This window comes from Lepus europaeus, chromosome 4 (genome assembly GCF_033115175.1).
Source record: "Lepus europaeus isolate LE1 chromosome 4, mLepTim1.pri, whole genome shotgun sequence".
Lineage (NCBI taxonomy): Eukaryota > Metazoa > Chordata > Mammalia > Lagomorpha > Leporidae > Lepus > Lepus europaeus.
Window position 1 is genome coordinate 27,095,447 of NC_084830.1, and position 72,089 is coordinate 27,167,535.

Sequence of the window (72,089 nt, forward strand, 5' to 3'; positions counted from 1 at the left end):
TAAATTATATAAAGTAGGTCAGACCAGGGGCAGTAGATATGAAGGTTCATGCAATTAACCACCACACTTTGTCATGAGGAAACAGGACTAATTCTGCATGGGGAATCTGGGAAAGTCCTTCTCTAAATGGCTGCTTGATAAAAAGCTGTCACTTTCTTCCTCCAGCATAGAGTATTTTCTCCTCCCTCTCCTCTAGTTACTCACAGTCCGCAATACGAAGTAAGAGGAAATGTAATGAAAACAGCCAATCTGAAAAATGAAGGTCTTTGGAAAAAGCATGTTTAACCCTGTGTTTCCATCTTGGTTTGATCTTTATGTTGCAGACATTGGTGGGCAGCAGCCCTAACTCCATGGTCATTCTGGGCACACTGCGGTGCCTCTGTCTCCTGGAGTAGTGCCTTTTATTTTTAAATGATCACCTTTTGAAAGTCTATCTATGGCCAAGGTAGTCAGACATCATTTTTGTGTGAAATGATCTTCATTAATTCAAGAAAATATACTATTTGCTCCAAATCTTTCAGAGCCTCTGTGTGGCCTTAATTCTATCAGCATAGAATTGAAGAATTAAAAACTAAGGATGATCCAAATCAGGGAAGGTTTCCTGAGAGAGGTGATGGTTGAGTGACATTTGAAAGGATGAGTGAAGGTCAGTGATACAAGAGGTGACAAAAAGGAATTCTGAGAAGTAGGAAGAACAGGCAAAAGCTTAGAGGCATGAAAGAGCATAACGCATTTGATCAAGAATGACTAACTCCAGATGTCTAGAAGGAACAAGGAAAGGTCCATGTTGTTAAATGGCAGATTAGAAGAGAGCAATGAAACATCTGGTAGAAGCCGGCGCTGTAGTGCAGTGGGTTAAAGCCCTGGCCTAAAGTGCCAGCACCCCATATGGGCACCTGTTCTAGTCGTGGCTGCTCCACTTCCAATCCAGCTCTCTGCTATGGCCTGGGAAAGCAATAGAAGATAGCCCAAGTCCTTGGGCCCCTGCATCCACATGGGAGATCCGGAGGAAGCTCCTGACTCCTGGCTCCTGGCTCCGGATCAGCACTGCTTCGGACATTGCAGCCATCTGGGGAGTGAACCACCGGATGGAAGATATCTCTCTCTCTCTCTCTCTCTCTCTCTCTCTCTCTCTCTCCCTGTATTACTCTAACTTTCAAATGAATAAATAAAATAAATCTTTAAAAAAAAAAGAAACATCTGGTAGACGAGTATCTGCACTATGCTGCTACTGTCAAAAGCCTACATGGGAAATTCAAATGCACAAGAAAACAATCATGCTAATCTGTTTACATATATTTTCTTTGAATTCTACCTCCTGTAGCATGCTATATCTTTAGAAAGGATACACTTGACCAAGTGTATTAGTCCATTTTCCTTTATTATAAAAAAAAAATACCTGAAATTGGACACGTATGAATCAATGAGGTTTCCTTAGCTCTCAGTTTTAGAAGGCAGAAGTCCAAAATTGGGTACCTGCATTGGTTCTGCTTCTGGTGAGAGCCTAATAGCATATGGAATCATGATGGGACCACATGCAAGAGAGAGATCATGTGGCAAGACAGGAAGCCAAGGAGATAGGAATGGCCAGTCTTGCTCTCCGACAACTACCTGCAAGAACTAAGGGGCCCCAAGAGGACTATCTTCACTCCTGCAGAAGGCAGTGCCTGCAATGAACTAACCAACTCCTAATAGATCCTACAGTCTCTAGGCCTCACTATCTCTAAACAGTGCCCCACAGCGGGCCAAGTTTCCAACAGAGGAACCATTGCAGACACACTCAACCCATGTTGAAATCAGAGCACTAGTGCTCTCAAACTTTAATGTGTTTCAGAATTATCTGAGAAACTTTAAAAATGTGAATTTTCTGGTTTCTGTTCCTAGCATGTTTTGTTGTGGAGACGCATCTTAGATATTTGTTTAATTTTAATAAATGAATATATTCATGTATTGTGCTTTTCTTATACCTTTTTTATTGAAAATTCAGTGTCTGAATTCCCTTATAACACTCTTTCATACCTTCCAAAGTGACAATCTGATAAATGAATTTGTTCTAATGAACTACAGATAGAAGGCTGTATTGAATATGCATTCTATTTGTAGAGGCATTTTGAAAACAATGTCTCTAAATTTGTCACCTAGCTGAAAAAGTGACTAATGTAAACTGTGTGAAATACAAATGTTGATGCTATTGACATCTAGCAGAATAGATATCAATGAACAAATGTTGTCCCTGAGTAACCCCTCCAATCATTCCATGTAAGACTTCCCAGCTACATTTTCATGAGACACTCTCCTTCAAAATGTAGAGCTTGCCCTAAAGGCAATGCTGTCACTGAGTGGGGCAACAGTGGTAGAAAACAACATTATTAAGAGATGGGTGCACAGAATCTTTTCCTTGCCCCTTCTATATTGAATTACCCTGAATGCCTCTATGCATGGCTTGGGAATTTATCTCCCACCACTCACTCAGTGAATAATATCTCTAGAGGCTCTGTCTTAACAACAAAAATTAAAGCAATGCCTTAAACCAGAATTAATTGAGAATCACCTATGAGTACACTTAAGTTGTATCAATATTATATTCCATTTTGTTTCCATGAGGACAAAGATTATATCTTACTCAATTTTTTATCTTTAGGATCTAGAGGCCTAAGACAGCACCAAGTTCTTAATAAAACTTCAATAATTTTTCATAATTTTAGAAACCCAGAAAAATGTCACATAAATATCAAAAGCAGAGGCAAGAGTGTGGCATGGCAGTTAAAAATGCCTCTTTGGGGGCCAACACTGTAGCACAGTGGGTTAATGCCCTGGCCTGAAGCATCGGCATCCCATATGGGCACCAGTTCCAGACCCAACTGCTCCACTTCCTGTCCAGCTCTCTGCTATGCCCTGGGAAAGCAGTAGAAGATGGCCCAAGTCCTTGGGCCCCTGAATCAACATGGGAGACCGGGAAGAAACTCCTGGCTCCTGGCTTCAGATCGGCACTGCTTCAGGTCAGCACTGCTTCGGCCATTGCGGCCATCTGGGGAGTGAACCATCGGATGGAATCTCTCTCTCTCTCTCTCTCTCTCTCTCTCTCTCTCCCTCTCCTCTCTCTGTGTGTAATGCTGACTTTCAAATAAATAAATAAATCTTTTTTTAAAAAAATGCCTCTTTGGTTGTTGCATCCCATAAGGGAATGCTGGGTTTGAGTCCCAGAGGGCTTCACATTCCAGTGTCATGCTAATGTGTACCCTGGGAGTCAGCAGGTGATAAATCAAGGACCTGGGTCCCTGCCACCCATATGGGAAACTCTTATGGTGTCCTAGGCTTCTGGCTCAGCCGTGATTGTGGTGGACATTTAAGGAATAAACCAGTGACTGGTCCATTTCTTCATCTGTGTATCTTTGTCTCTTTACCTTTGAAAAAAAATTTTTGAAAAAAAATCAAAGTTTTTTCATAAATGCAAATTTCTGTTCAAACTGTTTTTCAAAGAAAAAGGGGTACTAAAAGTGTAAGAATTATTTACTTTTTTGCTTTTCCCATTACAATACGTAAGGTAGTTTCATAAATATTGCATCTTTACTTCTTCAACATAAACAGATGAGTAAAGTTGTATAGGACACAGAGGTAATTGGTAAGAAAATAAAAATTGAACCTAGGACTCAAAATCCCAAATGCAGTAAATTACTAAATGCAAATTTTGCTCTTTTTATTGAAAGACAGAGTCAATTTTCCCTAATTTGAATTAGACGTATGTCTCATTTTGGCCAGCATAATTCAGTGGAAATGACTCCCAAAGCTAGGACCAAAGAAGCATTTCAGTTTTTCATCTGGGTCTTTTAGAATGGGTGTAGCTGGATACTTCAGGTCTTTCAAACTATTTGTTTTATTAGAGTGTTAGTAGCATCTTCCTTTATCTCCAATATATTACAAATAAATGCTATATTACCAACTTGCCTATTTTTTTCCATACTGTACTTCTCATACCCATGAACATTATTATTTGCTTCTATATGTTTGTATCAATGAAAAAATACTTCGGGAGCCATGATCAAAGTAGCACTTCATTTTTCCATCTTGGTTTCTTAGAATAGTTGTTATTGGGACCCTTCTCCCTTGGACCCGGGTCTGATGCCATGAGAAACTTGAGACATTTTGCCATGCTCAGTTGAGCTGTCATGAATCACACCTTGCAGCCATGTGAATCAGCCACCGTGGACACCCAGCCTGGTGCAGCCTCCATACTACTGAAGCTCCAGCTAGTACCTAACTACAAATGCATAAGAAATCCCAGGAGAATCACTCGACTGAATCTGGTTGATCCATGGAATTGTGATAAGTAATATTAAATGATTGCTTTGTGCTAATATTGTATCAGTGGTATGTTATGCCAAATAGATTAATCAGAATGGAATTTGTTTCCAGAAGTGAGGAGTTATCTTAACAATAACATGACGCATGTGGGACTGGTCTTGGGATCAGGCAACATGGGAAACCAAATAATGCTGATCCAGTTGCTACTGTGTGATGGGATTAAAGGTTGCAAGAACACAAAAGAAATTATTACTGAGGTCTGTTGAAAATGTAAACTTCATTATATACTGTCATTAAGTCTAAAGAAAGCATGTTCATCAGCAAGGTGAAAAACAGAGAAAGAACCGAATGAACTAGGAGACTCCCTAAGTAGACTTCCAGGAAAATAGTAAATGTGTCAACTGATTTCTTTTAGCCACATATGTTAAAGGATAAATAGAAAAAGTTAAGATAAAAGAGATTTTTGGTTTTCAAGTAGAAATTAGAAGACCTGTAATGGATACATGAACTCTTGTATTTAAAAATAAAACCATTTCTAATTACCAGCCTCTCCAGATGGCAATGGCTGCAAAAGCATGAAAGAGTCAAGGTAAAACTCATCTCAGAAGAGTTAAAAATCCTTGGCTAAAACTTCATAAAAATTTAAGGTTGTGTTGATAAAACTTCTCAAGTAGACACTAAGTCAGATAATTTTACAGACACGTTTATATGATCTCTTCACTCTCAACATAAATGTTCAAAGGAGACTATCATGAATAAATTGTACATGAATGAAGTAAATTTTATAAGAAACCCAAAAATGTTTATAGAGAATTATATTGCCAAAAGCCAAGTAAACTTTGAATTTTTGAGGAGAAAGAGACAATTTGAAATGAAAAGAGCCTTGAGATTCTTAATTTCCTTTGGACAGAAAACAGACTGAAATGTATTCGACTGCATTTTTCCCTTTTCTATTAAAAAAAAAAAAAAGATGACTTAGTACAGAGCCATGTATCAAGAGGATAGAGCAAAAAGCCTAGTAGTGGAGCTTAAAGAAAACACCTCCCATGGGGCCGTGGGACAGGAAGGGGAAAGCCTGATCAATAATCAAAGATCTAGTGAGCTATACAAAACTAAATTTCATAATTATCTTAGACCAGTGACTGCTGCTGATCTAACACCTGTTCTTTACTTCCCAAATTAAATAGAAATATTAGTGGACTTTAATGAATTTTTGAGAGAAAATGATTTATCTGTTTTGACCACAGGTACTGAGATCACAAGAAACTGTATTGAATCATGATCACTACATACAAGAAGGCTTATGCGCAGTCAAATTTAATTTAAATGAAAAACTCTATCATTATTGTGAAAATTCAAAGGTTGGGTCATAAGAAGCCATAGAGTCTTCCATTTGGGTTTTGTAGAATGATGGCTCTTGTAATGCATGCCTTCAGAACACAGCTGCTATGTTTTGTGAGTAGATATCCTTATTAACATCTAGAGCTCAGCTCTGACAGTCATAATTGACTGGTCATGTGAATGAGTCATATTAGATATAGAGTCAAGTGCTATCATCACATATCTACAGGCTAGTCAATATCTGAGAAAACGAAAACAACAACTACCTGCTTGCATTCTTGTGTAATATAGCAACGATTTATTATTTTAGGTCACTGATGATATAAAAAATGGGCAGTTTTTCAAGTGGTAAATGACCACTTGAACAGTAACACTTTAATATTGTTTCATCACATTCAGAACTATTTCCTGCTATTTTAATTAAATGATTTTAAATTTTTCATTCTTACAAAAGATTCCCATTCAATAAGTCACCAATATTGGATAGATCTATGACTACAGGGATATGAGGCTCACAATAATAATTATTTCCCTAAATGTTTACTAGAATAAATGGACTTACCTCAAGGCAATGTATCCAAATTCAAAAGGTTTAGCAAATACTATTAATTTCATGATCATTTGGAAACTAATGATGTACAGCAACTTTCAGAAAAGTTCTGTACTTAGAATTCTCTCATTTTTTGTTACATGAGGGAGAATTTTAAGGGGTTCATGAAAAATAAATTTAAAAGATGTTTGTTCCTTGTAACATTTTTTTTTGAAGTCTATGCATTGTTTCTTCAAATACATATTTTCCATGAACTCTTTTGAAAGACTTTCACACACGCACAGAAATTTTTTAAAGTCATGATCTCTATAGACCCTCCACATAATATACTTTGAAAAAAGTGATCTACTGTACAGGGATACTTAATTCTTCACTCATTAATTTTTTTTAATTTATTACTTGAAAGTCAGAGTTACACAGAGAAGGAGAGACAGAGAGAGAGAGAGAGGTCTTCCATCTGCTGGTTCACTCCCCAGATAGCCATAACAGCCAGAGCTATGCCGATCTGAAGTTAGGAGCCAGGAGCTTCTTCCAGGTCTCCCATGTGGGTGCAGGGCCCCAATGACTTGGGCCATCTTTTAATGCTTTCCCAGGTCACAGAAAAGAGCTGGATCAGAATTGGAGCAGCCAGGACTTGAAAACCAGCACCCATTTGGGGTGCGGGCACTCTAGATGGTGGCTTTACCCAATATGCAGCAGTGATGGCCCCTCATTAATCTTTTTAAACAAAGTCTTACTGAGTTTGAAACTAATGTTAAGCCTGAGACTACAAAGATTAATTTAAAAATGCTTTCCTGTAAGTATATTAAGGAAAGTAATAGCAAAAACCTTAAACATGTAATTTCAAAAGTGTAAAAAAAGTGTTATGACAAAATATCCAGGCAAGAAGTACATTAGCAACAAGAAGGGGGAAAGTACACACTTTTCTTGTCAATAGAGTTAATCAGCAAAGACATTTTATCAGGATTTAGAATTTAACAGGAAAGAAGAGGAAATTTAAGGTAAGAAAATGTGTTTTCTTAAGGTCCCAGAGTGAAAAGTCACAGTGTGAAATAGTATAGCATAATTAATTTGCCCATTGGATAGCCCAGAAAGTGAAAAGACTTAGTATTGGAAATTCAGTGATTATAAGAGTCTTGGTAGAGTTGGAGGAAAGAAATGAGAGACTACCAGCTTTGAGCTCTAATATTGTAATAAAAAGTTGATGATGATTACTGAATTTTAGTTGATTCATAAAAAATTCAGAATTTACTGCAGAATATACATCTACCAAAGTCTATGCATGTGCCTTCATCACATGCTACATATTAAGCCAGAAACAAATAAACAAAAGAAGTGTTAAAGTAGACAAAAGAGAGGAAGAAAAAGTTAGGAATTACAGCAGACAAATTATCAGAAGCAATGTTAGCCAATAGGGAATGGAACATTAGAAAAAGGGCTCGGCCAACACCACGGCTCAAACGGCTCAATAGGCTAATCCTCCGCCTGCGGCACCAGCACACCAGGTTCTAGTCCTGGTCAGAGTTGCCAGATTCTGTCCCAGTTGCCCTTCTTCCAGCCCAGCTCTCTGCTGTGGCCCAGGAGTACAGTGGAGGATGGCCCAAATTCTTGGGCCCTGCACACGCATAGGAGACCAGGAGAAGCACCTGGCTCCTGGCTTCAGATCAGCGCAGTACACCAGCCGCAGTGGCCATTGGAGGGTGAACCAATGGCAAAAGGAAGACCTTTCTGACTCTCTCTATCTCACTGTCCACTCTGCCTGTAAAATAAAAAGAAAGAAAGAAAGAAAGAAAGAAAGAAAGAAAGAAAGAAAGAAAGAAAGAAAGGAAGGAAAAGAAAAAAGAAAAAGGGCTCAAGGGCCAGCCCAGTGGTACAGTAGGTTAATCTTCTGCCTGCAGCTCTGGCATCCCATATGGGTGCCAGTTCTAGTCCCAGGTGCCCCTCTTCCAATCCAGCTGTCTGCTATGGCCTGGCAAAGCAGTAGAAGATGGCCCAAGTACTTGGGCCCCTGCACCCATGTGGGAGACCACGAAGAAGCATCTGGCTCCTGGCTTTGGATTGGTGCAGCTCCAGCCATTGTGGCCATCTGGGGAGTGAACCAGCGGAAGGAAGACCTTTCTCTCTGTCTCTCCCTCTCACTGTCTATAACTCTACCTCTCAAACAAATAAATAAAATCTTTTAAAGTAAAAGGGGCTCAAAGAAAATTCAAGAAGTTTGAATGCAGAAGAAGTTATTTTTTTCTGGAAATAAAGAAATAAATATATGTACTTTTGGACATGGGAATTAAATTACATCAATTTGCAAAATGGCTAATATAGCATAACAAAGTTGGATATTTTCAAGAAGGTCAAGGACAGCTTAATATTAGGAAATTAATCAATGAAAGTCATGATAGAAATGAACAAAATATGTGTCATCATCTCAGTAGATAAAAAAAAGTTCTTAAAATTAAACTTAGATGCCAAGGACTCAGATTTCCCTAATTCAAAACTTAACACAAAGCTAAAGTAATAAAAATATGGTGCTAATATAAAAAGTGTATGCATATTTATCAATTATATAGAATGCAAGTTTTGATTTAAGCACATTTAAGTACTTTCAATTAATTTTTAACAACAGCGGCAAGACCATTCAATAGGAAAGAATATATTTTTCAACAAATGGTGCTAGGACAACTGGACAGCATCATTCAAAAGAATGCAGGTGGAGCCCTATTTAACAATACTTTAATTCAAAGTGGGTCTAATATCTAAAAGTAAGGACAAAAATTACTGAAGACTTAGAAGAAAGTATAGGGGTAAATAATCATGTTCCTGAATCAGAACTAACACTAAAAGCACAAGCAACAAAAGAATAAAAAGAGATGCTGGACTTCATAACAGTTATAAACTTTTACCATCAAGGAACACTGTCAAGAAAATGCAATGATAATCTAATATTAGGAGAAAACATCTTCAGTTTATAAATTGAATAAGAATCTATCCAAATATGTAAAGAAATTATAGCTCAACAAAAAAAAAAATTCAGACTGGTTAAAAATAGAAAACAGATTTACTTAGATAATTCTCCAAAGACCATATATAAATGGAAAAACAAAATACAGGAAAATATACTTATTATTGGTCACATGGAAATGCAAATCAAAACTACAATGGTATAATTCATATGCACAAAGAAGATTATAGTAAAAGCAAATAGAAAATCATTTTGACAAAATATGAAGAAATTGGAACCCAGGTACATTGCTGGTTAGATTGGAAGAAGATCCAGCTGTTGTGTAAAAAAACTTTAACATTTGCTCAAAAAATTATAGAAATTCCACATGTCTTCGTCAGTTTGACCTGCTACAACAAAAATGTCAGATACCATGTAGATTAAGCAATAGCCTTTCTCAGGAAGTCCTAGATCAGAGTGCCAGTGCTAGTATGAACAAATTCTTGGTGAGGTATCTCTTCCTACTTTATGAGTGTCCATCTTCTTGTTGTGCCTTCACGTGGTAGGAAGAGAGAGAAAGTATGACAGTTATTCATTTTTTTCTTATATTGGTACCAACCCCATCATTACCCAGTTATATATGGGTACTTACCACCTTCATTACTCAGTTACTTCCTGTATCCCTCATGCCATCATAATGGGGCTCATGGTTTCAACATGTAGGTTTGGGATGGGGTGGACACAAACATACAATCAATTACATCTTCTAACATACAACATCCAATTCAGACACATGTCCAAAATAATTGAAAATAGATAATCAAACAGATACTTGGGCACAAATGTTCATAGTAGAAAAAAATCACAATAACAAAAGATGAAGCAACACTACTCACATCAGTTAAAAATGGAAACAATCCAAATGTTCATTAAATGGTGAACAGGTGAACAAAATGTGGTAGGCACATACCTTGGAATATAATTTAGCCATAAAAAGAGATTAAGTTCTGATGCACACTACAACAGGTATCTAAAAAATGAGACTGAGTGAAAGTCTGCCTACCCATCAGTTGATATATTTAATGGTTCTATGGGTAAAGAATATCCAGAATCAACAAACTCATAGAAATAAAAAAGCAGATTTACATTGCCAGGCACTAGAAGTAGGGGTAGAGGAAGGGAGACTGCATGATGGATACAGGGCTCACTTTGGCTGTGATAAATGTGTTTTGAATCTAGAGATTAAGATTGCACAACAGTGTGAATGCACAAATTCCAATGAAGTGTATACTTTAAAAATGACTATTTCAAACTAAATTAATTTTGTCTCAGACAAAATAGTTATATTTATGTAAAAAAATTAACAAGTTACCAGACATTGAAATTTTAAAATATCATATTTATAATACTATCAAGAAACTCACAATATAAAATAAAAATTGTGTATATATATACAATGCAATTTTATATATATGCTATATATATACATATATATATATATATATATATATAGGATCTGTGAAAACTACAAAATAATGCTGAGAATAAAAATGCCTTTTAAATCCATAATAAATGGGAGAGTTGCCATATGTTCATATATCAGAAAACCCATATTAAGTGATACTTTTCTTAAATTTATTTATATATTAAATATGATCCCAATCAAATTCACAGTAGGAAGAATTCCATTTCATTAATGATGGTATTAGGGGCTCTGGTCCTCACTGAACAATCATCATTCATGAAAATTATGCAAAAGTAACCATTTGAAATCTCTGAAAATTGTTTTATGGGCAGACAACAAATGAAATTATTCATTCAAGGAAAATCTACTAAATTTCAGTTAGAAAAATAAAGAGTTTATGGCAATTGAACCACAATCTTTCTTTCTCCTTGCTCCCAGCTCAATGTGACAGAAACACCACACTAAACCAGTGCAACAAAGATAAAATTATTCTCTGCCCTCCATCAACCCATTGAAGGCTACAGTGTCTTCTTCCTAGTAGCAGCCCATCAGCGTTATAAAAGTCCTACATATTCTGGAACTCCAGCTACTGAGGTTAAGACACAGGTGGTATGTCCAAAAATTCAGAGGTCCTCATTTTCCACACAGTCTACATTTGTGTGGTGAAGGCTGTTCATCAAACACACCATGCTCAAGTTACTGGGGCCCAGACTGACCATCTACCAGCTAGCTAGTGAGGCAGAGGTTCCATGCCAGGTCAAGCAGGATGAAGCAATGAGAGGGAATGACCCTTATGCAGTTTCCTGTCCATAAAGCAGGGGTGTCGCTCTTGAGAGAAGGAAAAAATTGTCCCTGGTAACAGGATCTGCTTCTGAATCTCAGATATTTTGTCTGGGATTAAAGGTAGAGCATACTAACAGACGTCTTTGAAGCTCTCCACAAGAAAACTGCTTTGTTTGTACTCAAGTGTGGAGATATCCAATCCTAAAAGCACTTTTGAAAAAATTTGGATTATGATAGTAAACCATTCAAAGAAGGCTGGCAACTTTATGATAGCACAAATTACATCATAGACCAGCTATTTTATCAGAGAGAACCAGAGAAATGTTAGCTCATAAGAGACTTCATATCAGAACAAGCTTCAAAGGACTGGTCTGAAAAATTACCCATGTAAAGGGACTTGAATTTAATAGGATAAGACTATGGAACAATTTACACCCCAGGGCATGGTTGAATACAATATAGCAATTATCCAGCAATTAGTAGAAGCAAACAGCTGGTTATGATACTCAGGGAGCAATACAGCCTAACAGATCAGGGAGACCAGACAGTCAAAACAGCCCTGCTAGAATCACTGCTGATAGACGTGGCTGTGCTCATGACAAAGACTGTGTTCTGCAAGCAGAGACACTATAGGCTGCATATTCTGAGGGAAGCAGACTTCACTGAAACAGTCTGGATCAGCCATTTAAATAAACAAGCAAATGAATAACAAGCTCCAGAGAAGGGAAGATCAGTATTTGAGATTTCTACCAATATATTGTATCAAATATCAAGTTATCTACAGAAAAATTACCAGAGTACATTTGACAGTAGATTTGAATCATCAAGGAATGGTTAATATTTAGACCAAAAGAGATTATGTAATCCAAAGAACAGTGAGAAAACATAATGAAGAAAAAGAAACACAGAGTCTCAGAGAAGAAGCATCAACAGCATTGACACATGTGTAATGGGAGTACATGGAAGAAAGAGGAGAGATAAAAAAGAGAAATAGTTAAAAATCCAAATTTACTAAACAAAAACATTATGTATACATTCATGCTATTCTACAAACTCCAAGTATGGTAAATTTAAAGGAATCCTCACACAAATATGTCATGTCAAAGGTCCTGAAAAAAAAGAAAAAAATCTAGACGTAGCCAGAGAAAAAGTTCTGGTGATGTATTTGGAACTTCAGTGATATAACAGATGATGATTCATCAGAGACAATGGAAGCTGAAAGGCAGTGGGGTGTTGCATTCAAGGTCCTAGAAGGGGAAAAAAGATTAAAGAACTTTAAGAGTTGTAATTAAGAGTTGTGAAAAAATTTCTTTCAAAAACCAAAAGAGATGTAAGTAGACATTTCCAGATGAAAACACAGAGAATTTTGCACAAAGGAACAGTGTGGGTGAGGGAGAGGAATCCCCACAAGATAATCATGTAACTGCAAAAGTCAGAATGAACACATACCCCTTTTTTCCTTTTATTTAAAAGACAATTTTATAAAATACCACATTTACCAATTTGCCACTGAATTGTGGCCCTATTGCAGTTATAAATTTAACATATTTGGCAACTATAGTTCAAAGAAGATGTGGGGAGAGTCATTAATACTAGATGGTAACATAAATCCAGAGGAACAAAGGAAAAGAACCAGACAGACATTTGACCTCGAATTTGAGATGCTAATGAAGACATCTGTACCCCACATTGGAGTACCTGGCTTCAACTCTTGGCTCTAGCTCTTGAGTCAAGCTTCCTGCTAATGCAGACCCTGCTTGGGAGGCAGCAGGGGACAGCTTAAGTAACTGAGTTCCTTCGACTCACCTGGAAATCCTGTACTGAGTTCCTGGCCCTGGCTCCTGGCTTCAGTCCTGGCCCCAGCTCCAGCTCTTATGGGCATTGGTGGGCAGAGGGCGAAAAATGCTATCTCTATAGCTATCTATCATCTATCATCATTACCATCACTTGGGTCTGTCTCTCAAATAAATGTTTTAAAATTATAAACACTAATGAGTTTAAATACAATAAATATAAACAAACAGAATAAAAAGTAATATAGTTCTAACATCATAGTACTATAGTCTTACATCCCTCTTTCACCTGACAGAATACATAGATGAAATGTTCAGTAAAAACACAGGTGATGTGAAGAAAATCAGTCACCTCAATATGATTGATGGTTATACCCACTGTGCATAACAATTACAGAAAACAAATGATATCAAGAGAGCAGCATATGTTCATCAAGATAAATCATATGAAGGACACTAAACAATTCTCACTGAGGTGGAGGGGAATGAAATTACATAAAGAATGCTCTCTAACCACAAAAGAATTAAAATAATAATAGAAGCTAATAAAATTTCTAGCTAAATCCCTAACAAAAATTAATATACTGCAATCCTCAAAATACTAATTTCATTTAAAATAATTCTATTTAAGCAAACTTTGCAATTTTTATATTTACACAGGTATTTGCCACCACCAAAATTTTTAGTTTTCTATGAAGCTCATATTTTCCTTCTTGTTTTACTTTTCCTAATGCTGAAGATTTTTTTAAGATTTATTTAACTGTTTATTTGAAAAACAGAGAGACAAAGAATGGGAGAGACATATTTTCCATCTACTAGTAACTCCCCAAATGCCAACAAATGCCAGGGCAAGGCCAGGCAGAAGCTGGGAGCCTGTAACTCGGTCCGAGCCTGCTAACACTGGTGGCAAGGACCCAAGTACTTGAGCCTTCAACCACTGCCTTCCCAGGTCCATAAACAGGAATCTACATTGAAAAAAGAATAACTTGGTTTTGAACCAGCTAATAAGGGATGCAAGCATATCAAGCAGCAGCTTAACCTGCTGTGCCACCAGTGCCTGCCCCCAAGTGTGTTCTTTACCATGTCTTATGGGAGCTGTCAATCTGCTACTAACAACTCAATTTGTTTCTATTCCTGAAAATGTGCTTATGTTGCCTTAATTATTCATGGATATATTTGGAGGACATAGATTCCTGTGTCAATGGATTTTTTTTTAATTTTCTCTCAACACTTTAAAATCTTTGGACCACTGCCTTCCGGCCTAGATAGTGTCAAATGAGAAATCAACAGCCATTGTTCCCTGCTTATGGTTTCTCCCTGAGTGTTTTCAAGAACTTCCCCTTATCTTCAGTTTTTATCAGTTTGAGTAATCATAATTACTCAATACAGTAAGTAATGCCAACACCTGCTTCATCTCCATTTGACCTTGATGGATTGTCTTTTCTTTTCAGTACACTTCACATGTTCTTGGTTCCTTCTATGAATTTTGGGTTGTTTCTCAGACATTATGATGTTATGTTTTGGAGACACAGCATTTGTATTTTGTTACATGCATTTATTTCAAAAAGTTCGTGGAAAAAGGAATTTAAAAATAAGTTTATATTAGTGCCAAATAATTCTGAAATCCATGCAGAATTTTTTTATTATACACATTTTCTGTGAAATTTTTGAAGCCTATTCATTTGCATAGATTTTTTTAAAAAATCCATCAGAACAAAACTTTTTAATGTTTTATTAATTTTGGGAGAATGGAGTTCATGTGTTTCATAGATACTATCCTATGAAGATAACCATACTTTCCTCCCTGCCTCCTTCCCTCAATCTCCTTCCTTCCTGTATTTCTTTTTTTCTTTAATTTTTGCAATAACATTTTTAATTTACTTTATAAACTTAATGCACCATTAACCATAATGTTCAACAAGTAAAATGTAGAAAGACCACTGTCCCACCACTGTCTATAAACTGTCCTGTTTTTATAAGTGCTATAAACAATAATCAAACTATAAGATGGCAGTTTTATTCTTATATATTGGGCTAGATAAAGAAAATGTGGTCTATATACATGATGGAATACTACTCCACCATAAAAAAAAAAATGAATCCTGTCTTCTGCAACCAAATGGATGCAACTGGAGACCTTAATGCTTAGTAAAATAAGCCAGTTCCAAAAAGACAAATATACGTTTTCTCTGATGTGTGATAGTTAATATAGAATACAAAATAAACTTATTTTTAAATTCCATTTTCCACAAACTTTTTGAAGCACTCATGGATTACTGTGAAGAGCATTGAGATTTTTTCTTTTAGCAGACAATGTACTTGCTTAAATTGCAAATACCTCCTCTCACCTCCAGTGAGACAACTCAGTTGTTTCTTTTGTGCTAACTTGAAATGTATGAAGTCTGTCTTGCATTTGTGTGGTTCAGGGTATAGACAGAGATTTGATCAGAGTTAACAGACATTATCTGAGCTACCCTTCTAGGAATTTCTCCTTTCTAGAATTCCACTTTCACATTCTTGGTACTTTGACCAGATGGATTTCGGCTTGTTGGTTTCTCAGACCAGTATTTCAGAGGATTTTCTATCAAATCTTTAAGCACACCTCACACACTGAGATTGCACCACACCCTCAGGACAAATCTATAAATATGTTAGATTTTCCTTCTGCCAGTCTCTTCATCCAAATTTTTACTCCCCTCCTAATTATTGTGATTTTTTTTCCTTTTACTGCTTGTAAAATTTTCTATCATTGGTTTTCAGAAATTTGATCATGGTTTTATCAATGTGATTTTCTTTATGTTTATTATAATTGAGATTACTGAATTTGGGGGTTTGTGAGCTTACATTTTCATTATTCTACAAATATTCATTCATTAACTTTTTAAATGATTGTTCCTCCCCCTTTTATGGAATTTGAATTATGTAAATGTCAGCAGCTTTTTTGTCATCTCACAGCTAACTGATAGTTCTTTGATTTGATCTTTTTTTTGTTTGTTTCTGTGTACAGTTCATCTCAGAGAGTTTCTAGTCTCTGTTTTTAGATTCATAAATCACTTTTTCTGTAGTGTCTCATCTGCTATTAAACATACTTTTATAAATTTCTTATTTGAAACATTATAATTTTAATTCTTAGGAGTCCCAATTATTTCTTTTACTATCCTTTATCTTGCTAATCACTGCTTCCTCTTAAATACTGCAATATTAGTCAGCTTTCTAATGTTCTTGTCTATTAATTCTTTTTCCCTGTATTTTTTCCAAAATTTCTTCTTATCTTATACGTTTTCAGTTTGAGAAATAATAATTATTCAATAGAATAAGTAATTCCAACACCTGATTCATCTTCATTGGCCTTGGTTAATTGTCTTTTCCTTTCAGTATATTTCACATTTTATTGATTCTTTATATGAATTTTAGATTATTTTCTGGATTCTGTTCCTAATAATTGACTCTCCTTATATACTTTGTCCTTGCAAACAACTAAATTCCCACAGTTTGGTTGAATCTTTTGAGGCTTATTTTAAACGTCATTTGTGTAGGTCTAAAGCAGCCTTTGCTCTTGAGGTATTTTAGCATCACTATGAGACCCAGTCCTTCTGTAGTTTCTGTTAAGTAGTCCAGGTGATCATCAAGAACTCTCCATCCTGACTACTGGGAACTGGAATGGTTCTCAGTCCTGTGTGAGCTCTAAAAACAATTAAGTCAGGGCCGGCACCGCTGCTCAGCCCAAGTGCTTGGGCCCTGCACCCCATGGGAGACCAGGAGAAGCACCTGGCTCCGTGGCCATTGGAGGGTGAACCAAGAGCAAAAGGAAGACCTTTCTCTCTGTCTCTCTCTCACTGTCCACTCTGCCTGTCAAAAAAAAAAAAAAAAGAAGAAAGAAAGAAAGAAAGAAACAATTAAGTCAGAGAACACTCGTCATTGTGTTGCAGTCTTATGAGTTTCTACCCTACACATATACATCCTTGTAATCAGGAGCCCTTTCCGTGATTCACTCCCACACACAACTCTACTACATGACTTGCTGACTTCTCAAGGTCTGAGCTGCTTCCACTTTCTACTTAGGATTCCTGCTGCACGCTTCCCAGCCTAGAACATACCGCTAGGGAGATATTCAGAGTGAGCCCATGTTTTTCTCATGTTTCTTTCCTTTTGGGAACTAAAATTCTGCACTACCTGTATTTCAAAATCTGACAACAGTTGTTTCATGCATTTTGTCCAATTTTCCAGTTTTTAAGATTTATTTATTTATTTATTTGGAAGTCAGAGTTACACAGAGAGAGGAGAGGCAGAGAGAGAGAGAGAGGACTTCCATCTGATGGTTCACTCCTCAATTGGCTGCAATGGCCGGAGCTGTGCCAATCCGAAGCCAGGAGCCAGGAGCTTCCTCCAGGTCTCCAACATGGGTGCAGGGGCCCAAAGACTTGAGCCGTCTTCTGCTGCTTTCCGAGGCCATAGCAGAGAGCTTGATGGGAAGTGAAGCAAGCCGGGACTAGAACCAGTGCCCATATGGGATGCTGGCGCTTCAGGCCAGAGCGTTAACCCACTGCGCCACAGCGCTGGCCCCATGATTTTTAAAAATTTCTAAGCATGGTCTATATGCTGTCTTCTATCATGCCATTTATTTTTTGCCCTTTTAAAAAATAAAACCAGACACAAACCTGCGAAACACTGGAATTTTGCTTTTATACAGATTTTCTGATTTTCTGTTCATCACTTACACATGCAAAGCACTAGGTGTTTTGTTGTTCACTGTTGACTCTTTTTTACAGGTACTTGTCAATGAATGTCAGTAATAAGGATCTAAATGGTTTTGAGTGACCATCACACTTCCAAGTTTTAATCAGTATTAATAGCTGATTATCATTTACCAATAGAAAGACAGCTGAGCTGCTCCTAGAAACAAAAATGATTCAGATTTTATTAAGTTCAAGTGGAGAACACTGTGAGTTCTTCAGGTCTCATATAATCCACTTACCCACAAACTGTCGGTACATTCCTCTTTGTTACTTTTGCTGCTACAGCAAGTACAGTATTGAGCTGAACTGCTCCACTACTCCAAAAGAGATTTGTGACAAGTACAGGGGGCAATCTGGTTCTGAAATAACACCTTCATCTCATGCTGTTACCTCTCCAGGAGAAGAATTTAAGCTGTTTCCACCTGTAAGCCAATGGAGGCAGGCACCAGCATGCCTTTGGCATCAAGTACAAAGAGAACAAAACACATTAAAATGTTTAAAATGTTTTTGAACTTCCGTAAAGATTTTAAAGAGTTTGCTTGAGAGACATAATTTTTAAAGTCCTTTGCTCACTAATATTTTTCAGTAAGAAATTGAAGAAATTATTCAAAGGGAAAAAGTATCGTTCATTTGACTAATGTGTGTCTACAATTAGCCTCAGGCACTATAGATGTTGTATATTCGGAGGATACAATGACGAAAGCATCTGTTTTTACTGGGAGGAATATTTCAAATGTCATTGGTATAGGTGATAAAGGAATTATCTTGTACTTTAGTTGATCTTTTCTGTATGGTTCTAATGGTCAAAAATGTACTTGGAGTCACTTTTCATAGTTTAACAGAAAGTGTAGTTATACATGTCTTTTGTATGCTGAGAAAAGTCTTATTTAGACTTGATACTGACTTTTGGGTAATATCAACCTATGTTCACTTCAAGGAGAGTAAAGCAGAATTTAAACTTCTATTTTCAACGCATACATACATCTACCTCAAAGCACACAATATATTTCAACTAATATCTGCTATAACTTTGTGTAAATTTCAAGTCAATTTTACTATATTACCTATATAATACAGGATACATTTTTCTAATCTATTCATTCTGCAGTATCTAAGGAAGCAAAAGCACATAGAGGAAGACTCTCCCTTCAAACCTTCTAAAATTATGCAAGATAAATCAACAACAATGGCAACAAATTAAAATGTAGAAAAACATGAGGGTGTTTCCAGCCAAATGTCTAATTATTATTAGGTGTTGAATGGGAGGTTGAATAGGGTTGGGGAACTCGTTTTCAGTCCTAAACTGAGCAAGGGAGAGAAGGAACTGGAAGAGAAAGATCTATGAACTCCAGTGTGAATTATGTTGAAAGAAGAACTACAAGATTTTGTTCAATTCACATGTATACCACAAAATAATTAGTGGGATCCCTCTCAATCCATCAAAACTCTAACTCAATTTTTTGGGTCAGCTAGCATGCATGTAAAAACACATATTAGGATCCTAATAGTGGTTCACATGGGTTTTAAAAAAAGATTTTCACATACACTATTCATTTCATTTTGACCTTACATTATTTGGTTAAAATTATTACAACCCTATTTTACAATGAATAGAATTCAACAGAATTTTGGTTACTTACTTAAAATCTAAATGATTCTAGAATCTCTTTCAGATACTAAAACTTATCCTTAAGTATGTAATTTTAAGTGAGACCCAGGATAAAAAATATCATATGTACAGTACTGTGTGGGCATAGTTATGCTTTCCCCTATGTCTCTTTCAATGTGGACCAACAGGATAAGCGAGACTGCTCATTCTTCACCATTTCTTTCTCGTTCCCAGATCTCTTCCTTCTATCACTGCACACTAGCAGTCAGGGCTTGGCAATTCTTTTTTTTTTTTTTTTTTCTGTAAGGGATAGATAGTAAGTAGTTCAAGCTTTGGAAGTTGTAGTCTTGTCACAAACACTAAAACTCTATTCTTGAGGGATAAAAGCATAAACAAATATGAGTTACCATTTTTCTGTAAGATTTTGTTTACAATGACAGAGTGACCCACATTTACTTTATGATCCATAATTGTCAACCTTTGATTCAAATGGATCTTAACTTAAAAATTCTTTTCTAATAATTCCAAAGCTTATGTAAAATTAAAGAACAAAATATTTTAAGAACACTCTAAAGTCATGTATTTCAAATTCTATGTGGGCATATGGTTATCCAATAAAGGAATTACATGATCTTTTATAATAAATGAAAGTACCAGGGGCTGGCATTGTGGTGTGGCAGGTAAAGTTGCCACCTGAGATGCTGGCATCCCATATGGGCACCTATTCACGACCCAGCTGTTCCACTTCTGATCCAGTTCCATGATAAAGGCCTGGGGAAAGTGGCAGAAGGTGGTCCAAGGCCATCCACATGAGAGACCCTATTGAATCTCTTGGCTTCATCGTGGCCTAGTGCTGGCAGTCCAAGGCATCTGGGTAGTAAAATAGAGATGGAAGATCTCCATAACTCTGACTTTCAAATTAAAGAAATAAATCTTTGGGGCCATCACCATGGCGCAGTAGGTTAATCCTCCGTCTGCAGTGCCGGCATCCCATATGGGCGCTGGTTCTAGTCCTGGCTGCTCTTCTTCCAATCCAGCTCTCTGCTGTGGCCTGGGAAGGCAGTAGAAGATGGCCCAAGTGAGACTGGGCCCTTGCATCCGCATGGGAGACCTGGAAGAAGCACATTTGTTTTCCCTGATCGGTGACAACTGAGTGCCAAAGGGGAAACCTGTTAAGTGAAATGGACACTATAAGCAACAATGAACTGATCAGCTCCTGTCCTGACTTTAGATGTACAATGTAATACTTTATCCTTTTTAGTATTTGTTGTTGTTGTTGTTGTTCTAGTACTATTGGTTGAACTCAGTAATTAACACACAATTATTCTTAGGTGTTTAAATTTTAACTGAAAAGTGATCCCTGTTAAATCTAAGAGTGCAAAAAGAGAGGGAGGAGATGAACAATTTGGAACAGGCTCAATCGGACTGGCCGCAAATGGTGGAGTTAGAAATGTGCCAGGGGATTCCAACACAATCCCATCAAGATGGCATGTACCAATGCCATCGCACTAGTCCAAGTGATCAATTTCAGCTCACAATTGATAGCTCTGATAGCTCTAAGAGTCAAAGAGATCACACAAACAAGACAAGTATCTGCTAATACTAACTGATAGAATCAAAAAGGGAGAGAAAGATCCAACATGGGAAGTGGGATACACAGCAGACTCATAGGATGGCAGATGTCCTAAACAACACTCTGGCCTCAGAATCAGCCCTCAAGGCATTCAGATCTGGCTGAAGAGCCCATGAGAGTATAGCAGGCATGGAAAGCCAAGATATCATGGAAAAAAAAAAAAAAGACCTAAATGAATGATCTCTGTGAGTGAGATCCCAGTGGAAAGAACGGGGCCATCAAAGAAGGAGGTACCCTTCTCCGAAGGGAGGAGAGAACTTCCACTTTGACTATGACCCTATCGGAATAAGATCAAAGTCAGCGAACTCTAAAGGCTTCCATAGCCCTGGCAACTCATGACTAGAGCCTAGGGAGATTACTGACGCCATGAACAGGAGTGTCAAATTGTTAAATCAGCAACAGGAGTCACTGTGTACTTACACCCCATGTGGGATCTGTCCCTAATATGTCGTCTAAAGCGAAGTGATGCTATAACTAGTACTGAAACAGTATTTTTATACTTTGCGTTTCTGTGTGGGCACAAACTGATGAGGTCTTTACTAATTATATACTGAAGTGATCTTCTATATATAAAGAGAATTGGAAATGAAAAAAAAAAAAACAACCTGGTGTTAAAATGGAAATGGCATAGAAAATTAATTAATTTGAAAAAAAAATTATGTAGGATCTCTGTCTTTAATGTGCTGTACATTGCTATTTAATGCTATAATTAGTAATCCAATGGTAGTTTTTTCACTTGATGTTGCTATATGGGCAAAATGTTTAAATCTTTACCTAATATATACTAAACTGATCTTCTGTATACAAAGAGAATTGAAAATGAATCTTTACATGAATGGAAGGGGAAAGGGAGCGGGAAAGGGGAGGGTTGCGGGCGGGAGGGAAGTTATGGGAGGGGGGAAGCCATTGTAACCCATAAGCTATACTTTGGAAATTTATATTCATTAAATAAAAGTTTAATAAAAAAAAAAAAAAGAAGAAGAAGAAGCACCTGGCTCCTGGCTTCAGATCAGTGCATCGTGGGCCACAGTGGCCATTTGGGGAAAGAACCAACGGAAGGAAGACCTTTCTCTCTGTCTCTGCCTCTCACTGTCTATAACTCTACCTCTCAAATAAATAAAAATAAAATCTTTAAAAAGAAATAAATCTTCAATTAAAAAATAAATTAGCTCATGTTACCTTCCTATTTGTACACATTATTGAAGTTGTTCACATTTGCTGGCATTTATTTTATGAAACTTGTTAGAGCTCTTATAAAAGGCCTAAGGGAAATTTGTGTGTATATGTGTGTTTGATAGAGCTGGGGTTTTCCATCTAGATGTGAGATAGAAATTTTCTCATTTTCATGACTAAATTAAGTCTAGTACCTTTAGCTACACTAAGCTACAAAGGCATAAGGTAAATTTAATTATTTGACTCAGTCACTATCAGTCAATCAAGGATATTTATTAAGTGTCATCTATATTATTTATTAGTTATTGTGAATGATAGCTTTATTTTTTAAAAGATTTTATTTGAGAGTTAATGATAGCTTTATTTTTTCTCCCAGTATCATATGATTATAAAATCGACATTGTCGGGGCCAGAACTGTGGCTCACTTAGTTAATCCTCTGCCTGCTGCGCCGGCATCCCATATGGGCGCCGGGTTCTAGTCCTGGTTGCTCCTATTCCGGTGCGGCTCTCTGCTGTGGCCTGGGATGGCAGTGGAGGATGGTCCAAGTGCTTGGACCCCCAACACCTGCATGGGAGACCAGAAGGAAGCACCTGGCTCCTGGCTTTGGATCAGCACAGCACCGGCCATAGCAACCATTTGGGGAGTGAACTAACTGAAGGAGGACCTCTCTCTCTGTCTCTCTCACTGTCTATAACTTTACCTGTCAAAAAAAAAAAAAAAGACATTGTCTCCAAAATTGAAGACCCTTATATTTAGTTCTATTTGTCAATGATGATTTCTAAGTAGAGAATGCCAATAAGTAGCTCAATAACTATATTTGAGTAATTTTCTTTTGCTTTGCAATTTAAATTAGATAAGATATTATGACCAAATACCTAATTTGGTACACAATAATGTCTTAATAATATCCTTTTTCCATTACCATACTTTCATTCCCTCTTGCTGTCTGCAGTAGATAATAGTAAATCCCTAAAGGATAGGGCAGTAGCAGGGATCATATTTAATCTCTATCTTGAAAAACTAAAAAAATAAGTTTAGGAAACTTTAAAATGCAAATAAGAACTGTAGATGATACTGTATCCACAAAATGAGACTTGTTGGGAAAAGAGTTATCTTTTCTTTAGAAAAGTTGGTTTGCTTCTACTAATTTTGAAGTATTCACTACGAGAAAATTCATATAAAAACTTTATTACTGAATGAAATGTATAATACTTCCATTTATTTATAAATAAAATCTGACAAAAATAAATTTTAGAAAAATATCATCCATCAGCCACAATCCACAAAGTAAATTTCATTGTTGCATATTGCTTAGTAGTCCATGTGTTGAAAGTGTGCACATTTTTGTTAGCATTACTAAATATATATAGACACAATTGTTCTGAAACTAATTCAGTCTTAATTTAAATTTGAACTATTTTTGATGAATAGAAATTTTCTATGACTCTTTTTTAGGGTATTGAAATGTGGGCTATATTTTTCCAAATTCCACTGCCAACAGAGGTTCCCCTATCCTATTGTTTCAATGGAAAAATGATATCACAAACCCATCATTTACTTTGATTTATCTAATACCAGGGAGAACATATGTGAGTGTGTTTCTAAAGCCATCTCCTGGGTAGGTGTGACTGGAATTCTCTGGCATGAATTTTCTAGTAGATGCCATGCCAAAGTCTTAAGGCTAAAAGTAATTATGTTCAATGTAAGTTAGTTATTTGCTGCCAGTTAAAATTGTCTTTTCAAAGAAGGATTTGAATCTACATACATATAAACTATTTCAAGAACAGATATACAAGAAGTACAAGTTAAATGATTTATTCAACTTCCAAACACCAAGTGAAAGTAAGAAAATACTGAATGAGAGAAGAGAAAAATATGTTGGCGTTTTCGTGGTGTTTCTAGGTAAGGAAATTTATGTTGTTTACATTGAAAATATTTGGTCAATAGAATAATTATTGAACGTTGCATTTCCCTCTGTTATGTTATATTTTTCCTTTATCGTATTCATTATATCCTCAGGGAAAACTGTCATTATTTTGGAATTGTGTGTTGAACTATGTCTTTTGTACAAAATTCTTTAATTTAGCTAAGTGATAATGTTTTCTAAAGTTGAACAACATTTCACAAACTCTGATTGTCAGGTTAGAATATTCCTTCAGTAGCACAATGTTTACAAGTATACGAAATTGAGTAATATAAAAAATAGGTTCATATAACTATACAGAAAACCCTACTGATTTTAAATGAGTTTGCATTGACAGCACTGAATTTCTTACAATGACTTCATGATCCTTGCAAACGTTTTCCATAAACCAACTAAGATTTAAGGACAAATCTTGGAATTTTCATCTTTGTTTCTCTGCATCCCAAGTATTTAGTTTTAAAAATATTGATAATCCTTTTCCCATTTTAATATATTTATTTTAATAAAATGGCTACACATAATATTAATACTTTATATTTAAATAAACTGCTACACATGCAAAGCCTTATATAAATAACTCCTAATTTTTGTGGTTATAAAATGCAGTGGTTTTTAAATTTTTCTCTTAAGACTCTTTTATACACATAAACATTATTGAAGACTCCTTCCTCCTAAGCTGTTATTTATGCAGGTCTATCTATTAATGTTTGCTACACTAGAAATTAAATCACAACTGTAATGTAGTTTCACAAGTGTCCTTAGCCAGTGATGCCTCCCCTCTGGGTCCTTAAAATTTGGGTAAGTTATATTTGTTATGCCATTAATATGGCACCATTATTGCTCTAATTAGTTACAGATGTGACTGACAATTATGTATGTAGTTTCTCTCCTCTTCAGATCTAGTTGTAACAAGTCCCAAATAATATGCTCTCCCTTCTTCAAAATATCTACAATCTCTCCTTAGGAAATTCGTATCTAAATGTTTGAACACTTTGTAAGAGTCTCAATATCAATGGGATTAGAAAGAAAGAGACCAACCGAACTTAAGGGTTCCTGTCTTCTCTTTCAGGCCACCAAATACTCCTCCCTTCTTTCTGTTCACACCCTTGAAACATTTGCAGGCAGTTATCATGTTCCCACTTAGTCACTGCCTCGCCAAGCTGTACATACTCTTTTAATCTTTCTTCCTACAGTAAGTCAATCCTTTTATTTTCTGATTTTCTCTGAACTCTCTCCAACACTTCTATATATTTTAAAAATAGCATTCTAGTGATGACAATCCAGCTATTGTTTTCTTTTTCAGAAGAAGTTCTAATGGAGCCAGAACAACATACTAGGTTCTTTAGATAGTTTATTTTAGAGAGGACATGTGAATAATGACACAATTATTACAAATTATCACTTCCCAAAAGACAATGGAGGGCTGTAGAGAATCTTGGTTTAACTTAAATTTTTTTTAAACCTTTGTAGATTATATGGAAAAGTTACTTAGAAAGAAATATTTGTTTTTTAAAATGTTTTCTTTCTACAACTTTATGTGAGGGTAGGTTTAATGGTGTTTAATAATGTATTTCAAATGTCTCCTGGATAATTTGGGTTTTTTATTATTTTATAAATGGAAGTCATATCTATTTATCTTTGCCTCCTCACATTCATATAAACTTGAAAACATTGTGGTTCTGCAAGGGAAAAAATATACTCTTCCTTGACCAATGAAGAGAATTTGACAGGCAGACATTTGACCTAAAAGTTAAGACACTGGTTAAGAAGATCTGCATTCTGTATTTAAGTGTCTGGCTTCCAGCCCTAGCTCCGCTCCGAATTCCAGCTTCCTGCTATCGCAGACCATCGGAGGCAGCAGATTATTATTTGAATACTAAGGTCTCCACCACCTGTATGGGAGACCTAGATTGAATTACTAGCTCCTAGTTCTTGAGGTTTTAGCTCCTATCTTATTGGCACAACCCTGGCTGTTGTGGGCATTGGGGAATTAAACAGAAGATGAGATATTTCTTTCTCCCTCTTTCTCTCTCTCTCTCTCTCATTCTCTCTCTCTCTCTCTCTCTCTCTCTCTCTCTCTCTGTCTTCCTGCTTCTGAAATGAGTGAATAAATGAATGAACGAATAGAATTTGAAATTCTTTGCCTTTGCCATGAAATTGAGAATGTTTATCCTACTACACTTTACTTTTTAAGAAATAGGAAACGCAATATATTCTGATTTATGCATTCTGTTTACCCTAAAGAATTCCAGCTTTTCCAATAGTAAATATGCAATATACCATCTCTGCTAGCATTTCAAAATCTGCACCAAGGAGTTGCTGGTCGAGTTTCTGTGGCTGTGTTTGTGACTCATCCTCAGTGATTTGGTGCAGAGAGAGATGAGTGAAACTAACAGGAGACAGACGTGGAATCTCTCATGTGAACACAAAGTGAGTGGGAGGCTGGGAATTTCCTCATCCTATAAGAACTAATTTCATGGATGCAAAAGATAGTGGCTGTCCAAGCACTCTGCTTGAAGATGTATAATTATTATTATCATCATTACTATTTTGCATTTACTCAGAAAGAAACCTGAACAAAGAGATTAAATAACTTGACAAAGTCTCTCTGGATGAAAATACTTGTGACACATCTCTGAAATAGGCTCAGATTTTCAACGGAAGGAAAGAGGACATTCAACTTATGCTGAAATTTCTAATTTTCATCTAAATGTTTTTGATATAAAGACATCATCAGAATCTTACTACTTTTTAATGACCAATTAAAAAAAAAAACTTCTAAAATGTTCTTATGGAGCAAAAGCCCATTCACTCATTGAGAAAATGAACAAAACTTATTTAGGATGTCAGGATAATTATTTGCATAATTACTTGCAGTTTTCTCACTAATCAATTTAAAGTTATAGGAATGCATAGAAATTCAATTATAGTGTGGAAAATACTGTTGACTTTCTTTTTTTTTTTTTTTGAAATTTTAATGGATATGTTATTTGCGATAAGAGTCCACATGGTTTTCAGGGAAGAACATTCTTGATGCAATTGTTCTTTCCATTTCTTTTTCTCCTATGTATTCTTTTCTTCCCTCCACCCTTCTCTTTCTTCCCCTCCTTTTGTCCCTCTCTCCTTGTTCCCTCTCTTGTTTTACTTCCCTCTATTTATGAAATAAATGCATAATTTCCTAAACCATTGCAGTTTTCAAGATCCTTAAACATTATGTACTAAATTATAAAATATAACTTCCAAATGTGAGTTCAAATTGCGGAAGGGGGAGTCCTACAAAGATTGTCTCTTACCTGCTATGTTTGTTTGTTTGAGTTATTTCTTAGAAAGCATCAGAACACCATTCATAGCCAATTACAATCCAATTTGCAACTGTAATGTCGTATTAATAAGTAAATGTAGTAAAAATATAGAGAACAGGGCCGGCGCGAGGCTCACTAGGCTAATCCTCCGCCTTGCGGCGCCGGCACCCCGGGTTCTAGTCCCGGTCGGGGCACCGATCCTGTCCCGGTTGCGCCTCTTCCAGTCCAGCTCTCTGCTGTGGCCAGGGAGTGCAGTGGAGGATGGCCCAAGTCCTTGGGCCCTGCACCCCATGGGAGACCAGGAGAAGCACCTGGCTCCTGCCATCGGATCGGCGCGGTGCGCCGGCCGCAGCGCACCTACCGCAGCAGCCATTGGAGGGTGAACCAACGGCAAAAAGGAAGACCTTTCTCTCTGTCTCTCTCTCACTGTCCACTCTGCCTGTCAAAAATAAAAAAAAAAAAATATAGAGAACAATGTAGTGATTAGTCTTCAAAACAAACAATTAAATACTCTTTTAATGAAATATGAAGACCAGGCAACAAAGTGTAGCATCTTAAAATCTGTGTGGACTAAATTGTAAAATAAGATTTTGTCAAAATAAGATTTTGGAAGGATTAAATTGTTCTTGAAAGTAAACATGGATCCAATAATCAAGTCATTTCCTTGCCAAGTGTTCATGTTACTGTTTCTGAAAGTAGACCCTTGGATGTCAGTTTTCTCCAAAAGGAAAGCATTGTGATTGAAATTTAGAAATTTCATGTTTCTGAATTGGGGACGTTTGCCTACCTGTGGGAGACAGAATTTGCAGTAGCCTTGATTTCCATCTCTGCATGAACATCTCCCCAAAGTCCTTTTTTCTGCTTTGTGAGCCTGCCTAGAGGTGAGTATGGCTCCTCCTGACCCACAGAACAGAGAACCTTTTCCTTCTTCTCCATCCTATATTCTCTGAGGTTACACAGGCCAGGCACCTAAAGTCTCTCTTTTTCTCTCGGATTTAAAGAACTCCCTTTCTCACACTGGATATGCGTAAAGGGGAAGAAAGCCAACATTTTAGGGCAGCTGAGCAGTGGAATGAAAAGAACACTAAAATACAGATTTTCACTTCTTCTTCTTAGTCATTCCCTGACATGGTTACTCACAATGAAAGTTACCAACATTCTGTGAGCCTGAAAGACAGGTCAGGAATTCAGTTACACACCAGTTCTTCATCATGGATTGGCACAGGTAGGAATTGGGAGAAACATGCCTTTAACTAGGATTTGTTTTCTCTCCCACATTCTCAGGGGAAAGTTTAATTCAATAGTTTTTCAATTTTAAAGATTTTAGATAGTAATATAACAACACTGTCAAAGACAGTAAGCTTCAACTTTATATTTTAATATATCCCCTTTAGTCAGGTTTACAAGAAACTAGAGTATAAAATTACATGAGAAAATGATTTCTCTACTGCCCAAAGAATCAAGTTATGTTAGAATTTACTGTAACTCTGCTACAGTCTGATAATACATGAAAAATGATCTGCAAAGGATATTAGTAAGATAAATTGAGGATTTTTCTCATTTAATGCTACATATAGGAACTGACCTCTAAATCCATAATGGAAATGATACTTTCATTTTGGTTTTCCTTATTCAGAGGAAAATATTTCAACACCATGTTTTTATTCAGAGATTCTCCAAATGTAATCCATATTTATTAAATGAGAACTTTCACCTATCATAAAATAGTGTACATAACAACAAAGAAAAATAAAGGATGACATGTTTCTGACAGTTATGGGTGTGGATGCTCTTGACTAGAAATTTATCCTGTGGTGCTTGTTTGGTGGTCTTAGGAACATTGATCTCATAGAATCACAGGCTGGAAAAACATCCTTTTATCCTTGTCTACTTCTCAGAAGAGTACCTGTCTAATATATACTTAACAATTGGCAGAGACTACAAAACTCCACGCCCTTTCTTAGAAATACAATTTGTTAGTCTCTAATCAGCAAGTTTTATTAAGAGGCTTATCTAAAGAAAGCACTTACAAAATCACAGTCTATTCTCATTTAGCTGTTTTGAGTAGAAACAATAAAGTTGCTTAGCTTTGTTCCTTTCAATTTTTGAATGTTATTAAATGTCAGCTACCAGTTTTACCAGAATGGGACTGACATTTGCTTTTGCTCATTTTGTCATTTGCATTTATATAGACAATCCAGAAAAGACCAAAACATTCTTATAGCATAATAATGAATTTGCAAAAATACATCATAAGATTAGTTAATTATTATTTATTTATTATAGAATTAAATATTTTCTAGAAATCACACCATTGCTGGGTTAATTGGATTTACTTATTTAACAAACAAGTACTGAGCACTTACTATGCAGCAGATACTTTGCAAAAGTATAGGTAGAGGAAGTCATAAGACATATGTATGTCATTCCTACAGCAAATAATTACACTAGCATCTGATAAATACTGTAATCAGTTTGTATAATGTGCTTGCAGTGAAAACATAAGGAGAGACTTTAGTCCAAGCGACTGGGGGATATTTTCACAAATTCAGCAACATTTGCAATTGAGTGGTGGCTCTGCATGTAGAACAGGGAGCCTTATATGCAAACTGTACAATTCTGAATTCTAAAAAGTAGTTCAAAAAGGCCACAACCCTGCTGTGTGTGAGAAGTTTTCAGGGGTAGTTTATATCAAAACCCGTAGTTGAAGATTATGTGCCTTGAAGAATACTTGGGCTCTATCTTTTTGTTCACTCATGTACGTATTCACTTAAAAATAATCTTTTAACATTCTGTGTGCCAGTAGTTTGCCGATCATTGGAGGCACAGCAACAATGAATAAGACAGAAATTTCTGATGTGAAAAAAGTTGCATTTTTTTGGAGGTAGAGACAATAACAAATCAGTATAATCAATAAAAATAATTCACTTATATGATGTATGATTTTAGTTACTGTAAGTGTTGTAAAGAAAACTGAAACTCTTTAAGAAGAAAAAGTAAGGTAGAATGGGAGTTTGGCACAGAAGTTTCTCAAAGAAGATAATATTTGAAACAGAGATCAATTTATATGAATGTTGGCATTGGGTCTTGTGAAAGATCTCAGAAAGAATATCTTGGGCAAAGGCTCAGGAAAGAATTTCTTGGAATGAACCAGCAGATGGAGAAATCTGTGTGTGTGTGTGTGTGTACCTCTGTCTTTCAAATAATAATTTAAAAAAAAAAAAACCTCTTTAAAAAAGAATTTCTTAGGTGATAAGAAACAGTCATTGAAATTCAAATAGGATGAGGGTTGAAGGATAAACATTGCCCTCACATGTATAGAAAACCCCACCATTGACAAGAGACAACTATATATTTCTCTAGTAGAAAAATTCCATATATAACAGAGTTGTGATCATTTTAAATTGTTAACTCTACATTTCAGTTTTTAATTTTGTTGTTGTTGTTGCTTCAAAGGCAGAGAGATAGAGAAGAGAGAAGCAGAAACAGAATTTCTGTCCTCTGTTTTACTCCTTAAATACCTGCAATTGCCAGGACCAGAGAAGGTGGAGCTGAGAGCCAGGAGTTCAATCCAGATCTCCTGTGTGAGTTTCAGGAACTGAAGTACATGATCCATTACTGCTGACTTCTGGGGTCAGCATGAGCAGGAAGCTGGAGCTGGGTGTTGAATCCAAGCACTCTGACATGGGATGTGGGTATGATGTCTCAACTAGTGTCTTAACTGCTAGATCAAATGTCTGTCCAGGATCTAAATTCTTTTTATACTAGCCTTCCCTCTCTAGAATGAAGACTCTGGGATATGAATGCCTTGGGAATAACTACATTAAATATTAAACATTTGTCTGCATTGTTAGGTCTAAAAGTTTGCACTGGGAACAATTGAAACATCATTTTCTGTATGGTCACAGACTTTAAATTTTATTTATTTGAGAGAGAGAGTGCACGCCTATCCACTGGTTTCACTCCTCAAATATCTGCAAGACCCAGGACTAGCTCATGCTGAAGATGGGAGCTGGGGACTCAAGACAAGTCTTGTATACAGGTGGTAGGGTAGAGAAACAACTAATTGAACCATGGCCACTGCCTCCCAGGATCTGCATGTGCAGTAAGCTGGAATCAGGAGCCAGAGCTGGGAATCAAATCCAGACCTTCCAACATGGGACACAAGTCTCTTAACTGGAATCTTAACCTTTAGACCATATGCCCACCCCTCATTTGTTTTGCACATTAAAAAAAAATGCTTCCTTCTTTAATGTGCCTAAGAGTATATTGCTAAGTCTAAATGCTAAAATCGAGAATATTACTTTGGAATTTTGAAGGGTTCTATCTGACAGCTGTTTAAAGCTGCCTCTGCGCTCCCCACTGGTTTAGGCTTCATTTATGCTCACGCACACGTACCTTTGGCAATACGACAAAGACACACAGATTGACAGAGAACAGTTACCAACGGAAGCAGCTTTAAATCCCCAGGTTCAATGCAGATCTTCAGTGCCAGAGAGTGTTTCACTTGCCACCTTCGCAAAACTTTGTTTCACAACAAGGACATTGCCTTCCTTCATCCCAAGAGCCTCCGTGTTGTTCTGCAATTCATCTGCAGGGGACAATATTTACCATATTAAATGCCCCCCACACTTGCACTTATGACTAACCTTCTCTTCTGTCACCTGACATTTGCCCATGAATTTCTGTTTATAGCTAAAGCCTTACACAAAGACCCGACAGATTCTCTCCACAGCAGCACCCTCTCCTAAATAAAACAAGCAAGGTTGCCCATATGTTTTATGAAGCAGCACACAAGCTGTTTAATTACAGTACATCTTAGCAGGAGAATTTGAAACTTATACAGAAAAAGATGCTTCTCTTGTTGGAGTAAAGTAATTCCTCAGAATTCGCATGGTCTACTCATACATTCAAACAGGGAAAGGTATATCGCTGCCTCCCTGTACTATCACAGGTAGAAAAAGAAAAGGCGTAGAACCTGATGTGTTAGAAGCCAATTCAAATCAAGTGGGCAGGGCAGCAGCAGTGGCATGTCAACTCTTGTATGTCACTGTTTCATGTAAATTTAATTTGAGGTCAGCCAAACTTTTCCCTCCTCTACTCTTGCTCCAAGGGCAAGCTATAAATCCAGTCTCGGCATCTTAATTCCGTATAATGCTGCAAACACTCTATCAATAGGATGTAGGCAAATCTATATTTGTGTTTTATGAGTTGGTGGAGTTTACACTGTCATAAGAGAGTTATGGCAACCGATAGTTTGAAATATTTGCTTTGGAAATAGCAGAGTTTGAAGAGCCCAAGTGCTCCTTGTCAGAAGAGGACAAATGATGCCGCAGCCTGAGAGACAGTCTGCTCTTCTCCACACACTTTGTCACCCTTGGTAACTCCCAGGGTCCTTCAGCCTTAACTTGAGATGCCTGACTCTGGGGAATGGAACTTGTGGCTTCATATAGAAAGAATTGTGTGAACCAATTTGCTGGTCAGACTCTTTTGAATGAATCCATATAAAGGACTTTTTAATATTTTTTATTTTTAATGGACACATAGTAGTTGTACATATTTATGGGGTACAGTATGATATTTCAATACATACATACCATGTGTTATGATCAGACCCAGCTAATTGGCATATCTGTCACCTTAGAATGTGTCATTTCTTTGTCTTGAGAACATTCAAATTCTTCTTTTCTGAAATATTCAATTAACTTTTGTCAAACATAGCTATCCTACTGTACTATCAAACATTAAGAAGAAAACTTAAGTTTCTGTTTTTTAAGCTTAGCCAAAAAAAAAAAAAAAAAGGTATTAGATAAAGGAATTAAATTTTGGACTGAAGTGGCCTAATAGGAATTTTTATATTTTTTCATTTCCATCACAATGCTGGTCCCTATTATATCTTGATCACTGTGCCTTTATAGCAATTCTTGATATCAAGAACTGTGAGATTTCAATATTTTTTCAAAATTATTTTGGCAATTGTATTTCATTTGCTTTTCTGTATACATTTTAAATGCCTTGTTAATACTTACCCAAAAAGAGTACATTGATATTTTGATTAGCATTGCATAAAATCTATAGAGAAATTTGGGAAGAATTGCCACCTTAAAAGCATTGACTCATGTAAGCCATGAAGAATTACATACCTACATTATTTTAAGAGTTTTTCTTTTTTGTTTTATTATTCTCAGTGTTGCATCATTTTTGACATACAGATCTTGTACATATCTTTCTAGATTTGTATATTTAAATACTTTATTGTTGATGCTATTGTGAATCATGTTTTAAAGTTTGATTTCCAAATTTTTCTTGCTAGCAAAAGCATGTAAAAATAGAATTAAATTTTGTATCTTGACCTTGTATACTGAGGTCTTCTTCATTCATTAGTTCAAAACTATTTTGGAATTTTTTTGAGATTTTCTAATCACACAACATATCATCTCCCAATAAAAAGAGTTTTCTTTCTTCTTTTCTGATTTTTCTTTTTCTTGACTTTTTTCCTCTAACTAGGACATCATAAAATTGAGAGTTGGAGTGAGTATTTCTTTTTTGTTCTCATTTTTTTTAATTTTTTTAATCTTTTATTTAATGAATATAAATTTCCAAAGCACAGCTTATGGATTACAATGGCTTCCCCCCCATAACTTCCCTCCCACCCGCAACCCTCCCCTTTCCCGCTCACTCTCCCCTTCCATTCACATCAAGATTCATTTTCAATTCTCTTTATATACAGAAAATCAGTTTAGTATATATAAAGATTTCAACATTTTGCCCTCACATAGCAACACAAAGTAAAAAAATACTGTTGGAGTACTAGTTATAGCATTAAATAACAGTGTACAGCACATTAATGACAGAGATCCTACATGATATTTTTTTTAAAAATTGATTAATTTTCTATGTAATTTCCAATTTAACACCAAGTTTTTTTTTCATTTTCAATTATCTTTATATACAGAAGACCGATTCAGTATATACTAAGTAAAGATTTCATCAGTTTGCACCCACACGTAAACACAAAGTGTAAAAATACTGTTTCAGTACTAACTATATCATTACTTCACATTGGACAACCCATTAAGGACAGATCCCACATGGGACGTAAGTACACAATGACTCTTGATGTTGATTTAACAATTTAACACTCTTGTTTATGGCATCAGTAAGCTCCCTAGGCTCTAGTGACCTCTTCTTTAAATTGGTTTGATGTATGTTTTACATCTTTAGTTAATTATAATTTACCTTCTTTTTTTTTTTTTTTTTTTGACAGGCAGAGTGGATAGTGAGAGAGAGACAGAGAGAAAGGTCTTCCTTTTTCCCATTGGTTCACCCTCCAATGGCCGCTGCGGCCGGCGCATTGTTTTTATCATTAATTACAATATCAGCTATATAGATATTTCATATTGATTAAAGAAAGTTCCTTTAAACTCCTACTTTGTTGAAAGTTTATTTACTTGTTTTAATAAAGAACAGATGATGAATTTCCAAATGGTTTTTCTGCACCAGTTGATTGGACATGTAGTTTACACTTTAATCTGTTAATATGACAAAATATTGGTTGACTTCAAAGAATTGAATCAGTCTTAATATTGGGGATAACATCACCTACTCATGAGGGACCAGGGAGCTTCAAAATGTTCCTGGAAAATGCATATTGGAAAAAACTATGCACTTACTTCAAAAGTGTTTGAACCAAAATTTATGTTTGTCTTTTTTTAAAAAAAAATATTTATTTATTTATTTAAAAGATAGAGTTACAGAGGGAGACAGAAGGATACACACACACACACATACAGAATGAGAGAGAGAGAAAGAGAGAGAGTGAGAGAGAGTGAGAGTGAGAGAGAAAGAGAGAATCTTCTATCCTCTAGTCTACTTCTCAAATGGCCTTAATGGGTCTGGCCAAAGCCAAGAGCCAGAAGCTTCTTCCGGATCTCAGGGGCCCACGTACTTGGGCCATCTTCCGCTGTATTCCCATGCACATTCGGAGGAATATGCATTGGAAGTGGGGCAGCTGCGACTCAAACCAGCACCCATTTGGCTTAACCCATTATGCCAGTGCCAGCTACTCAAAATTAATTTTTAAATCTCATTTTCCCACAAACTTTTGAAGTGTCCTCATATTACCTTATATTTTGCATATATATCCTTATATATAATATATTCTTTTTTTTTTTCTTTTTTTTTCTTTGACTGGGCCAGGCTGAAGCCAGGAGCTTCTTCCAGATATTCTATTTGTGTGCAGGGGCCCAAGCACTTAGGTTCTTCTGCTGCTTTGCCAAGTGTATTAACAGGGACTTGGATTGGAAGTGGAGCAGCCGGAACTAGAACCAGTGCCCATATGGGATGCCGGCACAGCAGGCTGCAGGTTTAACCTGCTGAACCACAATGCCAGTCCCTCCAGCTTTGTTTGTCAAACTTAACGTTTGTCAAACTGTCAGATATTGAGGTGGTGAATTAGGAAAATGAGCACAATAGAGAACAACAATCAGGCCTTACTTATGATAGTGCAAGCAGGAGGACAAAATGGAAAGCGCCGGCTCCCTTCATTCCACTTCCCCCTCGTGGAATGGCATTGGACCCAAGTATCAATCAGACTACACGCAAGAGCAAGTAGGTGAAATTTAACAAAGGACTCCTGCTATTTTATGAAGGTGGGGAGGAAAAGGAGTGGAAAAGTACTGAGTCAGGGGAGGCTGACTTAAACCTTTCTCTTTTCTCTCCACTCTGACTCAGTACTTTTCCACTCCTTTTCCTCCCCACCTTCATAATATAATATATTCTTATAAATTGCTAGGTTCAATATGCTAGCATTTTACTGAAGATTTTTGCAACGTTGTTTTTTTTTTAAGATTTATTTATTATATGCAGGTCTGAGTTACATAGAGAGAGGAAGAGGCAGAGAGAGAGAGAGAAAGAAAGAGAGAGAGAGAAAAAGAGATCTTCCATCCGCTGGTTCACTCCCCAATTGGCGGCAGCGAATGGAGCTGCGCTGATCCAAAGCCAGAAGCCAGGAACTTCTTCCGGGTATCCCACACTGGTGCAGGGACCCAAGTACTTGGCCATCTTCCACTATCTTCCAGCTATCTTTCCCAGGCCATAGCAGAGAGCTGGATTGAAAGTGGAGCTACCAGGACCTGAACCGGTGCCCATATGGGAAGCTGGCACTGCAGGCGGTGGCTTTACCTGCTTTGCCATAGCACTGGCCCTTGCACCAAGTTTTATGAGAGATATTTTGTCCGAGTTTTGGTTTTTGTGTATTTTTAATTACAGTGTGTGTTTTCTGGTTTTCATAGTAAGGTAATTCTAAAAAAATTATTTATGAATTTCTCTCTCCCTCTCTTCCTATTTTCTTAGAGACATTATACTTGGTGTTACATCTTCTTTCAAAGCTTATTTGAAATTTTTTTTAAAATTTTTATTTATTTATTTATTTTTGACAGGCAGAGTGGACAGTGAGAGAGAGAGAGACAGACAGAGAGAAAGGGCTTCCTTTGCTGTTGGTTCACCCTCCAATGGCCGCTGCGGCTGTTATGCTGCAGCCGGCGCACCGTGCTGATCCGATGGCAGGAGCCAGGTGCTTCTCCTGGTCTCCCATGCGGGTGCAGGGCCCAAGGGCTTGGGCCATCCTCCACTGCACTCCCTGGCCACAGCAGAGAGCTGGCCTGGAAGAGGGGCAACCGGGACAGGATCAGTGCCCTGACCGGGATTAGAACCCGGTGTGCCGGCGCCGCTAGGTGGAGGATTAGCCTATTGAGCCGCGGTGCCGGCTTATTTGAAATTTTTGTATCCAATCTGACAGTCCTTATTAACTGGCATGTTTAGAGTATTAGAAGTTATTGTATTGGATATGATTGGATTTAGGGCCATAACTCTGATTGTTTTGTGTTTGTCTCCTTCAATTATTTTTTTCTTTCCTTCTTTCCTTTCCTGTCCAGACTTCCTTTCAGTTTTTGAATTTTGATTATTTGAATATTTTAAGTCTATTTATTTCACATGTTGATTTCTTATGTAACTTTGCTTTATTTTTCTGATATTCAAATAATTACAGTATGCTTACCTAAGTATTCACAATGTACTTCATTATTTTTTACTACTTTGAGTAAAATGTAGAAGCCATGAAGCCATGTGAGTCACTTTACCTTTGCCTTTTTTGGTTAAAGTTGTAATGTGTTTCATCTTTACACAATGGAAATAGCACCAGACAATATTATAATTTGTCTTTCAACGATAATGCATATTTTTTTAAAATGAAGAGGAAAAAGATCATCTATTGTGTTTTCCCAGATATTTACCATTCCAGTGGCTTTTCCTCTCATTCCCAAAGTCTTGAATTTTCCACTGGTGTCATTTTCTTTTACTTCTGTAGCATTCTTTTTAGAGCAGATTCTCTCACGACACATTTTCCATTTCCTTTAAACTAAGCATGTCTTTGTGCCACCTAAATTCTTGAAAAATATTTTCCCTGAATGCAAGCCTGGGTTGACAGACTTTTTCTCTCTGTTCATTGAAGTTGTTGTTCCATTGTCCTCTGCCCTCCATGATTTCTGTCAAGAAATCTAACAACAGCAGTCCTTTCCCTGTTAACTCATGACTTTATTTAGAAGACACAAGACCAGAGAAAGGAAAAGAATGGTCTGAGGAAGCAGAAGATGCTTACCTAGCTATACCAAGGTCTCATGAAAACTGTGCTGATTTCAAGTTTAAAATAAGTCATTTATCCATTTTAACTTTGCAGTTGCCAGGGCAAGAGAGAGTTAGTTGTCCCCGTGTTGTGGATAGAAGCATCCCCTAAGGAGAACACAGCAAAACTGTAAAAGTGTGGGGGTTTTTTTGTTGTTTTGTTTTGTTTTGTTTTGTTTTGTTTTGTTTTGTTTTGTTTTTATTAAACAACTTCTGCTTAATTGTTCGGTATTGAGATTGTTTAAAGGCTCATAAGGACTTTACAAGTATTTAGCTTTCTCTCAGTTAAAATGTCTGTATTCAAACTATAGTTTTTTCCATTCATTCCACAAATATGTAGTGAGTGTGTTATAACATGTGCCCCACAGTCTTCAGGCACTGGGATGTAAAGATGAACCAATACCAACACTATGATACCCACTTGAAGCTTTCAAGTGGCTAATGATTTAAAATGGCAGATTATCCATGTGTTTACACCTGTTCACGGGAGACCCAATCTGTGCCAGAGGCAATTTGAGATTTGCGATCCATACTGTACCTTACTTGTCCGAAAGGATCCTAACATAAATTTCTACTCTCTTCACAAAGGTGTAAATTCAACCAACTCAATTACCCTATTATAAATTTGGTAGATAACTCAATATCATCATCTTGGTCTGTCTTATGTCATTTTTCACTTTGTCTTTTGTTTTTTCAAAATTCTTAATGCAAAATGTATGCTTTAAAAATATGTAACAAAAATGAAATAAAATAAATAAAAATACATATGGAACAACAATAACAACAAAACAAAGTGGCCAGGTACTCTCCTCATGGGTCTGGAAGAGCTTCAGGAAAATACAAAGTCTATCTAGACAAGGCAGAGCTTGGGAAAAAAATCCTAATGTAATGATGCAATTGAAAAATGATTAGCTATGTTATTACAAACAAATTTAGAGAATGTTAAAAGTGTAGGACACTTGGCCTAGTCATTCAGATGCTAGCTGGGTCTCTTGATACCAAAAGAGCTGCAAGTCTTGTTTCTGCGCCTGATTTCAATTTCTTGCTAGTGTGCACCTTGGATGGCAGTTGGCAAACATAGATGGCTCCCTGCCACCCATGTGACTGATCCAAAGTGAGTTCCAGGCTCCTGGCTTCAGGCTGGCTTCTGGGGAGTGGACCAGACAATAAGAGATCTCTCTGTATTCCTCTCTCTCTTTGCATGTGTGTATGTATGTGTGTGTGTATGTGTATGTGTATGTCGGCCCCTCAAATAGATAAGTAAAAATTTAAAAACAGAAAAAACGTTAACAGTCACTTAAAACTACTAGTAAAACAAACTATACAGAAAGACGCTTAACATTATACCCACTTGACTCCTAAGCAAGCAATAATTATGAGGTCTGGTGAGATTTGTTAGGAGTGATCTAAATCTTCATCTACCAAAAAGTCAAAAGATAATATTGGGGTTGGCACTGTAGTGCAACAAGTTAAAGCCCCAACCTGCAGTGCCAGCATCCCATATGGATGCTGGTTCCAATTCAGACAGCTCCACTATCAATTCAGCTCCCAGCTATGGCCTGAGAAAGCAGTAGAAGATGGCTCAAGTCCTTACGCCCCTGTACCCACATGGGAGACCCAGAAGAAGCTCCTGGCCCCTGGCTACAGATCAGTTCAGCACCAGCCGTTGTGGCCATCTGGGGAGTAAACCAAAAGATGGAAGATCTCTCTCTCTCTCTCTGTCTCCATATCTCCCTGTAATTCTGTCTTTCAAATAAATAAAATAAATATTTAAAGAAAAAATAATATTAAAAATTATAACTAATGAGTAATAAATATGTTACTGAGAAATACAGGGATAAATCCAATGAAAACGTTAAAAGTTGTATTATGTTTAGGGACAGGACTAAACAGGGAGGAGGAATGGATATTAATTTTAAAAATAAGCATCCAGATACAACTTGATTTTTAAAGTATGCATATGTATTACTTTGTTTAAAATTAAAATAACATGGGGCCCGCACTGTGGCACAGTAGGCTAAGCCTCCAAATGCCGTGCTGGCATTCCATATGGGTGCTGATTCCCGTCCTGGCTGCTCCTCTTCTGATTGAGCTCTCTGCTTATGGCTTGGGAAGGCAATGAAAGCCCAAGTGCTTGGGGCACTGCACCCCTGTGGGAGTCTTGGAAGAAACTCCTGGCTCCTGGCTTTGGGTCAGTCTAGCTCTGGCCATTGTGGCCATTTGGGGAGTGAACCAGCAGATAGAAGACCTCTCTGTCTCTTTCTCTGACTGTAACTCTGCCTATCAAATAAATAAATAAAATCTTTTTAAAAAATAACATTATTCAATCTTCTTCAGACTTCTTTCTTACAATTTCCTTTTTAAAGTACCAAGTCTGTAAACATAAATATTGAACACTTATAAAGTCTTTATAGAAAAAAAAATATATATATATATAGTCTTTTTAGAATATTCCAGCAACTATAGGTATTTACTTTTGGCTATGTTCAGTGCTCCTTATCAGTGTAGGAATTTATCATTAAGTAGAAGCAAGGCTAAGATTTCATGAGACTTTTTATGTCAAGTGTTTGACAATTATACATTAACATTTTAGAAGAAGAGGTGACTGGTAGAAAATCACAAATCTTGAAGAAATACTCCAATATGAGAGCAGAGACATTGAGAAAGAAAGCAGGGGAGTATCTGTGATTCCTCCTGCATAAATTGCAAATCAAGTTGTACTCTATAGGGAAATGTTGTTGCAACAGCAGCAATAGCTATGCTGTCCCTCAGTATAACTTTAATTATATCTTATGGTAATGGATAAATGTTCAAAATTATAAGTTATATCTATAGTTATACATAACTCATGATAATGATTAGTTGTTCAAAGTTATTGCAGATTTGGAAGTTATTCTGCATTTTTCTATTTATGGAAACCCACGAGGCGATTTCCAACCTCAAGACTTGTTAACCTGGTACAATAAGAAACAGAGACATCTGGGTATAAGAAAAAGAGAGATGTAAGTATTGCCAGGCACCTGTGTTATTTATTGCAGAAGAAATGTAAATGAGAGGGAAATAATCCAGTTTATAAATTAAGGTTTGTTGCTCAGACTTTGAGATCCAAGTGATCTAAATTCAAATCCTGACTTTGCCTTAAGCAAATCAATTTAGGCTCAGTTTCTATATACACACGTTGGGGAATCAAATGGCATTTCACTTTTGTGAGAATTATATGAAACGGTGCCTAAACATCATGTGTTTACCAAACATTCCAAACCCTCTGTAACTATTGCTTTACTCCATGCACTCAACACCACAATGACGTCATACTATGTTCACACACAGTACCATGTTCAGGACTAATGGTATCTGCCACTCAGAGAGCTTTCACTGACACTCACTCTTTTTTACAAAAGTCACTCAAGACACCCTACAAGATTATTCCCTATTTGACACAGAGGGAACACAGATCCATATAGTAAAAGAGGAAAACACTCTAGATCTCACAGTTCATGTATGCCACATCTGGACTTTGAAGCCAGAAATGTTTGATTTTTTTAAAGATCTTATTTATTTATTTATTTGAGAGGCAGACCTACAATGAGAGGGGGAGACAAAGAGAAAGGTCTTCCCTTTGCTGGTTCATTCCCCAAATGGCTGCAATGGAAGGAGCTGGCCAGTCTGAAGTCAGAAGCCAAGCGCTTCTTCCAGTCTCCCCTGTAGGTGCAGGGGCCCAAGCACCTGGGCCATCATCTACTGCTTTCCCAGACACATTAGTAGGGAACTGGATCAGAAGAGAAACAGCCAGGAAAGGAATCGGTACCCTTACAGGATGCCATTACCACAGGTGGAGGCTTAGCAATGGCGCTGGCCCAGAAATGTTTGATTTTATAAGCCAAATACTTTATACTATTACAAGACCAATAATATTTCATTTCTTTCAGGTAATCCAAATTATTGAATAAGAATGCTACATTCAAAACAGACAGAGGCTCTATATAAATACAAAGCAAGCTTCTAACTGTGCCTGATACTATTAACATTAAAATAATCATGTCTTTTTTGCAGGGGAAATTTTAAATCTATGTCCATTCCAATTAATTCAAGCAGCATACCACCTGTCTACTTAGAAAGAAAAAGCAGGGCCAATTCATTGAGCTGTATGTGGGAATTACTTATTTGAGCATTAAGATAAAATTTCAAGTCTCCTAATAGAACTTTTTAGCAGTGTAATATATTGCACAGGATTCCAGGGCTTCTGACAGCAAAGTAATTTACATACATTATTTTAATAATCCTCATAATTTTTCTTCTGGGAAGGTAGGTAGCAATTATTTCTCAGATTTTTCAGATAGCGAAACAAAAGCAAAGGGAAGGAGAGTCTTTTATATGTACCTCTCAGTTAATCTCTAATTTTATTTTTAACTTTGGGACCATTTGCTCTGTCTGAGGATAACTGTAATAAATGTGTCTCTATTTTAAGTGGGAAAATAGTAATGACTAACTTCAGTTATAACAAAAAGGAGTAAATCACTGTTTTCTTTCTACAACTACAGACAATATCCAGTGAAACTAAAAGGCATTTGTAACATCAGTCAGTACTTTTTAAATGACTTGAAACGCAAGTTTAAACAACAAGAAGCCACCGGACTCCTCATTCGTTTCATAACTTTAAGATCCAACACAAGAATATTTCTTATAATGTGTGTGATACAAGCACCATCGTCCTGAAATAAAACTCAAACTATAGGGGCAAGAAGTCAGCATGGAACCACCCCAAGTTTTATTTGAAAACTCATCGTGTGGTTTTTATGAGTTTTCAAACAAACTGAAAGATGAAAACAAAATGGAAGCAAGGAAATCTGATATCCCTCATGAGTCAGTTTCTGTTTGACTGACTGTGCCAAATTGTGCTTTATTGCATCTGTGATGAGCAAATGGTGATTTAAGCACATTAATTCACTGCAGAATTCTCCTATCAGTAGTTTACTTAATAAGATTTAAATTAGCTGTCTCTGACTAGTGGATGTTGTTATAATGTGATAAAACAGTTGTCCTTTTGTTAGTCTTCTTCTGTTGAGTTATAGAAAATGTTAATTTTATGGGAGAAAACTACTTTATTTATTGATGCATTATATATAAAAGGAAATAATGAAACTTAGTAAAAAGATAAATGCCCAAAAAGCTCATTTGCCCACTGATGGAACATATACTTGATGAGCACCTACTAAAAACCAGGCTTTTTGGATAAAATGGAAAGCAAAGGAAGGACAGATACCCATTAAATAGTTATACAAATAAATGTAAAATTAGGAATGAGGCATGCGTTATGAAGATATTTTATGAGGGAGTAGAATGGACAATTTGCCAGCTTTGGTTAAAGGTTTTCAGTGAAGAAGAGATGGCTACACTGGGATCTGAAGGATGAATTGGAATTAACTGTTTAATCAGAGGAAAAGGCATCCTGAATAAAGAAAAGACTAAATATTACGATCCTGTGGAAGTTACTTTGTACAAGGATACTTCAAAAAGTTAATGGAAAAAAAAAGCCAGTTAAGATTCAGGTTTATTTTGTTGAAAAAATATTGAAATGCATGCATAGTTTTTTTTGTAATGTGCATTTCCATGGACTTCTTAGATACCCTCATACACAGGGAAGGCTGAATGCAGTCCAGTGTGCCTGCAGCACCGGAAGGGAGGAAAGGGTATACTGTATGCTCTTATTACATATAATGCATGTCAAAAGCTCTAGTGGAAAATTCTGTTTCCAGCCATAATGGAATAAAAGGGCCTAGAGATACCCCACCCCCCACCGTCTTAAACAGTGATGAAAATATATGAAATAAGGGTTTTTCAGACATTGGTCAACAGTGAATGCAGTACAGGAATCATTATAGGAGGGGAAATAAACAAGGTGCTTGGGGCAATTGTAGCTTCATGCTACATAGAGGACAGAGAGGGCAAATGAACATAGGGTCTGCAGGGGCTGGCATTGTGGTGTAGTGGGTAAAGCCGCCATCTACAGTGCCAGCATCCCATATGGGCTCCGGTTCAAGTCTCAGCTGCTCCACTTCCCATCCAGCTTTCTGCTATGGGCTGAGAAAGCAGTAGAAGATGTCCCAAGTCCTTGGGCCCCTGCACCCCTGTGGAGACCTGGAAGAAGCTCCTGGGTCCTGGCTTCGGATCCACCCAGCTTTAGCCATTTGGGTGTGAACCAGCAGATGGAAGACCTCTCTCTCTCTGTCTCTCTGTTTCTCTCCCTCTCTCTCTCTCTCTGCCTCTCCTTCTCTCTTTGTGTAACTCTTTCAAGAAAGAAAGAAAAGAAAGAAAAGAAAGAAAGAAAGAAAGAAAGAAAGAAAGAAAGAAAGAAAGAAAGAAAATAGGGCCTGCACATTCTGTAAATTAAGGATAAGAGTAAAGATACTGGGGAGAAAAGCTACAAAGAAAGTGGAAAATCAGAAAGAGAATTTGAAAACCTACAGAAATCTTAAGAAACAATAAGATCAGGAAAGAACCACCTAGAAAGGACCAACAGAACTGTCCTGAAAGATCATTCAGAACCAGGAATACTATTTAAAATACCATGGACTGTTGACCAATAGTATTAAGTATGACAAAAAAAATACTTAAAGGGATAAAGTATTAAATTGTCCATCAACAGTCAGGACAAGGGCTGATCAAGTCACTGTTTCTCATAGTGTCCATTTCACTTCAACAGGTTTTGTTGAAGCACTTTTATATAAATCTAAAGGCATAGCTTGAGAAACTGTGTGCAGAAAAATTAAAAAAAAAACTGATGAAAGAAATTTTTAAAAGATGTAACTAAAAAGAGGATATATATCTCTCATATATCTGTGTCTTCAATTAGAAGACTCAATATAGTCAACATGCCAAATTGATCTATATATTTAACACAATTCCAAAGTCCCAGAAAAGCTTTAGGTTGGCAGCAACAAGGTGGGTTTTTATATTTGTTTTTTATTTTTATTTTTAACAAATTTCCTTATTTATTTTGAAAGTCAGTTACAGAGAGAGAGAGAGAGAGAGAGATTGATCTCATCCACTAGTTCACTCCCCAGGTGGCTGCAACAGCCAGTGCTAGCCCAGGCCAAAGTCAAGAGCCAGGAGCTTCATCTAGGTCTCTTACTTGTATAGCAGGGACCCAAACACTTAGGTAATCTTCCACTGCTTTTCCCATGTCATTAGCAGATAGCTGGATTAGAAATGGAGTAGCTGGGACTCAAACTGGTACCCATAAATGATGCCAGCATCCCAGGCAGCAGCTTTATTGACTAGGCCACAACACCAGCCCCTACGAGGTAGTTTTAAAATGTATATCGTATACAGATTAACTGAATAAATCTCATAAACCTCAATATAAAACTGTACCTTTTAAAAAAAATCTTTTTATTTATTTATTTGAGAAACAGAGCTACAGAGAGAGAGGACGTCCATCCACTGGTACACTCCCCAAATGGCTGCAATGGCCAGAGCTGAGCTGATCCAAAGCCAGGATCCAGAAGCTTCTGGGTCTCCCACGTGGGTGCAGGAGCTCAAGCACTTAGACCATCTTCCACTGCCTTCCCAAGCCATAAGCCGAGCGCTGGATTGGAAAGGGAGCACCAGGACAGAAACTAGCCCCATAAAGGATGCCAGTGCCACAGGTGGAGGCTTCGCCTACTACGCCACAGTGCCGTCCCCCAAACTATACAAAAAACTGACACTGAACACTGAATTACTCAAAAACACTAGTGAGAGAAAGTAAAAACCTAAATAAATTGAGATATCACTTTATCATAGATTAGAAAACCCAGTTTTGTTATTATGAAAATTTTCTTCAAATGGGTATGAAGATTCAATACAATTCCAATGAAAGTCCTAGAAGATATTTTTGGAGAATTTGGCAAGTCAATTATAAAATTATAAAAATATTTGAAATGTTAGAAAAACTATTGTTTAACCAAAAAAAAAAAAAGAAAAAAAAAACAAGGGTCATGACCTTTGCCTCACACCTTTTACTAATGCTAATTCAAAGTTGATGAAAGACATAAGTATTAGAGCTAAATTGATGAAACTACTACAAAAAAAAAAAAAAAGAAAAAGAAAGAAAGAAAGAAAGACCATTAGAAAGTATTTTAACTTTTTGGGAAAGACTTAGTAACTAGCATACAAAAAAAAAGCCACAAATTGCAAAAGAAAAAACTTGATAAAATGAAGTTTTCTCTTCAGATAAGCTTGTTCTGAAAATGTACAAGCAAGGCACAATCTGAATGAAAGTATCTGCAAAACATGTATCTGACAGGAGACATTTATCAAGGCTCATCATCTAATATGGTAACCACTAGCCACATGTAATTATATTATGTGCTGCATGTATAAAATACATACTAAATCTTGAAAATGTAATACAAAAGAATTAAAATGCATCACTGTTATAGTTTATGAGTTTAAATGTTGAAATGATACTATACTTATGAATTTGGCTTAATAAAATTAACTTCACTTAAATGATATTTGCTGTGATTACTAGGAAATTTAATAATACATATGCAATGCACAATATATTCCTATTGGATAGAACTTATCTTGAAAACATAAAAAAGAGTTATAATTCAATAACATGAAGGCAATAATAATAAAATTGACAATAATTTTTGAACAGACACTTCATGAAAAAAGATATATTGATGTAGATAAGTACATGAAATGATATTCAGTCTCATTAGTCATCAGGGAAATAAAACAACAATCCAGTGCAATGACACAATAACTTGAAGATTTGGATTAGTCTGAGATCTTATAGGAATAAAGAATCATGTGCATAAAACTATAATTTAAAAAAAAAAAGCCTACAAAGTTTTGGAAAAAATGTGGAACAAATAGAACTTCATATACTTGCATTGGGAATGGAAAATGGCACTACTATTTTGAAAAATCACTTGGCTGTTTCTTTAAAAATTAAAAATATACTTACATATGATATAGTTAGTTCAGTCCTGGATAATTACCCAATAGAAATTTAAGCATATATCCACAGAGAGACTTATAAATGAACTTCAACACAAAAATGATCACAGTAATTTTATCTATAATGGGCTGAAGGAAAATAATATAAACATACATCCATAGATGAATGGGCAAACAATTTTTCATATAATTGTAAGACAGAATACTACTCAACAACAGAAATGAATGAACTATGAATACATGGAACTAAACAAATTAATCTCAAATAATTACCTTACATGAAAAAAGTCAAGCTAAATAGAATCCATACTGTATAATTCTAATTACATAAATTTCTAGAACATGCAAAGTAATTTATGGCAACAGAAAATAGATCAGTGGTTGCCTGGAAATGTGGAAAGAATCAACAATTTATCACAAAGAGGCTCAAAGAAACTATTGAGATGATGAATATATTCATGATCCTGATGGTGATAATCACAAGAGTATATTGTGTTGAAAATGATCAAATAATATATTTTATATTTTAAATACATCAATTTGAGCTCATTTCCTCCAGGAAATTATAATCAGGTAGAAAAAAAAATAGAAAAACCAGTGTCAGACAATTAGCAAGCATCTTGATAGATTAGGTAAATAAATGACACATTCTGACGTCTATGTTAGAATGGTTTAGAGAAAAGTAGAATATGACAGGCCTAATCAAAATAATTTTCATGAAAGCAACTTGATGAGCTAGGGTCTCAGCCTTTGGAAGTATTAGATTAGTCTGGGATAAGTGGATATTTTTGGAATAAGGAATCATATGCATAAAAAAAGATAAAAGTCCATGCACACTCATACACACAGGCACGCACAAGTAAGCACAACGTTATTCATAAAGTAAAGAAGAGAGGACTGGGGCCAGCATTGTGGCATAGTGGGTGAAGCCACTGCCTGAGAATGTCAACATTCCACGTGGGCTCCAGTTTGTGTCCCCACTGCTCCACTTTTGATCCAACTCCCTGTTAATGGCCTGGGAAAGCAGTGGAAGATGGCCCAAGTATTTGGGCCCCTGCCACCCACGTGGGAGATGCAGATGAAACTCTTGGCTTTAACCTAGCCCAGCCCTGGCTATTGTGAACATCTGGGGAGTGAACAAGCGGATGAAAGATCCTTTCTCTCCCTCCCTCTCTCTCTCTCTCTCTCTCTCTCTCTCTGTGTGTGTGTGTCTGTGTGTAACTTGACTTTCAAATAAATAAATAAATCTTAAAAGAAAAAGAGACAGTTTTTTTAAAGATTTATTTGTTTATTTGAAAGTCAGAGTTACACAGAGAGAGAAGGAGAGGCAGGAAGAGAGAGAGAGAGAGAGAGAGAAGTCTGAGAGAGAGAGAGAGAGAGAAGTCTTCCATCTGCTGGTTCACTCCCCAACTGGCTGCAATGGTTGGAGCTGAGCTAATCGGAAGCCAGGAGCCAGGAGCTTCTTCCATGTCTCCCACGCGGATGCAATGGCCCAAGGACTTGGGCCCTCCTCTACTGCTTTCCCAGGCTATAGCAGAGAGCTGGATTGGAAGAGGAGCAGCTGGGACTCGAACCAGTGCCCATATGGGATGCTGGCACAGCAGGTGGCAGCTTAACCCACTAGGCCACAGCGCCAGACCCAGACAGCTCTAATTTTAGTCCTTTCTTCAGTTCCATCTTTATGAGGGCCAAGCAGAGCAGAGACAGCATAGTCCCACCTCTTACTATGTAATCTTGGACAAGTTCTACAACTTGCCAACAATCTCAGTTTCTTTGCCTGCAAAATGGAAAAAATAATATCTCTTTCCTGTAGTTGGTGTGAGGGTTAAATTATTTAATACATGATACTACATGCAAAGACCTTAGCACAGTTACAGGTAACTATTATTACTTCATTCATTCAATATTTATTGAATATATACAAACAAATGGAGTACAGAGCACTTGCTATGTTCTGAGAATACACAAATACTGCACATATTTGTCACTAACTTCAGGAATTTCATTCTCTAATGGTATAAACACATAATTCATAATTTTTTTATGCTATGTGAAAATTCTATACAGTACTGTTGTGAATGAAGCTCTAAGTGCTAATATTATAATAGAGAAGTCTACTAAGCCAGCATTCTTCTGAGGTGTTTTGAAGACTAGAAGAGAAAATGTTGAGCCTTTCTAAATTTATGTCTTGTAAAGGTGTTCACCAGGTATATGAGGTTGAAAAGTAGATTCCAGACAAAAGAGCTTAATTAGAAGTATGACGCCATGAAAAATTCAGGCCTGTCTGGGTATGCCTTTGATCAATCCAGAAAGGCTGCAGGATATAATTTGTATGAAGAATGGTGAATGATGATATTGATCAGATGGCAAGAGGCAGAGAGACACCATCAGTTTTGCAACATATTTGAACTTCATGTAGGACGCAAAAGTAGTCTTATGAAATCTCATCATTGGAAGAATTTAAACACAGGAATAGCCCAGTCAGGTATGTTGTGAATACAAATCTTCAAATCAGAAAGCCAAGAATTTATTCCCACTGAATAATAGAAGGTAAGATAGCCTGGTTAGTTTGAACCAGATTACGGAGAATCGTAAGGACCAGGTATTTGGCTATATTGACCAATGGAAACTCTCATATGGTTTTGAACAACGATGATACATCAGAAACAATTTTTTAGCCAGCGCCGCGGCTCACTAGGCTAATCCTCCGCCTTGCAGCGCCGGCACACCGAGTTCTAGTTCCCGTCGGGGCACCGATCCTGTCCCGGTTGCCCCTCTTCCAGGCCAGCTCTCTGCTGTGGCCAGGGAGTGCAGTGGAGGATGGCCCAAGTCCTTGGGCCCTGCACCCCATGGGAGACCAGGAGAAGCACCTGGCTCCTGCCATCGGATCAGCGCGGTGCGCCGGCCACAGCGCGCCTACCGCGGTGGCCATTGGAGGGTGAACCAACGGCAAAAAGGAAGACCTTTCTCTCTGTCCCTCTCTCACTGTCCACTCTACTTGTCAAAAATAAAAAAAAAAGAAACAATTTTTTTTAACTTTTATTTAATGAATATAAATTTCCAGTGTACAGCTTATGGATTACAATGGCTTCCCCCTCCCATAACTTCCCTCCCACCCGCAACCCTCCCCTCTCCCGCTCCCTCTCCCCTTCCATTTGCATCAAGATTCATTTTCAATTCTCTTTATATACAGAAGATCAATTTAGTATAAAGAGTTCAACAGTTTGCACCCACATAGAAACACAAAGTGAAACATACTCTTTGAGTAAGAAACAATTTTTTAAATCGATGTTTACCAAAGGTTTGCCCAAAAGTGGAACATAGGGTGTGCTGAAAGAGAGTCCCACAGAGTCTATGAATATATGATATTGCAATGAAATTCCTGCTGTAGAAATGCAGACAAGAGGAGGAGTCAGGAGGATAGGAAAGTGAATAAAGGATTTGTATGAAGACATTGTTGAAGAAAGGAACAAAGTGCTTGCATGATTAATCGGGGGGGGGGGGTAGGAGATACAGTATGCACAAAAACTATCCCAGGTTTTATGAGCACATGTAGCTTCTTTTCGATCTATATACTCTCAGAATGACATTTCAAAATTGAGTCTGGGACCACTCATTGTTCATTTCAATACCAGCACCTAGCAAATTCCTAGCACACAATAATAAATGCAGTAAACATTATTCACAAAAATGAGAGATGATTCAGAGAATGGAGACAACACTGACATCTGATGAAGAATGCACCTTGGTGAGGTTACTTCTTCTCTCAGAAGTTCCATATCCAGCCAATCCCTTCTCTTCCCTGGGCCTTTCTATATGTGGACCCCACCGTGGTATGAATACCACAACCCCAGTCCAGCGGTCTGGCCATTGGCTGCTCTTTGCCAGTGGGTTGGTCATTGACTATTCTAATGTGGGACCCACAGGCTGAAGTGCTCACACACACAGACACAAGGCCCTTCTTGATATGGGAAGACCCAAGGATGGCAAGAATGATGAGGAGAGAATGGGTGAGGCAGAAGTGTAGTCCAGGGTCCAGCTGTCCATGTTGGGCCCCAGATTTCCAACGATTATGACAACTATGCATTTGAACATGACCCTTCCTATGTTGAGAAATCTATTTGTCAAAAAGTGCAGCTAGAATATATTTTATTTCAAGCATTGTATAACTTGACTTACAACTTTTTACTGTTTAGATCCTTCGGAAGTGGGCTGTCATTTTTCCATTTCTTCCAGGCTCCACAAATGTCAGAAGTAGGTCTATCTTTAAGCAATAAAGATTTAGTTTATTTGTATTTGTCTCCTTCCATCAACAATTATTATTTTCCAAAGTCATCGTCATTAATTGTGGATTTTGTTCTGGCTGTTATTGATAAAACAAATCATATTTATTCTGCTGTGTGCAGCTTTCCATTTCTTAACAGACACCTGTCTTTGTGTGAGAAGTTTGTTTATTTTCTCATTTCAATCCTGCACCTAAATCATCTGGATCTTTATGTTTAGAAGGGAAATATAGATTTTTGTTAAGAAGAATGAAAGCCAGTTCAGAATTTTAAAATAAGTACCGACTGATCATATTATCTAAACTATTTATACCTCTTGCATTGATGAATTGTCTGACTTCTAGCAAATTAATTATAATTTGTTTGTAAAAAATTAACTGAAAAATATTTTAACTCGTTGAATCTAAGATGATTCTATTTTTTCACATATTGCAAGTGTTAACTTCTTAGAAGAGCAATTACTAATAATTCCACAAAGGTTCTTTTCAAATGTCACTTTTTCCTTTACTAGACATGGTCTCCTAAAGAATATTTATTTTTTTTAAGTTTTTATTTATTTATTTATTTGAAAGAGTTACAGAGAGAGGTAGAGACAGAGAGAGAGGTCTTCCATCTGCTGGTTCACTCCCCAGATGGCCGCAAAGGCTGGAGCCTCGCCAATCCAAAGCCAGAAGCGAGGAGCTTCTTCCGGGTCTCCCACGTGGGCGCAGGGGCCCAAGGACTTGGGTCATCTTCCACTGTTTTCCCAGGCCATAGCAGAGAGCTGGATCAGAAGAGGAGCAGCCGGGACTAGAACCGGGACTAGAACCATTTGCGATGCCGGTGCTTCAGGCCAGGGCTTTAACCTGTTGTGCCACAGCGTCAGCTCCTCCTAAAGGATATTTCTGCTTAACATTGGCTTTCTTTGGCATTGGCAGCTGAAGCAAGTCATCTAAATAAAAAGTTTGGTTTTTGAGGTGAAACAGCCTATTTCTTGTATTTTATTGACTCTCTTTGATTGAAAAAAAGTAAATATTTGGAGACAATGTGCTTTAATTTTGTGGTTTAGTATTTGCTTTCATTTAAATGGGAATATGGCACAGAGATGAGGGTAAATAATCTGGCTTTAAAAGTTTGTATTAATGTCTCCATGAAGCTCCAAAGAGCAGCGGATGCACTCTTATCATGCTATCTTCAAAGAGTCTCCCACCACGCAGTGTTTGTGTGGGACATATGGCTCCTCAGACCAAACTGCTTCACTTTCTTTACAAGCCGTATCTTGACTGTGATGTGGAGCTGCCCAGTGGTCTGAAATCTTCCGTTTAGAATCAATTACTTCTTCAGCTGGATTTCCTTTGAGGCCAAGGAGAGTGTTGCTCACACATACACAAAAAACAGAGAACACTGCCAATATTCACCCACAACCAACCAACAGAAAGAAAACTATATAGGTTAGATACTGTTAATACCATCATCATATTTGCGAAAGAAAATTCGTTCACAGACTAAGGACTAGATAGGGACCGACCGTGTGGGGAAGAATGGGGAAAAAAATAGCAAATCCATCAGAGGGCTGAAGGACCTTCAGTTTGTAAAATATTCAGCCTTTGGACAATTTTTTGGAAGTTGGAAGCAATCCAGTTTTAGGTATCTGAAAGCCAGAAGACTGTGTTTTTAACGATGGAGATTGGTATTGTTTCACCTGGTTAGGAGACTGTTGATTTTATTTAAATAAGCTAGTGTGTATTTTCAGGAAAGAAAGTGCTGTGTCGGGGCTTCATGCTCCTCCCAGTCCAGGCACAATCCAGTGGACTGGAAAAGGAGAATGTGACCCCCACACGCACCCCACTGCTCCCCCACTGGCAGGACTCGAGGCCTCATGCCAAGCTCTGGCAGTTTTAAGACTATTTCCTGGCAGCCATCGGCTCTGAGAGGCCAAAGGCCTCTGCTTCTGTCCGTCTGGATTTTGTTCTGAATTTCTTAAGGGCTCGCTTCTGAGCAGCATCAGCGGCTGCAGGAGCCCTGGGATTCGGCGAAGCCATGTTATCCAGGAACTTTGGATCCCGGAGCTGTGCCTGGCTGCTTCTGCCAGCCACTTGCCGCAGGGCTTCAAAGAAGGGCTCGGCTGGAGTACCCAGGATGCTTTTCAGCGGCTGCCACAGCCCCTCTTTTGAAGCACCATGGTAGCCAACAGAGAGGATTCTGTGTTACGTACAGTATGACCCTGGAGGTGCCAGCCAGCTGCTGTGACTCAGCTAAAAACAGGGAACTCGCTGTGAGGGAGAGGGCATAAAGGGGAGAGATTGCCGAGGGGGAGGGAAGAGAGGAAAAGCTGCCCAAAGTCTGTCAAAGGGCTCAAAGCACATTTCTGAAAGAGTGTTCTCGATGGCCCAAAGGAAGCCCATCTCTGAGACTGTCCAGTCTGCCAGGACGACATAATGTTTAATGGCCTTCGTATCGAATGAAAACAAGCAGAAGGATTAGGGAAACCCAAGAAAATAAATGTTCTCTCCTCTTATTCCCAGCTGCCCTGAGGAAATACGTACTAACTCTCCTTCCAGACATTACCGTGATTAAACATACCGGTGCAAAGAACAAGTACCACTTAGTATAGGAACTTTTCATTGTTTTTGCCTTTTGCTTTTTCTTGTAGGGAGCAGAATACACGTGGAGCTCATCATCTCAGAAGCAACTGTGAATCCACCCTTAAATAAAACAGCACAATATGGGAAAAATTACTTATGAAATACTCTGTTATGTTACTCTCTGGGGCCCTGGGCAGTTTTTCATGTAAAAAAAAAAAAATGATGCTTGGCTAAAAGCTGATCTCAAACAAGCAATCCAGTCTTATTTTGTGAAACATTTGCTAGGGTACTTTGCTCAGTTCAAAGGTAGAAATCTGTAGGCTTGATGGAATACCAAATGCAAAATGTACCTTGGCTATATTAAAAACAAAAAAAAGGTGGGCTTAGGCATATTGCTAAAGAGGAGAGATCACAGGAAGAGAGTAACCAGAAGTATTGATTAAATCGGCATTTTGAAGCAAAGACCAAGATACTCGGTCCTTCACGTTCAATAGAACAGAGCACAATGATCTATATGGTAGGCAGAGCAGAAAAATCAAGTTCATAGCCTTTATTCACCAGGCTTGAAGTAGCAAGTGAGAAAGAGGCTTAAGTTTAAGGTCACTAAAATGATCAAGTTTGCTCCTGACAAACAGGAGGGTAAGCACACTCCATCAGCTCAGATCTGGGCGTGTCCTATCCTGGCAGAGTTCCCTTGGTGATAAAACCCTGAGCAAGTGGTGACAGCTACCCTCCGAGAGAAAACTCCATCTCCTAAACTTCTCCATGACTTCTTCTGGTTCAGCTATTAGGAAAGGTCAAACTGATCAGCAAAGGAGGAGATGATCAACCCCAACAGCTCACACCAGGTCACAAGGCTTGGAAGAGCTATTTTATTATTTGTTTTGTGTTTCCATGGTTGGTGGACCCCTCAGCAGACATGTTCATTCAAGACAAGTCATTTTCCTGTCATAACCAATTCACACATAAGCTTTCTCAAATCAGATCCTCACAAGAAACTGAATGGACTTTCTCAGCAAAGCAATTTTTTTGTGTGTAATATATATTCTTGACAAGAAGCATACAGGAAGAAAAAAGGAAAAATTCTTTTGTTTTCTCACAGGAGTCTATTTTGAAATTCTACTTGCACATAAGAAAGAACTAGTATCTCTTTAACAGGCACTTTTCTGTGAGTGCTTAAAAAGAACTGAGTTTGAAAGAGGAGTGGTTAGAAGAAACGAGGTCATGTTCTGCTTAAGTCTAAAACCATGGGTAACTTCAACTGGATAAATCAGGAAAAGGAAAGGCATTGATGAGAATATTGGAGAAGAGGGACATCAGTCATGAAGGTGATGAATTCCACTCCTTCAAAGGTTAAGGGAAAGTATCTGATGGCATCTGCCCCACAGCTTACCAGGGTGTCACTGAAATAAGAAAACCAAGAAAAGGAAAAAAAAAATGAAACTGAAAGACTGCATGATCTGGTGAAAAGTCAGGACTGGTTGTAGCCCCAGGTTAGAAGGAGATGATCAGTGGGCTGGATTTCAGTACTAGTTCACAGAGTTGGTGTGACTCATTCATTCCAAGTCCCAGTAGTCCCCACAGCAGGGTTTGACTGATTCTTGATACTCAGCCTGCAGTTTGTTGGGCAACTGACACTCCCAATAATTCGCTTAGAAGTTTTAGGGACCCCTCTCCTGAGTTGCATGGTGGTTCTCCAAATGTACATCCAACTTGTGAATACAACCTTCTTTGAGAAAACAGCTTTGCCGACCTATCAAGAAACTTGAGATAAGATCATCCTAGGCTAAGATGGGCCCTAAATCCAGTGGCAGGCATCATTAGGAATGAAAAAAGGGGGAGAAGGGGAGAAGTCACACAAAGGGGAAGGGCATATGAGCACTAAGGTGGAGACTGGAGTCATGTAGCCACAGGCCAAGGAACTCTAAAGGCTGCTGGCAAGCCCAAGAGGTGGGAAAGAGACAGGAGCCAGATGCTCCCCTCAGCACCTACAGAAGGAACTAACCCCTCTGACATCTTGATTTTTGATTCTGGCCACCAAAATTGCGAGAATACCCTTCTGATTTTTCAAGACACCTAGTTTGCAGTCTTTTGTTATGGCAGCTGTAGGAAACTAAGGCAGAGCCTCCTCAAATTCAATCTTGCAGGAGTGGGCATTGTGGCACAACAGGAAAAAGCACAGCTAGGAATGCTCACATCCCATATGGGAGTGCTTGGCTCAAATCCCAGCTACTGCACCTCTGACCCGGCTTCCTGATGCTGGCCCAAGTAGTTGACTCTCTGCCACCTATGTGGGAGATCTAGATGGAGTTCTGGACTCCAGGCTTCCATCTGGCCCAGTTTTGGCTGCTGTGGACATATTGGGGAGTGAACCAACAGATAGAAGATTCTCTCTCTCTCTCTCTCTCTCTCTCTCTCAATTTCAAGTAAATAAAGCTTCTAAAAATTTCAGCATTTGCAGTCTGGCTGTGCTGAAAATGAAATAGCAAAAAGCAAAACAGATTTATGAATTCCTTCAGAAATCATAACTGGATTGGAGAACCAACTCAAGTTTTGTGTCAACTGAGCAGTTACTATATGCCAAGCACTATGCTAGCAGGTCACTTTATACAATAATTTCCCTGCCTTAGGAATTCTATAGCACAACTGCACACAGATTTTACAAGTCAACAAAGTCCCCAGGATGCTATAGTTTGGATGTAGCTTATCCTCCAAGGTTTCCTGCTGAGGATGATTGGTCCCCAGTAGGGTAAATATAAGAGACAATGAGCTCTTCAAGAGTAATGGTCTAGTGGGAGATCCTTGGATCACTGGGGATGTGACTTGAGAGGGGTTATTGTCCATCTCCTGAAACTGCTGAGTTAATCTCAAAACAAGATCCTTACAGGGGAAAAAAAAACAAGCCTAGCCACTCCCCAGCCTCTGTGGCTCCCTGAAAATGCAAACTCTCCCTGGCACAGGCACTCCTACCATTGTGATGCCATGACATGGGGTCCCGCCCAGAGCCCAGCTGATTCTGGTGGCATGCCAATTAACCTCCAGAACTGCATGCTAAATCTCTCTTCTTTATAAACATTCCAGCTTGAGGTATTTCATCATAGTAACAGAAAACTGACTAATACAGGGGTATAGTAGTACTTTGAACATTACCATATCTGTTTTGCAACATTGATGGTGTCAACAAGGGATAGTGTCTATTTCCTAAAATTCTATCTTAAGCACCTAACACAATGACGGCAGTATTGGGGAGTAAAGAAGTGGGAGAATGTATTGAATGAATGAAGAAATGAAAGGCTGCAACTCCTCTTGTCCAGGAATCAAGGTCTCCAAGAAAGTTACCAATAGCAATAGGTAAATCATAAAGATGCTTAATTTGTGCCACAGGTTTCAAGGAATATTTGCAATGAGCATCAGAAGCCATCTTGATGGATCTCTTGATCAGCATACTCAACCCTGCATTAGATATGTGTGACTCCTTAGTGGCCAGCATTGTGGCATTGCAGGTAAAGCCTCTGCTTGCAATGCTGGCATCCTATATGGATGCTGATTTATGTCACAGAAGCTCTGCTTCCAATCCAGTTCCCTGCTAAAGACCTTGGAAAACAGTAGAAGATGGCCCAAAAACTTGGATCCCTGCCATCCACATGGGAGACCTGTAAGAAGCTCCTAGCTCCTGGCTTCAGCCTGGCTCAGCCTTAACCATTGCAGCCATTTGAGGGGAATGAACCAGCAAATGGAAGATCTGTCGATCTCTCTCTCCTCTCTCTCTGTAATTCTCACTTTCAAATAAATAAATAAATATTTTCTTTAAAAAGTGTGGCTTTTCAACTGTTTTAGCTGCCAATTAAATGTCCCTTGTTTCTTTTGACCCTCACTCAATGAATTGGCTTTCCAATGAACTGACAGCTGCTCCAAGGTGCCACACAGTTTCCAATGCTCAGTTTGGAAAGGACCCACAAGCGCAGTGAGGGAGGCGCTACCGAAGTCTGCGTCTGGGAAGTCTGCTCTTTTCTCAGCCAGCACTGCTGTTGGTTTTGCCTGCTGGCTTACATGAATTGGCTTCTACATTTCTTAATTTAGACACTAGCAGTATGGGGACTTATATGTGTGTGTGTGTGTGTATTCTAAGGAGAGCAGTGTTTTCCACTGCACAAATCACAAATAGAGACAGCCGCCAACAGCTAGAAAGCACACAGACACGTAGCATGAACACTGAGTACAGGAGCTCAAGCTCTTTCCCGTGACTCCGATGAGACTATTCCCTTTTTTATTTTTATTTCTTAAATTAAATTATTTATTTGAAAGGCAGAGCAACAGAGAGAGAATCTTCCTTCTACTAGTTCACTGTCTAAATACCAAAACAGCCAAGGTTGGGACTGACTAAAGCAAGGAGCCAGGAACTCAATCCAAGGTCTTCCCAGTGGGTAGCAGGGACCCAAGTACTCGAACTACCATCTGCTGCCTTGTGTACATTAGCAGGAAGCTGTCAGAAGAGGAAGGATGACTCGATATCAGACACTTTGACACGAGATGCAGGTATCCCAAGCAGCAGCTTAACCCACTATGCCACAATAGCGGTACCCATTCCCTACTTTTTGAAATCTAATTAGGAGCTGTGATGTTGTCACTCCAGAGCATTCTTACAAATCTTCTTTCCAGTATTCCCAAATGTTTCAGAAGGCACCACTTTGAACCCCAACCCATATAAGCAATATTACAGCAAATAATAAAGCTGATAATAAAACTATACTATGTGTCAGGCATTGTGCTAAGTACCATGTGAATGCCTAACACTTACAACAAGATTGTGAGACCAGTAATATTATCAATTGCATTGTAACAGATTAGAAATCTGAAGCAGAGAGGGATTAAATTACTTCCCAACCCACCTGGTATCTCAGATCATTTCTCCTGGAAGTGGCACAGAAGCAGGGGAGACTACAGCCTTGGCTAACATATTTCAGCCTGATCCCACGGGAGCATTGATGTGCAAATGTGCCTTATGTTTGGCCCCATTTTGAGACAAGCGGGCAGACCAGCTAGAAAGTCTTGGCTTCCAGGAGAGGTCTTTCCACTTTTACCAAGGACAATTGCCTGAAACATGGGGTGATTGTGACCACAGTTAGCAGCCAACATTCTCAGATGGGGACAAGAGCAAAGTTCAGGTCTGCTGAGTCCTGGTAGTATAGGCAGTGTCCACTACCAGCTCACAAGTCACCAAACGTGGCTTCAAATCCTGCTAGATTCTAAAAGCCATGCTCTGAACACTGTACTGCCCTGTACACTAAAAATCTGTTAACAAGGTGAAGAAGTGCTGAGTTTTTATTAGCCTCCAGATTCCAAAGAATACACAGTCTCCTGTTACTCCCAAGAAAGATGTCGATAAAAATCACATCCATTTTCTTTCACAGTTCCAAATAACTTGACCTTGAGGCTGCTCTAGGTGCTGTAGAAACTAGTGCCCACTCATTGCCAGCTTCTCTTGCCTTTCCTCTGCTTTCTCACAGCTTGTGCCTTCCAGTCCCCCCTGCCTCTAGAGTTCATGATGAAGAACAGATCCTGGGCAATAGCTGCATTTGGACATGTGCATTGCTACTCCTTGCAACCAGCAATAAACAAGAAAGAGTAAGAGAGAAGAAAACTTGTTAACACCATGCTGTATCTAAACAAGCAATCCCAGATGGCATCCTTTATGCCTTCTGCCACTGATAAGAAAAGATTGAGCAAGGAAAATAAGCAGCAGCTGACAAGCCATACCCAGCCTTAAGACCAACAGGGAGAACAGACATCAGCTCTGTGCTCTGTCCTCAGTCATGGCTCAGCACCCAACCCAGAGGCCTGCCTGCCTTCAAACACCTGCAGCAGTACACTGTTTTATGGAACCAATGAATCATGGAATGCTATAGACCAAAGCATTTTCTTTCTAATTCAACCCTTAGTGTGCTGATGGAAAGCAAGGCATGAAGCCATCCGTTAATTTTATTTAAGGACATGTTGTTGTTAGAAAAGACAGACAAGAAATGAGATTCAAGAGCTCCTGACTCCTAGCCAGGATTTTTCCCAGAACCCAAAGCTGACTTCTCCTTAAACATGCATTATTCTAATATATATATGGTTCTGAGAATACGACAGCAGCTTCGTTGGAAGTGGGTGAGAACTCAGTATCTGGCATCAGATTACCTAAGACTGAATCCTTGTTCCACTCCTTCATCGCTGTGTGCCTGTGATCTGTAAACTGAAGGTAATGATTATATCATGAAGGTTTGGGAAGTGTTAAATAAGATGGACCATTTATAGAACTTAACACAATACCTAACATGGAGTGTGTGTTCAATGACTTTAACAATTGCTATCATCTATCCATCTATATGAGTCAAAAAATGAATTCCTCCTCTATGGTGAGAAACATGATAATTCTGGAGCTACAAATATCAACATTATATGATATCCTCCCTGCAAAAAAAAGTCTGGTTTTTTAAATACCATCTTGGAATTAAGTATAGCTTTTGACACAAATATTTCAACATGGTCCATGTATGTGTAAAGAGCAAAGCACACAAATTCTAGCAGACCACTGGCAAATCCCAAGTCAACAATAGTGCATTTATTAGTAAGAGCGCAATGTTGGGATGAATCAATAGAAATGCTATAAAATGACATGGGAGGAATACCCCAATGATGGCACCAGACAGCCCATTTATTATATCAAAATCAACCAAGAACCTAAGAGAGTTTTTAAAAGAAAATTTGGTAAGCATAATGTATTCAGAACTGGGCCAAAATTATGAAATAATTTTAATGAAAATCCTAATATCAAACGTCAAAGGCACCAGTGTGACTTTTCAAATAGAAGAGAAACTCAACTGGATTTTGCTTTCTCTCCTTCCTATCGTTCAGAAGATGGCTGAAGTCTCACAGAGAGTTAGTGAGGTTAGACAAAGGGAAGAATTTTCTGATCCTCAAATTCCAGAAAACAAAGGTTAGGAAGTCACAGATGACACAAATGGCTCCTTTGAAAATGTAAAAATGTAGCAACTTTTTAAAAGGAGCTTATGATAATGGCATGGAAATGAGTCAGAAATATGCAAATTGAATTCACTTGAAATATATATGTCCTTAAAAATTAAGTGATAAATTGCTTTGTCAAATGCTTTTTGTGTGTGATTTACCACTTACACACCCCCATATTTAAATTCCAGTTTAAGATGCTTTTCTTAACCTCTAATGCATTTTTAGAAGGCTGGAAAGGTCAAAGAGGAGGCATTCTTCAGTACATGAGGAGTGGCAGAGTTTTTCTTTCCCTATGAAAGGGAAAAGAAAAATAAGAGTAGTATTGTATGAGTTGAGGGAAAGCAACACAGCAAGTTGGACTGAAAGAAATGAAGCACTCACAAAAATAAGCCTAATGTAAGATGTTCTTTAAAATTAGAAAGACTTTTCTATTCAATTACTATTCTTAGTAATGCAACACAATGTTTAGCACATTGTCCATGCAGGAAATGATTCTGGAGTAAGTCAGTGTATATTTTCCTGAAGTCCTAATGCATATCTCCATTGTAAGTTGCTCTTAGAGCCGAGCCTTAATGATTTCAGATTACTAAGAGATGACAGTGCGTTTGTTTGAGAGACTGTTCTCTAAAAACTCCCAAACTAATACCTACAACATCTGATCATTTGTAGGAAGAGTTGCAATCAGGTCTAGGACAGCAGTGGCTTAGAGAATCTAGGGTGCAACAAAGAGTCGAGAGATTTAAAGCTGAAAATGGGTAGAAAGGAGTTGAGGAAGTCAAAGTTAACAGTTAAGCTGCCACAAACTATAAAAATCACAAAAATCCCAAGTTGAAAGAAAACAAGGCAGGAGTGAAGAATGGCAACAAAATCAGAAGTGAAGGGGGCCCTATGTAGTGAATAACAGACATGCCTTGTCAGAGCAAGGTGCAGACTCAGTATTCATGTAGGGCGGCAGCCTTGAACCCAGCTAAGACTTGACTCAGACAGGAAGAAGTTTATGATATTCCTGCTGTAGCAGGCATCAATGACGACTAAACAATACAGGGCCCAGGGCTTCCTAGTTTCTGATATCAGGCAACTCCCTTCACTGAGTTGCTTCTAATCCAGAAGATTCAATGCTTTGTGGATCCATAGGAAGCAGATCCTAACATGTCCCTTGCACATTGATGCACATTTTTCGAATGACTGTGTATCCATAAATTCTCAGAACATTGATACTAACCTACTGCTCCTCTGAGTTAAAAGTGACTGGTACAGGGAAGAAGAGCTTCCCAGAGTCTCCTCCTTCTCATTTATCTATTTCTCAGTGAATATTGGAATAAATGAAATATATGTTCCTCTGCATAGTTTCTAGTTTGCTTAAGCAGTGATCACACATCTCTGGTTTTTGTCACTGATCTCTCAGAGGTCTTAAGATACTATGGGCTCACAATATCAGTCACAAGTACAATGGACATTTTCTCACTCTTCCTTCTTGCAAAAAGTTTCTATTTTAACAGCAAGAAGTGTATAATAGATGCTCAACAGATACATCAAAGTGTGTAAAATAAGAGGAAGCTGAAAGCAACTAAATCAATTGATTGTCCCAGTTAAATCCTAGTTTCCTGTTACAAAATCTGATAGTTGCAGTTCAGAGAGGATTCATGTGAGTTTTCCCCAAAATTCCCCCAGAAAAACTGTGATTCATTGCACTGTGTTCCATGTGTTATTACAAAGGTTTTATGATCAAAAGAAATTTGATTCCCTGGAGTTTATCATCTTCTACACCAGTTCTTCCGCATGTAACTGAAGCTTTTTTATATGTGCAGATCCCTTACCCATTCTGATAAAGACCTATTCCCAACTTTGAATCATTTCTTCTCTGTTGTAAGACTCTACGAGTTTCCGTATATCATGGATGTTGTATCTCTCAAACACCTTGTTATTTCCTCGTATGGATTCCCATTTATCATTATACTTCTGGAAACTCGTCACCCCAAAAATTGAGTTCAATATTCCAGGCCAGACCTAAATAGTGCACTTTCCCTTGAGACACAGATATGAATGCAACCTGTGGTTTTGTTAATTCTCCTGACTGTACATAGCACTGTTGACTCACTGAGTTCACAATCAAGCTGAATCTTGAGGGATTCTTTTTCTTTTTCTTTTACTTTTTCTTTTCTTTTTTATAGAAAGATGCTTCCAGGTAGCTGCAATTGCCCTAGCTCATCAGCCCGAACAAATGTAGGATTACATGCAGAAAATGCAAAGATCTTGAAAATGATATATGTTTTCCTTCTTAGTGGTAGCAGCATAACCAGTAAACAACATTTGAATAGGAAAAAGAAAAAGGTCACCTTTATGATTAAAGCTGAATTTTTGAAACTATAAGTTTAGTTTCATAATATCGGGTTTTGGGTTCACAAAATAAATTACCTGGTTCACATTTATTTGTTGCATCTATAGTGACTCTCATTGTATTTTTTTTTCTTTTTTAATGCAGGCATTTGGTCCTGATCCTTATCATTTTGAGGGTGGAACTTCTTAATTTGCATTTTTTAGAAAATTTTTCTTAAATTTTTTCTTTTTATTTTATTTGAAAGGCAAGGAGACAGACAGAGATCTTCCATCCTCTGGTTCAGTTCCCCAAATGTCTAATATCCAGAGCTGAGATAGATGGAAGCCAGGATCCTGGAACTCAGTCTTGATCTCCCTGGTAACAGGGACCTATGCACTGCTGCCTCTCAGCATGTGCATTAACAGGAATCTAGAATGAGGAGTAAAGCTGAGACTCAGACCATGAACTCTGATATGGGATGGTGCATCGCAAGCCACAGCCTAGAGTCAAACACCACTCAGACTCTGACTTTTAATTGATATCCGGCCTCATTTAAATAATTATTTTAGAAAAATTACTATGTTCATCTAGTGAGGTTATTTAGGCCACAAAATGTCTTACAGCCTACATTTTCCACTTGCTAAATTATTTTAAGGGGAATCTATAAGTCACTGGAAATTCGGTTGCTCATCTTGAGCACAATACAAACTTTTTTTTTTTTTTTGACAGGCAGAATGGACAGTGAGAGAGAGAGAGACAGAGAGAAAGCTCTTCCTTTGCGGTTGGTTCACCCTCCAATGGCCACTGCGGCCGGTTTGCTGCGGCCGGCGCACCGCGCTGATCCGAAGGCAGGAGCCAGGTGCTTCTCCTGGTCTCCCATGGGGTGCAGGGCCCAAGCACTTGGGCCATCCTCCACTGCCTTGCCGGGCCATAGCAGAGAGATGGCCTGGAAGAGGGGCAACCGGGACAGAATCTGGCACCCCGACCGGGACTAGAACCCAGTGTGCCGGCGCCACAAGGCGGAGGATTAGCCTGTTGAGCCACAGCGCCAGCTACAATACAAACTTTGAATCAAACTAGTGTAAGGCAATTGGCTTAAAAACAATTTAGAATTCTCTAAGTTTTTGCTTGAAAACAGATTGCTTATTTTCTTTGAAAAAATTTTCTCATCTTGAACTTTGAAGAAATTTCTTGACAAATGATTAAGAAAGCAGTATCTTATATTGCTGTTTTCTATGATTTTACCCCTGGCTATTCAAAAGAATAGGTGTCAACCTATGGTCTACCTTATTGTTTGTAAGATAAAGGAAATGCTTTCTAAAATAAAGTACCAAATCCAAGACATACTCCTGTGACGGGTTAAAGGAAATCTACAGAACCCTGAACATCCGTGGGAAGGTTGATTGTTTCCCCTCCTATTTTTCACAGGACGTATATTTGGGTTTAGAAGGTGAGAAGGGGGACATACGCAGGAGAGAACATGGAATGAGTCCTCACAACTGGACATGATAGCCCTCTACTATTTTTAATCCCTTCACAATAAGGATGGCAGGCAAAACAATTCCCTTTGTTGGTCAGAGGTTTGGAAACCCCGGATGTCTCTTTGGCCTCTATCACTCTACGGCCTGAAAGTCATGACTGCGTATGTGTCAACAGAAGCCATCCTCTCCCTTCGAGCTCTTCAAGATTTGCCAGTTGTGTGGAGACGACTACAGGGGACGGATTCTCAGATGCACGCTCCTACAATGGCTGTGAGAAACATTTCAGGATGACATCACTGTGGAAGCTCGTATTAATAAATACATTTATACCCTCACATGTGTAAGTCAGTACGCTCATATCTACACGTACAGATAATTACACATCTCTAGATTTAATTTGACAAAAGAGCTCTATTGTGTGAGAACAAGTCATAGGAAATCTGCCTGACAGTTACAAGTATCAGGGAAGGCCTAGTGCTACATAATGAATCACTGTTGTTGAACAAAAAAGCACAAAACAGCTATTATTTCCTAGATGAAGGTGAGGCTATTCTGGCTCTTTGGGTGATTGTAAATAAATCTTTTGCAATGTCCTGGAACCAGATCAGCCAACAAGAAAAAGAGCAGTTGTGAAGCCTCTAAGCTCTTTGACCACAGCCTGTGCAGAGCAGGGCAAGTTTTCTCCACGAAAGTCTTCTTCCTTGCAACTTCCGCATTCACTGGTCTGGGAACCAAAGTGTAACACTGCCCTGACACACTTCTTTCCCCTTATAAATGGAACAGAAGTTTGCCTTCTTTACTGGGAAAAGTTCTCCAAATTGTTCAAGTTTTCCTTTCATTTGATGGCATGTAATAGCTTAATCTGTTGCCAACCGGCAGAAGCAGTGTGATCTGAGACTCAAACAGGAAAAGGTGTTGTGCCAAGTGGTGCTAAGCCCTGGGGACAGAAGACTGCCGCAATAAATGTTGAAACAGCCTAGTTGATGAATGGGCAAGGTATGTAGAGAATGCAGCTGAGCCTGGACACAGAGGCACATTTGTCTCAGGTAGAGCCCTTTGTAGCAGAAGACAAAGTAGACACCAGCTGTCCCTAGTTGGGGATTTTTGTGGAAAGGTTAGAATGTCCGTCATTCCCTTTTGTGGATAAGAACATCTGGAAAAGAGAAAAAGAAGTAGGTAGGAATTAATGCTCACTGTAGGATCTGTTATTGACAGAAAGAGAGAGAGAGAGAAAAGAAAGAGGAGAGAGAGGGAGAGAGGGAGAGAAAGAGAGAGAGAGAGAGAGAGAGAGAGAGAGAGAGAGAGAGAAAGGGAAAGAAAGAGAGAGAGAGGGAGGGAGGAAGGGAGGGAGGGAGGGAGGGAGGGAGGGAGGAAGGAAGGAAGGAAGGAAGGAATTTGACTCAGGGCCATACTATCCGGGAAATTGTCTTTTAAAGGGTGAATTTTCACACCCATGTTAACTGAAAGCCCATTTCCCAACCACACAGCTCACTGCAGGACTCAAAGATGCATGGTACTGGTAGTACCTCTTTGACTTGTATGTATCATATTGTAGATCATGCTGCCCAATATGGTAAACATGAGCCAGCCACATGTGGCTATTTACATTTATTTTATTTAAAAGTAAATACAGGGGCCAGCACTGTGTTGTAGCGAATTAAAGCCCTGGCCTGTAGCGCTGACATCCCATATGGGTGCTAGTTCGAGTCTTGACTGCTTCACTTCAGATCCAGCTCTCTGCTATGGCCTGAGAAAGCAGTAGAAGATGGGCCAAGTCCTTGAGCCCATGCACCCAAGTAGGAGACCTGGAAGAAGCTCCTGGCTCCTGGCTTCAGATCGGCTAAGCTCCAGCCATTTCAGCCATTTAGAGAGTAAACCAGTGGATGGAAGATTTCTCTTTCTTTCTCTCTGGCTCTATCTCTCTAGGTAACTGTGTCTTTCAAATAAATTAAATTAAAAGGAAATATAAGGAGAACATTTGGCCCAGCAATAAAGACACCATTTGGAATGTTTCCATCCCATATCGGAGTGTATGAGTTTAAGACCCAACTCCACTCCTGATTTCAGCTTCCTGTTGATGTACATTCTGGGATGCAACAGGTGCTAACTCAAGTAGTTGGGTCCCCTCCACCCATGTGAAAGACCTGAATTGGTTTCCTGACTCTTGACTATGGCCTGGCCCAGTGCTGGCTCTTGCAGGCATTTGGGGAATGAACTAGTAGATGAGTGCTCTTTCTCCAACCCTAGCTCTCAATTTCTCTATCTTTCTCTGCCTCTCAAATAAATGAAATTCATAATTTTTTAAAATATTATTTAAATGTGTTTCTCTGTCATATTAAATACATCTAAGTGCTCAATGGCTACTCGAGGCTAAAGCTATCACCATGGCTGAATAATAGTCATAGCACTGCTCCAGGGTTTTAACAATCTTTCAGGGAATTTATCCAAGATTTTCACAGGTGAGTATAGAAGGAAAAATGCCAATGTGAAATCACCTGAAATCATGGCTTTTAGTTACTGTTCCTCAGAAATCTTGATCTTAATTGATCTTCTGAATATAAAGACAGTTAAAAATGAATCTTAACGAAGGGTGGGATGAGAGACGGAGTGGGAGATGGGATGGTTGCGGGTGGGAGGGAGGTTATGGGGGAGAAACCGCTATAATCCAAAAGTTGTACTTTCGAAATTTACATTTATTAAATAAAAGTTTTTTTAAAAAAGAAAATATTGAAATCTCTATTCTTCCTCTGAGAAAACAGTGATGCATGCAATGTTTCTGAGGTTACCACAGTGAAGAAGCTTAGTAGGGATTAACTCAATATACTTCCAAAGTGACTTGAACATTTTATTCTTATTTGCAAGATATCTTTTAACTTTCCACACAACTTGGGTTCCACAGAACACCTTTGGTGCTAATTTTGTCACAGAGGGAGATCATGGCCAGTCCTTGTAGTGGTCACTTGACCACCTAGACTCAAAGAAACAATTAGGATGATTCCAAAATAGGGTAAACCGACCAGGGTTCTTCCTGTTCAGGACTTGTGCATCATAATTTTAAGAAAATCAAGATGTCAGGTACAAAATGGGGAAACCACACTGAACATGAGTTAAGTAATTTCTCAAAGCTTATTCCTGAAGATATAGAATCATTGCTGTTTCTAAAAGGACTGCTGATTATCTACCTGACATCAAGACTATCATGTATTCTATTCTTTAATCTCTTGTAGCCCTCCAACGTGGAGTTCTCTTATTCCATTGAATTTGCTGAGCCAAGCTTGTCAAATGGGGGTCTTAGCAGAATTTTTATGCAGACATTGACAAAAAAACAACATTCTTAATCTAATCATTTGGGAGAAATTTATAATTTATAATTTCTTTCAAACTATTTTTTGACATGAAATTTTTAACATACATTTTAGTCAAAGTATTAAGCCTTTTACTGTGAAGTAAATTTAAAATATGTTATCTCAAAAGCTAAAAAACCAAGAAAGGTGGAAGGAAGGAGGATGGGAGGAAACGAATAGCATTATGTTCTTAGACTTGTATCTACAAATCATATTAATCTGTTAAAATTAATTAAAATTAAAATTAAAAAGGCTTAATGGCTCCACTAAATAAACAGTTCAGCAAAAATAAATAAACAAATAAATAAACAGACCATATTTCAGCAGAAAAATAAACAAGGGCTAAAAACAGTAATCAAAAGGGAAGTTGTTCAGCTTTACTCATTTAAAGTGAATTTTCAAATAGTCACAAAATCATTAACACTGTAGTAGTATATAATCCCTATCAATTTCTTTGACAAACATTTAAAATAAAGTTTGAGAGGTCTTCCACCCACTGGTTTACTCCCCAAATGGCTGCAATAGCAGGACTGGGCCACGTGGAAGCCAGGAGCCAGGAGCTTCTGGGTCTCCCTCATGAGTGTAGGGACCCAAGCACTTGGGCCATCTTCTACTGCATTCCCAGGAACATTAGAGGGAGCTGGATTGGAAGTGTAGCAGCCATATGGGATGCTGCCACTGTAAGTAACAGTTTAACCTGCTACACTATAGCATTGGCTCCTTTCTTTCTTTTAATTTTAGCTCTCACATGTAAGGGAGAACATGCGATATTGATCTATGTTTGCGTTATTACACTTAACATTAAGTCCTCCAGTATAAACCCTTTTTCCACAAAAAATAGTTTCATTTTTTTATAGTATTATAATATTCCATTTTATCATCTTTACCATCCATTCATCTGATGATGGACACTTTGATTGCTTCCACATTTGGGCTACTATGAACAGTGCTACTACAAACATGGTAGAGCAGGTATCTTTTGAATAAAATTAGTTCGTGTATTTTGGGTATATACCCAGTAGTGGGATTGCTGGATGCTATGGCAGATTGATTCCTAGTTGTAAATAAATGTCCATACTGTTTTCCACAATGGCTGCATTAATTTATTTACAATTTCTTAAGAAAAATAGAAGTGTATTTCCCACACAGGCCTTATGCTCACAGATCAATGACTTAGCACCATTGTGGGATGAGGAGGAAAGGGGCAAACCCTGGGACAGGTGCTTGGATCACCTACAGAAAGAGTTTGTTCAATGCTGTGGTGCAGAATTAGGATCTTTTTACTCCGTAATTTTTTTTTATTTTTCATTATTTTCTTTCCTTTCCATTTCTATTTTCTTTTTTCTCTCCTCTCCTCTCCTCACCTCTGCTATCCTCTCCTCTCTTCTCCTCTCTTATCCCCTTTTCTGCTTTTCTCTCCTCCCCACCCCTCCTCTCCTCTCCCCTGCTCATCTTTTCTCTTCTATATCGTTTCTATTTTTCCTTCCACCGAGTTGTTCAACTCTGGTAGAATCATTGCATTGTTATCCATGGTAGCTTCCTTTAAAATTACACCAATGAAAATAAATATCTAATATCTCTCCTATGAAAACATCAGCAGTTCCCCCTTAGAGTTTCAGATTGCTATAAATATAAAGTGACATTCATTCTGTGCAGATTTCTGAATTTTATTGCTCTCTGTAGTGTCTTCACCTGAGAGATTTTTTTCCTGCATGAGGATCAGCTATAATGAGTGTTAATATTGAAAGAAAACAGAAAGGGGAGAAAGGGGAGAAATCCTTTGCTGTTCACACTGAAACCACTAATACAAAGATTCCTATTTAGAAAAGTGCTCTTCAAGCAGCAGACTAAAGGCTTATTCAAGATGACAGCAGTATTCAGATTAATAATATATTTGAGCACTTTAGCTTTAAAATATAACATGGATTATATCTTCAAAAGCATGATAGATAGTAAGACAAAGCTGAGTTGGAAGATTTATGTTCATTGGCTCAATTTGTCTAATAACTGTATTTGTAATATGACCTGTAAGATTAAAAGGGTAATAATTTAGCTATGTATAAGGAATTGTTGTAACAACACAAGTTATTTGCATATTACCTATTGCTATAAATCAGCTACAACCCAAAAGGAGATGTTTGAAAATACCCATAATATTTCAGTGAAAAGGAATCAAAGTTTACAAACAAAATTCCAGCAATGGCAACATCATTTGAATAGTATTATAGTGAGGTTATTTCTTATGTTTTTAAAAATTACGGGGGTACTTCAAAAAGTCATGGAAAATGCACATTATAAAAAAAGTTATGCATGGATTTCAAAATTTTTTTCAGCAAACTAATTTATTTTTTGATTCCATTCTTTCCATGAACATCTTGAAGTATCTTTATTTGAAAAAGTCTATACTGATACTATACTTCTTCATCATACATTAGTGTTTTATTCTGTGGCACTAATCAAACAGGAAGTCTCTTCCATGATTCACAGATTTTTGTATTTTAACAATATAAGGATGTTACAATAAAACCAACCCACAAACCTTGTGTGTCTCAAGTCGGCATGCCCTGGATAGCTGTGCAATACAAGCAGGTATAACTTGTTTTTTCTGAGAATTCCATGAGCCAGCATATACAAAAGGAAGCTGAACAAGTAAATATGGTGTTGGTGCTAACCCAAAATTGTGTAATTTTTTCTGCTTTTGGAGTCCTTATACAACAGTGAGAGTTGAGAAATCTTTTATTAACTTAGAAACTAGTAGCATAATGATTTTACTGGATTTCTTCATTGACTAATTTCAAGATAGCCCTGAATTCCACCAAAGTTCTTGCATCTAGTAATGATTATCCTTCCTTTTGTTGTTTTTGTATTCTAGGCATAGTTTTACTCCATACAAACAACTGGAGGAGCGTTCTTGTGAGAGCAAGTTTTCTGTAATTTCAATGTCCCCAGATTCTAGGAGGCATTCTTGTATCTCACTTTTACCCTCACTTTCCAATAACACAAACTTTTCTAATTTCAAGCCTCATCACGTGAGCTCTATGTTTCATAAAAGGAATGAAAGTGAAAGAGCAGGAAATGTACATTAGATGTTATTTTGTCCTTTGCTTTCTAGAAGTCAAAGTATAATTTGTTGAATATACATTTCTATATCTGTTAGAAGCCCTAACATTTATTTCATTGATTCCTCCTGCAAAAGTTCAGTTTAGATCACGGAAACACCACTCACCCTTTCACCCATTCCTGCTCCACATCTTACTTGTTCCCGCTGCCAATGTAAGGAAAGCACCAAAGCACTGGCATACACCACCAACAACAACAACCGTGTATTTATATTAAACACATGTAGCAGCAATAGCCACAGGTGAATAAAGCTAAGTGAAAACATGTATCTTCTTGGTCTTGCTCATTTCCTACCTGAGGGGCATAGTCACTGACAAGATTCTTCAGACCAGTATTCTTCTGTCAGTTTCAGATTAGGAACATCTAAAGATCTAACTACTAAGAAGTCGCTGTGTTATTGCTTCCAAAGAAGTATTGTTCACCTTCTACGTGTTTCGGGTACTTTGTTCACACCACTAACATTGCTTTCTTCACATATTACTACATTCAATTGTCTTTCTCCTGATAGATTATGAGTTAAATCTTTTGTCTCCTACTTGTAGAATGGCACGTACTAGACAATCTTGCATTAATTATTAGTTGTCATTTAATTTTGGCCAGCATGTTGTGTGTGTACACATGTGTACATGCATGACAGCAGCATTCAGATGAATAGTAGCAATCCATTGGAGATTACACATGCACATGCATTCATAAACACTCATCTGATTTCATTTTTAGTAGCATATATGAAAATACGGCAAAGAAATGTGATGATTCCATACTATATATGTATGTAAATTGTACTCT